At 40.7% G+C, this 72,089-nt stretch overlaps 2 protein-coding genes and 1 long non-coding RNA gene across 3 annotated transcripts in view; 1 reads left to right on the forward strand and 2 right to left on the reverse strand.

Annotated features, from left to right (window-relative positions):
* Window positions 1-452, reverse strand: part of LOC124279559 — an 11,338-nt gene extending 10,886 nt beyond the window's left edge. Inside the window, exon 1 of the long non-coding RNA XR_006899414.1 lies at window positions 441-452. This is a non-coding gene — a long non-coding RNA (uncharacterized LOC124279559). The remainder of the gene's footprint in view (window positions 1-440) is intronic.
* A 1,471-nt stretch (window positions 453-1,923) lies between these two features.
* LOC124279590 (lysosomal alpha-glucosidase-like) lies at window positions 1,924-39,486 on the forward strand. Its single transcript, XM_046715432.1, has 21 exons — window positions 1,924-2,333; window positions 4,167-4,444; window positions 5,535-5,683; window positions 6,555-6,723; window positions 7,031-7,127; window positions 11,422-11,669; window positions 13,802-13,933; window positions 19,215-19,325; window positions 20,735-20,848; window positions 21,474-21,561; window positions 22,437-22,554; window positions 26,300-26,433; window positions 28,111-28,259; window positions 30,257-30,406; window positions 30,564-30,577; window positions 30,708-30,789; window positions 32,397-32,578; window positions 34,412-34,500; window positions 34,615-34,664; window positions 35,612-35,764; window positions 36,058-39,486. The coding sequence occupies exons 1-21, from the start codon at window positions 2,078-2,080 to the stop codon at window positions 36,115-36,117; spliced, it is 2,823 nt and encodes a 940-aa protein (XP_046571388.1). The 5' UTR covers window positions 1,924-2,077; the 3' UTR covers window positions 36,118-39,486.
* A 4,801-nt stretch (window positions 39,487-44,287) lies between these two features.
* Window positions 44,288-59,598, reverse strand: LOC124279549 (aminoacyl tRNA synthase complex-interacting multifunctional protein 2-like). Its single transcript, XM_046715378.1, is given in 5 exon segments — window positions 44,288-45,819; window positions 46,229-46,301; window positions 46,304-46,456; window positions 47,517-47,681; window positions 58,808-59,598. Coding segments are annotated over 5 exon segments (1,506 nt in total). The 5' UTR covers window positions 59,525-59,598; the 3' UTR covers window positions 44,288-45,421.
* Window positions 59,599-72,089: the final 12,491 nt, after the last annotated feature.

Raw genomic sequence — 72,089 nt, forward strand, 5'->3', positions numbered from 1 at the left:
GCAACAGACCTACTCTCGTTTAAGATGGGTATGTAGAGAGTAAGTTATGCTCATTTTGTAAAAATGCACCAGAAAGCGGAATTCATCTCTTTTACGACTGTCCAAAATCTAGAAACTTATGGAATCAATTTTCCAATTGGATAAGAACAAAAACAGATATCACATTGAATATCGATAAGATGAAAATCATATTCGGATTCTCTGAAAAAAGGAACGATGTCCTTAATCTCTTAACAGTTGTCAAGTTTACTCTTTTTGAAATACGAACATATACTTGTACACCAAGTTTCGATATGATCAGAAAGGAAATAAGTAAAGTTTACAATATCGAGCGAACACATGTCATCTCTTCTTGTAATTTTACCAAATTTGTAGGATTCTGGTCTGATTGCCATCAATTGTTTGATTGATACTAACGTACAAGTGACCCTTTTTCCTACAATGTCATTTGTTATGATATGCTTGCCAATGTGAGATACCGCCAAACTCTGTATACAAACGCATGTTTAATTTTGGTTGTGATTTGATGTCATGGTTTTGTACCTAAAACAAGGCGAATAGAAACAAGAGTGAGTAATTAGGCTTAACACTACACTATCTTAGTTTCATCACACCATGTCCGCTTAATGTAGGAGGCTTCACCTTGATGCAGATCCAAGAAGCTGGTTATTTTGGTAAAACCATGAGTGCTGGCAAGGTGATAAACCTCGAGCAATACTCGGGATGAATCTGGAATTCAAACCCATGATAATGGGTTTATTTTACATCCAGACATGCAACTTCATATGCAAACATGATCCCTGTCTGTGATTCCCAAGTCAAATCAATCATCTGTATTTTCAACGACAACACTGCCAACATGGTCAAGATTTTAACGGTTTGTCTTTGAAAAGTATACAATGGACATTCAAGGAAGTAATGAAAAACATTCTCCACATTGACATGTTGCGTCATTTTTACATAGTTTATGTGTACTCATTATATATCTTGTGAGCAAAACATTTTGTTCATAAAATGTTCAAAATTAGTATAATTTATAATTTTATAATCTATAGTTTATATTTTCAAAATTAGTATAATATAATTATAAATTTTCTCGTGTTTTTATTTGGATTATTCCACTATAATGTGTAGACCAGGTAGTAGCTAATATGTTAATTGAACCGTAAATGTTGTTTTAAGGCGTCTGCGAACTGCCTGTCTGCGTAATGGGAGGATACCACAATTTAAATCAGATCAGCGTATGCATTGAATACACGATGCCACTTGTAAAGTGGTCAAATGTAGTATGTGTTAAATTAGGTTTACACTTTCTCAGTAAAGTACAGATTCTAGTAAGCATTATCAATCCAAATCTATGCTGTACTTACTTAGAATATGAAGCGAGTGATATTATCTCAGTGTATAACGTAGACTAACGCTTAGTCTCTGAATATATGTCATTTTGGTAGAAACAAACAATTCCTTTGAAATTGTACAGGGGCATCAGTTATGAAATACACAATGCCCTTTTAGAAAGTGGTCAAATGTAACATATGTTATATTTGGGATTACACTTTCTTAGTAAAGTACAGATTCTAGTCCTTTGGGTTGAGTCCCATCCGGGCCGGAGGGTGTGGGTTCGAATCCCGGATGGGACTCAACCCAATAAGTACATGTACTAGAATCTGTACTTTACTAAGAAAGTGTAATCCCAAATATAACATATATATGAGGCATCAGTTAGATGGGAGATTCTGAACGTGAGGAAATCTAGATTTGCTTCATTTAGGGCTTTAGCAGTACGGAAAGCCATGGAGAAAGGGGAAATAATGCGGTTCAGGGACTGTGAGGCAGACTAGGTAAAACGGAGAATACATTTTCGTTCTTGTCGGTTGAGTGGATTCTTGAACGACTCAACTTGGGCACTAGTCATGTGACCAATGGACGAGTCACATGATACAAACATGGCGGTCTAATCAGCTGATATCAGAATAAGGAAATGAGAAGTTCCGAGGAGGTCGTCATGTGCACATCGTGCACATCACACATCCTGTAGCGGTTCTTCTGCATAGACAGTCTTCTACACTAGGGCAACATGGGCATGAAAGACGACGAAGTGGAGCTATTTCTCAGAAGCCCCCACAGTTCCAACAGATTGTCAAGAAAATGGTACTTTCTTGTGGGGGTTATCGTGGGGTTGATAACATCGTTTTGTGCATTTGTCGGAGTCTATTTAGTGTTCTTTCACCAAGTCAGTGGTCAGTTTCAAGGTTGCAGCGGTCAAGATCACAACTCCGTTATCAAGACTCCCCCCATAGCTGTAAGAACAAGCCAGTGTGATATCTCTAAAGGCAAGTATAAATATATATTTTGCATTCTCAATGGCTGAGTAAAGGCAAGTATAAATTATTTTGCATTCTCAATGGCTGAGTAAAGGCAAGTATAAATTATTTTGCATGCTAATTTAAATAACCGAGTAACAATCAGATTGCCCTCCAATGGGCAAAAGACCTGTCAGGAAATACAACAGACCACAATCAGTAGGTGCAAAGGTGCATAAGTTACCATACTTCCCATAATTAGCACCTCTGTGCATTGTTTATCAAACTTCCACCCTCAGTATGTAGTAGTTCATATGAATAAACTCGTATTCCAGCCAAGGCCTACATCGAGCACACCTTGGTATAGTGCAAAGTCGTCTAGTTATATGCTGGACTAGGTATGTAGAGTCCTGACGCTTATTATTTTAACTGACATGTTGCATAAGCTCCAGTCACTGAGACATTACATACAGAGAATTCTGTGTTAATGATAAATAACTATTGTCATAGACAATGAAATTTCGTTTTTAAAGATTTTTTTATTATTTCTATCTATTCCAGGGAGAGGTAATTCATATGAAACATATTCAGCATCTTTTAAGATGATTATAGGGACTAAACTCAGTGATGACTCTGTTGTATGGTGCTTTGTACCTTGAGTTTATCTGACGCATACATGTACTGTTAAGTTATTTAGGGAACATTGGATGAGATACGGTACATGTTGTAGAGACAACAGTTACTGTGCCCAGATTAACCTTCAAGATATATACTTTGTTAAATGATGTTGAAACTGGTGTTAAGGAGTGTCATGCAGTGTTCACGAATGGTATTCAAAGTAATAGGACATTGGGTCCTGTATTAGTTTCAGATGTCTATCTGACCCATTGAAAATTCACAGGACCCATAGAATAAAATTAAACACACATTTCAGATTTAACATTTCTTATAATTGGCATTGAAATTATTAACAAACATAAGATTTATTAACAGCGAACAAGTGTCACATGTCACATATAACAACTTCGATCAGTCAAAGTCATTGTCAAATATACAGTCAGACACTGGGTCCGGCGGGTTGTGTACTTTTATCGGACCGTTGCCGAATCTGCCGGATTTGTCAGAGGGTCCGACGCTATTCGTGAACACTGGTCATTTCATAACCGGGAGTTTGATGACATGCACCTACATCATGCTGTGACTCAATGCTCTGAAAGTGTTAGTCCCCAAGCATACAATGTTCTTGAAAGGGATGGGAGTGTGCAATTTCCATGTCATTTTGTGTCCTACTTGCTTTGTAACTTTGTAGATTATTCAAAAACCCACATCCCTGTCACAATAGTACATGTATGTGGGTTGTTTTCAAAACTTATTTGGCAGATTCAGTCATTACATTAAACATTGCCTATTTGCTTTAACTAAACAAAAACATAAGACAATAGATGTGCATGTTTTGCTGATGTGCAAATGTTGCTTTTGTTTATTATTGCTTAAAAAGGAAGATGCATCTTTATATAATTTCTATATATGTTTATAATTCAGATTAGCTTCTGAGATCTATGTCTCCTTTTTATTTTACAACTTTCTGGAAATCAAGTTCTTGAAGATAATTCTGTCTGTAAACCAATGACTTGAGGATAAGGGGCCGCAGTATCAATGACTGCCTCTCAGTTGGTGAGGGGCAGGGAGCCAACTGGTTAAAGCGTTCACTCATCACGTCAAAGACCCGGGTTCAAATCCCTACATGGTTACAATGTGAGAGGCCCATTTCTGTTGTTTACCACCTTGATATTGGTGTAATATTGCTAAAAGGGGCATAAACCTCACTCAGATGGTGGTGTTCATGTACTCTAATGCTTCCAGGTTCTGACCGTTCGGACTGTTGGCCTGAGTACCGAGATGCCACCCAGTCCACTTGTGAGGCCCGGGGGTGCTGCTGGAACACGGATGTGGAGCAAGGGGCACCCTACTGCTACTACCCTGGCTACTTTAACCGCAGCTATATGCTCATGTACTCACAGAAAACCAGTACTGGGGTCATTGGACACTTGGCACGGACAACAAACTCCCCTTATCCCAATGACTCCATGCAACTACTGTTAGAGATATCAGCTGAAACGTATGATAGACTACGCATTAAGGTAAACCATTATTAATCACATTATTAACCTTGAAATAGTAGGTTGGTCATTGCACTTTAGCATTACCGGTAGTGTTCATTTTCCATTTGAGAAATGTGCCATATATACCACAGACAAGATGAAAACAGCACTCCCAAAGAAGTCTGCAAAAAGTGTCAGCTTATCTAATGGGGTTACACTTTCCTAAAGGTTACACTTTCCATTCTCATTTTTGGGGGATAGGAGAACAGAGATGCCAACCACTCCGATTTTCAAAGATAAAATCCACTTCCCGATTTGTCTATAAAAAACTCCATTTTTTTAGAAAATACAAATATGTTTATAAACTTAGAATGTTTGAAAGAATTTTAGTAAATAGCCATTTAAATATGTTCATTTGAGTTAAGTATTATCTGGTTAAGTATGCTAAGAAATTGCATATTTTGCCAGGCTAAATCTATAGATTTTCATATGGGAGGCCCCCCAGATGCCCACCGTCAAAAGGGGCCCAAGCCCCCTCTCATGCTTAGTTACCCCCCAACTCACACCTTCAGGGCTCGGGGATTGCTCTTAGCAAGGCATGACTCGGTTTTCATTTGATTAAGGATTGGCATCTCTGAGAGAACGTCATCTTATCGCTTAGTGTGAACAAACAAGAAAAAATGACTTACCTTTGTTAGTAAAGACATCAAATTTGCAATTAAAAATCACAAGACAACATTATTTACCTTTTGATTTTGCCAGGCATTGTACTATATGCAGGCATTAAGATTACAATGTGCAATTAGCTGAACACATGTTTCAACAGTACTACAAGTGATTTAGATAAAACATACCCAATAATATAACAGAAATATTTTCTGATGCAGTGAGCAGAAAATAGTACCAGAAACTCTTGTTTTACCAAGAGAAATATATCCTAGCATTGTGACATTTTAATTGCAGATTTGGCTTTGTAAATGTGAAATATTTATAATCATATTCTAAGGTTATGTTGCAGCACTTTGATGTATTGCCAGATATGTACAATCTGACCTGTCACCGCTGATGTCATAATGTACATAATGTCACGAATATATTCTTGCATCCATTGTTTATTTTTGTTTGACAGATCTATGATACAACCACTTCAAGATACGAGGTTCCCATTGAAACACAAAAGGAAGAGAGTGGTGGAGGGTCAGATACAGATTTTGACATCAAGCTGGCCAGGAACCCCTTTGGGATAATCATCAGACGGTTGTCAACAGGACAAATATTGTAAGGAATTTCTGTCGTGATCTCAGATTTACTTCCATTACTCACCAATGTATTATGCATCCTTTGACTTTGTAATCAAGGAGAACAAAGCCTGTAAAGTGGATTTGTCTTCGAGGAAACACAGTACATACTCTTACCCCTTTACTGACAGAGCTGACCCTTTCACTGACAGTTGACCCCTTCACTGACAGAGCTGACCCCATCACTGACAGAGCTGACCCCTTCACTGACAGAGCTGACCCCTTCACTGACAGAGTTGACCCCTTCACTGACAGTTGACCCCTTTACTGACAGAGCTGACCCCTTCACTGACAGAGTTGACCCCTTCACTGACAGAGTTGATCCCATTCACTGTCAGAGTTAACCCTTTACCTGTCAGAGTTGCCCCATTCACTGTCAGAGTTGCCCCTTTATTACCTGTCAGAGTTCAAAGGCTCTTAGTTTTTCCCTCGTTCACTGGATGTCAATCTCAACGGCACGTCGTATTGTCAATCTCAACTCCCTGAGGAGCATACATCTCTTGCAGCCACTAGGCGCACCGAGCTATTGTGGCCACCATGTGGTCATATACCAACAGATTCACTGTCAGAGTTGGCCCTTTCACTGTCAGAGTTGACCCTTTACCTGTTAGAGTTGACCTGTTACCTGTCAGAGTTTGATTAAGTCAGTTGCAAACAATATCAATTTGTTTGTCCTAATTTTCTTGCCAAAGGCACTTGTTTGAAATCCAAAATAAATCCCTGCCCTACCTTACACATAGATGTGAGTACCAGTGATATAGGTGTACATCTGGGGCATGCTTTTAATGTGTTTACACACACAGGGCTTTTGTTTGATTTCTTTACTGATATTTGTGTTTATTTGTGAACAGGTTTGACTCAACTGGCGTGTCCCCATTGATATTTGCTGACCAGTACCTTCAGATCGGGACTGCACTGACCACCTCCAATGTGTATGGCTTTGGAGAACACCGGTCAGGCTTCAAACTGGACACAAACTGGAAGAAAATGGTGTTCTGGAACCGAGATCAACCCCCAGAGGTAGCTGATGGCATTGGTTTATCAATACTTGATAATAGTCTAGCTATCTTAAAACTTGGCAAATCTGTATATTTTCCTCATTTAAAAGAAATCAGCCTGGACGATTGAGAAATAAGAAATACTGAATTTTTTATTTCTGAATATTGATATGGTACATGACAGTGTACATTCAATGTGTGTGGTAATGAGCCGCGTCGCCTTCTGGATTTTCAAATACGTGTTTATAGTGCCTCCCCATTGGTTTCTAGCCCACCATCTTTACCTAAACATGGATAATATATGTAATGTTATGTTTGTTTTCTGTTAGCCAAACTTGAACCTGTATGGGGCCCATCCTTTTTACCTGAACATGGACGAGCAGCACAATGCACATGGGGTGTTCCTACTGAACAGTAACGCTATGGGTAAGACTCTTCAAGAAAAGAATGTTCTACAACAACAAGTACCTAGTGTTAAGCTCTAGTATTACTATGGTAAAATGAAACACAGAGACTATTTGCTTTATATTTATAGTTTTCAAGCCTCACAATATTGTTCATTACATTATAAACCTTTACTGTCATAAACATAAGATCAAAAGCTTTCACAGTAAAACCTACATGAGGTTCACATATATTGCACTCAGTGATATGCTTGCAGAAATGCACTTACAAAGTCTTAGTCATGCTTACAAAAGGGACATAACTCTGAGTGTGTCAACTGATTGGTTGAGAATTTGATAATCCTAGATTTGTTTTAAAGGGCGTTGATCCAGAGCAATTTCCGTGGACTGGTTGTTGCTTTTTTTATTGTTTTTCTCCCGGATGATATCCCAGAATTCGTGACTGGTTCGTGACCTCTGCTGTGCCACCCGCATGCCTAATTGATAGCATAAGTATAGACTGATCAACAAAGTTTTTACTTCATTGTTATGAAAACAAATGAAAACGCTTTGAAGTTTAATCATCTGCCAGTGGTAAAAACTGTTAGGACAGAAAAATAACAAAGTCAATGTACGTCTTTATATTTTGTCTTTTAATCCAAATAAGTTTATTATCATATTTGTATGCATTTTGAAACTAAATAAAAAAGCATACGATCTGCTTATACTTATAGTGAATTTATAACATGTAATATCTAGACATTGTATAGATTGCCAATGTGAATCATATTTCACACACACACGCCCTAAGTACGACCTAGTGTATCTTGTCTGTCATACAGATTCTGCTGAATGCTACAACAAATGAATAAAAACAAGATGCAAATATTAAAATCAAAACAGACTAAAGTTATAGCAACAATGTCAGGCTATTACCTTGTTCGGGGAATGTATCCATCAATATCCACATAATAGAACGATATGCCATTCATCTGCAGCTGGTAAATAATCCTGCTCCATGCCATGTGTCCTTTAACAGTCTACTATGCGATAAGGTGATACACCGTTTCAGGTTTTTCACATTGGAGTATTGTCTCATTGGTCACCCAAGATAGCACACCTGGCAACTAATTGTATGGTGTCCGCCATTCCTTAAACAAGTACTTTAGTTAGCCAATAATGAGCAATCAATCAACGTACTGGCGGTTAAAGGGCCACTGATCCGGAGCAATTTCCGTGGACTGGTTGTTGCTCTTGTTATTGTTTTTCTCCCGTGAGCGCCCGGATGATACCCAGAATTCTTTACTAGTTCGTGACCTGTGATGCGCCACAGTCGTGAACGCACATATTTCGTAAAAGAGCAGCGCCACCTAGTGTGGGTAACTCCCTGTTTATAAACAAAGCCTGGCACCTGGCAAAATGGATTTACTTTCGCTCTGGCTATGGGTCGAAGACATACGACAGAATCAGCAAAAAAACCGAAGAACACAGGAAGGAAGGACATTGTTTTTACACAAGCACTTTACGACAGGGTGTATTCAGTATAGATTAGTAAATCTACACACATAAACACTACCTTTTGACCAATCCGCTATGGGAGATAAAAGTAATTAATCAATCAGCATGTAGTCGGTTAATCCTTTGATCGATGTTCGTTTTTGTAACTCAGCTGATAATTCCTCTTGCTGCACTTGCATGCACATATTACATAACATGTAATACATTTGCCACATCAGACCTAATTTATAATGTTGAGTATTTACTCCAGACACAAGAAATGCCAAATGGGAACCTTTGTCGGGTAATCTAAGTGGTGTTACCACTAATGATATCTGTTATAAATTCATTAATTGACCATCAAGCGAATGATGACAAATAACCACCAAACACGGGTTACAGCAAGGGAGAAGTAATCGCTGTATTGCATTGCAATTTTAATTGCCTGAAAAAACTTATGGGCCGACACTGTTTTGAGGATACGAATGGCACTTCATTGTTACATAAGAAACACATATAAGCATTTGCTGTGTACTTAAGTTAAAAACTGTATATCTATTTGCCTAAGAAAATTTTCAGATTTTTCGAAGATTTTTGGCAAAGTGGTTTTTATTAGTTTACGGATTCAAATAAATGAAATGTGTTTTATTTATTATCATAGGTAATAGACCAGGGGCGTAGCTACCATTATAAAAAGAAATGTCTGGGCTTACACATGATTTTTGCTTTTGAAAGCTGGGCCAACCCTCAATACTATCTAAATATAACTCTTTGCAACCTATCGGACTTATACAAAACAAATGGCTTCCTACGTGCCTGTAGACATCATATTTTAACATAACATGATTAAATATCAAGGTAAAAAACACAGAAATAGGATCAAACTGGATCAGTCATTATACTACCCAGGCATTAGAAAATCTGAAAAAGCCTATACACTGCTGGCATACTATGTTACAATCAGACAAGAAATACCGGGGATATTTTCAAATAACGGCATGTGATGGGCATCCACCCTTCCTAATGTCCCACTGTTTAGGTTGAAGAAATTCTGCCAAGGTGGACAGTAGTCCAGTCCCTGTGTCCGTCACGGTCGAGGTAGCAGGTGCTGACCAGCTTGCAGCAATGCCAACCACTCCGATTTTGGCGGAGTTACTCCGATTTTCAAATACAAAATCTGCTCTCCTATTTCTCTTTAAAAAACTCTGATTTTTGAGAAAAAATTCTGAATTTATTTTTACGATGTACAATTTCGTAAGTCACCAGTGATTTATTTGAGTGAACACTGGTAAAAGCATTCAGAAGCTTAGTGTGTGATCCTTTGGGTGTCGATTGTGTACATTGCATGTTATTGACGATGAAGTTTCACAAAGTTTTTCCCGAATGCATGTCATAGTCCGTATGAAAGTGAAACAAAATGGCAGAGATGGCCACGCGCTCGCCCCCAACTCTCACCTTTGGTGCTCAGGCCTGGCTTTCCGTTTTCCTTAGATTCAGGGTTGGCATCTCTGAGCTTGCAGGTTGGTTTCGTATTTAGACCGTTGGCGATAAACATCAATCGCTCTGGATCAGTGGCCTGTAAGGCATGCTTGTGACATCTTCTTTTTTTATGGAATATGAATATTCTTTTGAAAACTAAAGTGCTCACTTGGATAAATTCATATTGTATTCCTTTTATATTCAGTTTTTTGAATATTTGAGGTAAAATATTCAGTTTTTGTTTAGTTGGCACATGCACAATGGCAATACAATATAAAGCAGTGGTAAAGCATTAAAGACAGTAATGAAAATATCCACCTCGCTGCAACTGTAGTCAAGCTTCCAAAGTAGACCTGGCCTGGGAATCCTAGATGAAAAGTAACTGCTAGTCTCCTTGTAATGTGAGATGTAATATGAGATTACCGAGATAGAGCTTACCTCTGTATATGTATATACTGTCAAATCCCGATGAGTCGAATCGCTGGGGACCAAGTAATAAATTCGACTTACCGGTGTATTCGAGACATAGGTATGTCTATGAGGGTAGAAAAAAAGATAATCCAGTCCTAATTCCTCCACCCTAAGCATTTGTTTACCTAATGATTTCCCTATCACTAATAGGGGCACCTTATCAGTTCCAGTCTGATTAGCACAGACAGTGATTTCCGTAAAATCTGCCTTTTGAACTCACCCGTCAATGGCGGAAAGGTGTGAGCCGCGCTGGTTTGTTAATTGGATCAGTTTGCTACACCAACTTCTCATTGACTGACTTCTGCTTATGTATACAAGATTGCTGTTGTTTGAATCTCGTGGGACCAAATTTCCTTCTCGAGTCATCGTGTGTATTTATGAGACGAATTCGTAACCGTATTCAAATGATGACAACTATAACAGGGAATGGTCGGGACCGACAGGTACTTCGAGTTATGCATAATATTCGAGACACCGGCTTTCGACTCATCGGGATTTGACTGTATATATATACAAAGCTCCCAGAAGTTTCTGTTCTGTCACTTACCCTAAGCTGCTTGGTCAGAATACCGGGAATATTCTAGGTGATCTGGTGACTTCTAAACAACTCTCCCAGTCTCAACATTGTAACAGGCACACCACTGCCTCAAACTGAACAATGTAATACAATTGCAACGCTGTTCCACAATTTACAACTCTACCTCATAACTAAATGAAAGGTGAGGATATTTGGTACATGAGCCTCTTATTAATCAGAATATCATTAAACGTGGGATGCCCATGTATGTAGTTGCCCTTCTTGCTAGTATATTATCACTAGGTAATGTCCACATTGTCTGTAATATTTCCTTTACAAGTAATAGCTTCACACCTTACTGTTTTGGTTCCAGAGGTTGACTTCCAACCATTTAATGGCACTGGTGCAGTGACCTACCGAGCTTTGGGTGGTATTCTTGACTTCTACATCTTCATTGGGCCGACGCCAGACATGGTCGTGCAGCAGTACACCAACCTGGTGGGGAGGCCGTTTCTGCCGCCATTTTGGTCACTCGGCTTCCATATGTGCAAATATGGCTACAACAATGCTGCAGAATTAAAGAAAGTGATTGCAAGGAACAGAGCTGCAAAAATGCCATATGTATGTTTCCAAAAATCTTATGCATGTACTAAAATACCTAAAATATATGTGCCCAAAAACCTTTTTATGTGTTAAAATATCATATGTACAAAGTACCTTCAGTATATGTCAAAATACCTTATGAATGTGCTTATATAAATCCCTTATTCATCTACCAAAATACCTTATTTTTAAACTTATCATATCTCACGTAGTGTACTTTCTTTCTTGATTCGACAGCTAAGTGGAAACAAACTGCAAATGAAGCTTGCCAGACTCGCTTGTACCAATCGCCCAACACTCCCTACTGCTCCCTTTATGGGACAGCCTCAGCTCCTGTGAAGCATGCAGCATGCCCTGTGGTTGATCATGTGACTCCTGTGTCTGATCATTCTCTCTTGTCGCACTGCAGTGCAGACATATTGTATTTGAGTTATATTGATTACCAGTTTCTCTTCATCAAAGTAAAAGAAAAAGATAGGAAAAGAAGATTCCTCTTTAAGGAAAAGGAAATATTGTCCTGAGTGTAAGAAGGTCTCCTCATCTGCCGATCCCCATTCCACTTGTATAGATTGCATCGGTCTTTGTGATTGGGAATCGCGTTGCCACCTATGCCAGCACTTGATGTTTGATCTGTTTTCATCTTATAACAAAGTTGGCTCTAGACGCTTAGCAGATCGTGATTCTAGACATAGGTCAGATGATGGTCCGTCAGCTCATAAGAAGGCCAAGAAGGACAGGCCAGTTAAGAAACCACAGAGGTCGTGGAGATTGTGGAGCGCAAAGAATTTCTTGAAGTATTGTCAGACTCTATTTAGATGAGAACCTGAGACATTTGTTTTGGCCTAAAGCGTTTTCGCCCAAGCCTTTGGTTGCATCCAGAGTGGTAGTGGTTCCCGAAACTCAGAATGGGTGTGAGCCAACATCGATTATGTTGGAGACAGAAGACATTCAAGATCGTCCCTTGGATCAGTCCCTTTGTGTGTCGACAATGTATTCATCGATCCAGTCTGCAGCATTGCAGGTATATCAGCCATCTTTGACGGTCACAGCTCAGTTGGATACGTCTCCCGTCTCTTTATCCTATGAATCTGATTTACGTGCTATAAACGCTGAGGATATCAGGATATCTTTCAGGTTTTCAAACTAGGTACCATTAAATCGAACCAGTTCAACGTGTCCTATAGTTCAGCTATTCCTTCTGCTGTTGATTTTGGTTCGACCAGCCTTATCCCAGTTCAGCAATTCCTGATTCAGTTCAGTTCGACGAGCCTTAAGAAGCCTGGTTCTACTTCAAACTACTATCTATAGTTTCTCGCTGGATGGTCTAGTCTTACCAGTATCATAAGATCATAGTTCAGCAGGACACCCTAGGTCCGCGATCGCTTTGCTTTGTCAACCATCAATAGGAATTTTTCATTATTGATGAGTGCTCTAACATACGCTGGTTGGAAGCTGATTCAAGCAGATTCAACAAACGGATCAGCAATCTGAACAACGTATTGGGGAGACCTCGGACTGGGTAATCTGTGGCCCACTGACCTACCATGGGATAAGTACACTACATGAGATGGAATAAGTTTTAAAATTTGGAAATTTTAGCTATAAATTGTATATTTACAATACTTATCCTATCTCACACGATTGATGCTTGACTGACCTAACCCTCTAAGACAGATTACGATTAAGCTCCAAGAGGAGAATGATCAGACAAAGGAGTCACATGATCAACCACAGGGCATGCTGCATGCTTCACAGAGGCTGAGACTGTCCAGGAATGGAAGCAGTGTTTGGCAATTGGTATAAGAGAGGCCGGAAAACTTTGTTTGCAGTTCGTTCTTCACAAGAGGTCTTAAAGATTACATACAGGCAGATCTTGGAGCACTTCATGCAACATATATGGCACCACCATCTATGAAGTGATATCAGCTCATATATGGCACAGAATTGTTTGAACTAAACTTATGCCTTAAACCTTGTTTATATCAAAGTCTGACTGTTGAATTTGATCACATGCTATTTGAATTAGTAACAAAGAAGATTCAGTATGATCTGATGTCAATTGCTACACTAAATAGATTTACATAATTGATTGATTTCAATGCTGTAGATAGATAAAACAAAATTGAACAACCCAATCCATTGATCTATAGGATGTCCAGTGGAACGACATCGACTACATGACAGCTCATCTTGACTGGACATATGACAACACGACATACCCTGATCTGCCAGACATTGTAGCAGACCTGCACAAAAACAACCAGCGATATGTCATCATTGTGGTGAGTATGTGCAGCTGCTGTACTGAGGTGATATGTCATGTTTGTGGTGATTACATGCAGCTGCTGTACAGAGGTGATATGTCATCATTGTGGTGAGTATCTGCAGCTGCTGTACTGAGGCGATATGTCATCATTGTGGTGGAGTACGCAGCTGCTGTACTGAGGCGATATGTCATCATTGTGGTGAGTATGTGCAGCTGCTATACTGAGGTGATATGTCATCATTGTGGTGAGTATGTGCAGCTGCTGTACTGAGGCGATATGTCATCATTGTGGTGAGTATGTGCAGCTGCTGTACTGAGGTGATATGTCATGTTTGTGGTGATTATGCAGCTGCTGTACAGAGGTGATATGTCATCATTGTGGTGAGTACATGCAGCTGCTGTACTGAGGTGATATGTCATCATTGTGGTGAGTACCACGCAGCTGCTGTACTTGAGGCGATATGTCATCATTGTGGTGAGTACGTGCAGCTGCTATACTGAGGTGATATGTCATCATTGTGGTGAGTACGTGCAGCTGCTGTACTGAGGTGATATGTCATCATTGTGGTGAGTACGTGCAGCTGCTGTACTGAGGTGATATGTCATGTTTGTGGTGAGTACATGCAGCTGCTGTACTGAGGTGATATGTCATCATTGTGGTGAGTACATGCAGCTGCTGTACTGAGGCGATATGTCATCATTGTGGTGAGTACATGCAGCTGCTGTACTGAGGCGATATGTCATCATTGTGGTGAGTACATGCAGCTGCTGTACTGAGGTGATATGTCATCATTGTGGTGAGTACATGCAGCTGCTGTACTGAGGCGATATGTCATCATTGTGGTGAGTAGCATGTGCAGCTGCTGTACTGAGGTGATATGTCATCATTGTGGTGAGTACATGCAGCTGCTGTACTGAGGTGATATGTCATCATTGTGGTGAGTACATGCAGCTGCTGTACTGAGGTGATATGTCATCATTGTGGTGAGCACATGCAGCTGCTGTACTGAGGCGATATGTCATCATTGTGGTGAGTACATGCAGCTGCTGTACTGAGGTGATATGTCATCATTGTGGTGAGTACATGCAGCTGCTGTACTGAGGCGATATGTCATCATTGTGGTGAGTACATGCAGCTGCTGTACTGAGGTGATATGTCATGTTTGTGGTGATTACATGCAGCTGCTGTACTGAGGTGATATGTCATCATTGTGGTGAGTATGTGCAGCTGCTATACTGAGGTGATATGTCATCATTGTGGTGAGTATGTGCAGCTGCTATACTGAGGCGATATGTCATCATTGTGGTGAGTATGTGCAGCTGCTATACTGAGGCGATATGTCATCATTGTGGTGAGTATGTGCAGCTGCTATACTGAGGTGATATGTCATCATTGTGGTGAGTATGTGCAGCTGCTATACTGAGGCGATATGTCATCATTGTGGTGAGTACTGTGCAGCTGCTGTACTGAGGTGATATGTCATCATTGTGGTGAGTATGTGCAGCTGCTGTACTGAGGTGATATGTCATCATTGTGGTGAGTATGTGCAGCTGCTGTACTGAGGTGATATGTCATCATTGTGGTGAGTATGTGCAGCTGCTGTACTGAGGTGATATGTCATCATTGTGGTGAGTATGTGCAGCTGCTGTACTGAGGTGATATGTCATCATTGTGGTGAGTATGTGCAGCTGCTGTACTGAGGTGATATGTCATCATTGTGGTGAGTACGTGCAGCTGCTGTACTGAGGTGATATGTCATCATTGTGGTGAGTACATGCAGCTGCTGTACTGAGGTGATATGTCATCATTGTGGTGAGTACATGCAGCTGCTATAATGAGGTGATATGTCATGTTTGTGGTGATTACATGCAGCTGCTGTACTGAGGTGATATGTCATCATTGTGGTGAGCACTATGCAGCTGCTGTACTGAGGCGATATGTCATCATTGTGGTGAGTACATGCAGCTGCTGTACTGAGGCGATATGTCATCATTGTGGTGAGTACATGCAGCTGCTGTACTGAGGTGATATGTCATCATTGTGGTGAGTATATGCAGCTGCTGTACTGAGGCGATATGTCATCATTGTGGTGAGTACATGCAGCTGCTGTACTGAGGTGATATGTCATGTTTGTGGTGATTACATTACGCAGCTGCTGTACAGAGGTGATATGTCATCATTGTGGTGAGTACATGCAGCTGCTGAACTGAGGCGATATGTCATCATTGTGGTGAGTACATGCAGCTGCTGTACTGAGGTGATATGTCATCATTGTGGTGAGTACATGCAGCTGCTGTACTGAGGTGATATGTCATCATTGTGGTGAGTATGTGCAGCTGCTGTACTGAGGTGATATGTCATCATTGTGGTGAGTATGTGCGGCTGCTGTACTGAGGGATATGTCATGTTTGTGGTGATTACATACGCAGCTGCTGTACAGAGGTGATATGTCATCATTGTGGTGAGTACATGCAGCTGCTGTATTGAGGCGATATGTCATCATTGTGGTGGAGCATGCGCAGCTGCTATACTGAGGTGATATGTCATCATTGTGGTGAGTACGTGCAGCCGCTGCTGTACTGAGGCGATATGTCATCATTGTGGTGAGTACATGCAGCTGCTGTACTGAGTGATATGTCATGTTTGTGGTGATTACACGCAGCTGCTGTACAGAGGTGATATGTCATCATTGTGGTGAGTACAATGCAGCTGCTGTACTGGGCGATATGTCATCATTGTGGTGAGTACATGCAGCTGCTGTACTGAGGCGATATGTCATCATTGTGGTGAGTATGTGCAGCTGCTATAATTGAGGTGATATGTCATCATTGTGGTGAGTATGTGCAGCTGCTGTACTGAGGTGATATGTCATCATTGTGGTGAGTACGTGCAGCTGCTATACTGAGGTGATATGTCATCATTGTGGTGAGTACGTGCAGCTGCTGTACTGAGGCGATATGTCATCATTGTGGTGAGTATGTGCAGCTGCTGTACTGAGGTGATATGTCATGTTTGTGGTGATTACGTGCAGCCGCTGCTGTACTGAGGTGATATGTCATCATTGTGGTGAGTACATGCAGCTGCTGTAATGAGGCTGATATGTCATCATTGTGGTGAGTACACGCAGCTGCTGTACTGAGGCTGATATGTCATCATTGTGGTGAGTATGTGCAGCTGCTATACTGAAGGTGATATGTCATCATTGTGGTGGTAGTACGTGCAGCTGCTGTACTGAGGCGATATGTCATCATTGTGGTGAGTACGTATGTGCAGCTGCTGTACTGAGGTGATATGTCATGTTTGTGGTGATTACATGCAGCTGCTGTACTGAGGTGATATGTCATCATTGTGGTGAGTACATGCAGCTGCTGTACTGAGGCGATATGTCATCATTGTGGTGAGTACATGCAGCTGCTGTACTGAGGCGATATGTCATCATTGTGGTGAGTATGTGCAGCTGCTATACTGAGGTGATATGTCATCATTGTGGTGAGTATGTGCAGCTGCTGTACTGAGGCGATATGTCATCATTGTGGTGAGTAACATGCAGCTGCTGTACTGAGGCGATATGTCATCATTGTGGTGAGTATGTGCAGCTGCTATACTGAGGTGATATGTCATCATTGTGGTGAGTATGTGCAGCTGCTATACTGAGGCGATATGTCATCATTGTGGTGAGTATGTGCAGCTGCTATACTGAGGTGATATGTCATCATTGTGGTGAGTACGTGCAGCTGCTGTACTGAGGTGATATGTCATCATTGTGGTGAGTACATGCAGCTGCTGTACTGAGGCGATATGTCATCATTGTGGTGAGTATGTGCAGCTGCTATACTGAGGTGATATGTCATCATTGTGGTGAGTATGTGCAGCTGCTGTACTGAGGCGATATGTCATCATTGTGGTGAGTATGTGCAGCTGCTGTACTGAGGCGATATGTGTTGTTTGTTGCCCATGTTCATTCTGTGGCTTTATACAGGATACAGGTATTCTATAATTAGAAATTGACCGCGCAATGAATATTGCAATCATGAAGTTTCATCACTGTTTGGTTCACTGGAAAATCCCTTTAAAACATTAAAGTTTGTCTGAAAAGTTATTTAAAATGTTTGTATTAAGGAATGTATTAATGTGTGTTTTCCTTCTTAAGTTCATATGGTAGCCTAGTGGTTAAAGCGGTTGCTTGTCATGCAGAAGACCTGGGTTCAATTCCCTACATGGGTAAAATGTGTGAAGCCCATTTCTAGTATTCCCTGCCATGATATTGCTGGATTATTGCTAAAAGCGGCATAAAACTAAGCTCACTCACTCACTCTTAAGTTCATAACTTCCCCAACTGCCGGTAAATACATAACATTAAAAGGTTCACTGTCAGCACAGGTACTACAGATATGTACCCTGGGTACATATCTGAATCCAGAAATGTACTCTAAACGAAGTCAAAATACAGAAACGTACTATGTTCCCTAAACAGTGGACGAGTCCATATTCTGCGAGTGGTGGACGAGTCCATAAGTCAAAATACAGAAACGTACTATGTTCCCTAAACGGTGGATGAGTCCATATTCTGCAAGTGGTGGACGAGTCCATAAGTCAAAATACAGAAACATACTATGTTCCCTAAACGGTGGACGAGTCCATATTCTGCAACCCAAAACCGAAACCATTTGTAGTTCTTCTCGTTCAGCTGATTGCAAGTGGTAGTGTGCATCGCGAAATATTCATTACTGTGTTTGCTCGTTTCTCATGTAACACAATCAAATGCATCTACAGTATGACGGTTGCAATCAAGAAAAAGCCACAATGCGGAATAGACTTGTCCTGTATTCTGATTTAGGCAAGGGTACGTCTCTGTATACAGAAAGGTACCTTGGATAGACATGTGTAGTACCCATACCGACGACCCCTTCAGCATAAATAACTGTAGGTCACACCAGTTGTCAGGATAATATGATGTACCTAACTTGCTACAATGAAAGACAGAGAGGTTTAAACCTTAATCTTTTAGAGAAAGTCAAACAATGAGCAAGTCCGTCAACCAACATGATGTTTTACATACATTTGTATATGTTTGTACTGCTTTTCACCACACCTCCTATAAGAGAATAAGCTTGGGTTAAATCAGCCAGTTTGATATATCAGCAAGTTCCTCCAATATCATAATTGTTACATAATGAAATTGTTAGCAAGAAAAGAATATATATCATATTAATACATAACTTTATCAGTCTGGAGTTGCATCCCTTAACTGTGCGAGGATCCACTCATGATCTCATGATCTCCCCTTGTGTGCCAGGATCCTGGTATCTCTGTGACCCAGCAGCCAGGAACCTACCCCCCGTACGATGAAGGGATTGAGGATGATATTTTCATCAAAGCTGACAATGGATCAAATCTCATTGGCAAGGTAATTCTGAATATTTAAAGAATTGTGTCATGAACACAGTTATCAACCAGCCAGCCAGTGCACCAATATCTTCTTCACCTGAATGGTTTGAGGTTATTGTTATGTTAAAACTGAAAATATGAAATATATACATGTCAAGGTTTATATATTTACATGACCCTTTTTGGTTATGATTAGGACATTGGCAACACTCCATGTGCTATACATGTTCTCCACTTTAAGTAGATGGTGTATACCTTATACATTCTACATGTCCTCCATCCCATGTGTCTACACCTGTGTTCTACATGTCCTCTACACCTGTATGCTATGTGTCTTCCTCCCCTGGATCCTCCACACCTGTGTTCTACATGTCCTCTACACCTGTATGTTATGTGTCTTCCTCCCCTGTATCCTCCACACCTGTGTTCTACATGTCCTCTACACCTGTGTTCTACATGTCCTCTACACCTGTATGCTATGTGTCTTCCTCCCCGTATCCTCCACACCTGTGTTCTACATGTCCTCTACACCTGTATGCTATGTGTCTTCCTCCCCTGTATCCTCCACACCTGTGTTCTACATGTCCTCCACACCTGTGTTTCTACATGTCCCTCTACACCTGTATGCTATGTGTCTTCCTCCCCGTATCCTCCACACCTGTGTTCTACATGTCCTCTACACCTGTATGTTACGTGTCTTCCTCCCCTGGATCCTCCACACCTGTGTTCTACATGTCCTCTACACCTGTATGCTATGTGTCTTCCTCCCCTGGATCCCTCCACACCTGTGTTCTACATGTCCTCCACACCTGTGTTCTACGTGTCCTCTACACCTGTATGCTATGTGTCTTCCTCCCCTGTATCCTCCACACCTGTGTTCTACATGTCCTCCACACCTGTGTTCTACATGTCCTCCACACCTGTATTCTACATGTCCTCCACACCTGTGTTCTACATGTCCTCCACACCTGTATTCTACATGTCCTCTACACCTGTATTTTACATGTCCTCCACACCTGTGTTCTACATGTCCTCCACACCTGTGTTCTACATGTCCTCCACACCTGTGTTCTACATGTCCTCTACACCTGTATTTTACATGTCCTCCCCACACATGTCCTCCACACCTGTATTCTACATGTCCCTCTACACCTGTATTTTACATGTCCTCTACACCTGTATTCTACATGTCCTCCACACCTGTGTTCTACATGTCCTCTACACCTGTATTCTACATGTCCTCTACACCTGTGTTCTACATGTCCTCTACACCTGTGTTCTACATGTCCTCTACACCTGTGTTCTACATGTCCTCCCCACCTGTGTTCTACATGTCCTCCCCACCTGTGTTCTACATGTCCTCTACACCTGTATTCTACATGTCCTCCACACCTGTGTTCAACATGTCCTCTATCCCTTGTGTTGTAGGTGTGGCCAGGTATGACTGTGTTCCCGGACTTCTTCCATCCCAACAGTTCGGAATGGTGGTTCCGACAAGCAAAGGCGTACTATGACCAGGTTCCCTATGACGGTCTCTGGGTGGTCAGTAGAACCTCTGCCTTACAGAGATTAAGATCTTTTAGTTTTCACTGCTTCACAAGCTTCTGACAAACTCAGGGATATATTTGGAATAACTCATGATATTTACCCACACATTTTCACTGAAATGTTAAGACATGTATATAATGCATAAAAAAGTCCACTGGACATTTTAATAGGAACGTTTTTACAATACTGCTGTGTGATGGTTTATCTAGTCCAGGTCCAACATCATACAGCTGTGATGTAACTGTAATCACTGTGAAGTGAATTGGCTGTGCTATAGCTGTAATGTGTGTCATGTCACTCTACATTCACCATGTCACAATCATTTTATTTTGCCACTGACATTTTTTTCTTAATACCTTACATTATTTTTATCATAAACCTGAATACTAAATACAGTGCAACTGCCATTTTTTTCAACTTTCCAATAGGATTTTAGCATGAAATCTTTTCACAAACAAACAGCTCCATAAAAAATCAAATCACATACCTTACGATAATAGAGAAATGTCATTCTGATCTGATTCATGATACTGAACAACATTAGAAAGAATCTAGTTTTCCACCTGTGCCATTAAAAACATAAATTTAGGAGCTTAATATGTGAAATCATTTCTTCCAGGACATGAATGAGCCGTCGAACTTCGTGACTGGATCCATCACAGGCTGCACCAGCAACTCCCTCGACAACCCCCCCTTTGTGCCCCCCAGTGAGTCTTCCCCCACCACTGATGACTTCATAAAGACCTTGTGTCTATAAAGGACGTGACACACTCCGAAATGCAGTGGTGTTAGGATATGAATCATATTGTATGTTTCCATAACAACTTAACTGCTGGGTTAATGGAATCAAATAAATAGAATTTTTCGGACAAATAGTTATCAGTATATTATGGCAGCAAAACATTTCCTTGTCAAATGCTATGGTTCTTTAATTTGGGACATGGTACGTTATATGCATAAACACAAGTATTAATATGTAGTACCCCATTGTCATTAATGTTAGGGTGATATTTTGACTCCATTTATAGATCATAACAATAGTATCTACACAAACAGAGACCGCCTCCGTGGTGTAGTGGTTAGAGCATCCACCTGGAGAGCGGAAGGTCGTGGGTTCAATCCCCGACCGCGTCATACCAAAAGACGTTAAAATATGGTACTTGTTGGTCCCTGCCTGGCGCTCGGCATTAATGAGTACAAGGACTGGTCGGCTCGGGAGTCAGTATAATGTGTCTGAGTGGGGTATTCATGCTTCACTGCAGAATGGTATCTTAGTGGGCTAGCACTATAAAACCAGCTTCAGTCTGGGCTAGTACAAGCAGCCGCACATACACATACACACGCATGCACGTCGTCATATGAGCAAAGTATTCTCAAGCACGACGTAAAACCCAATTTCACCTCACCTCACACAAACGGACAGTTACAGTACTTACAAAGACATGATCCAAGTACAATGTCGTCCTTTAATGACACTGTAGAATAGTTTAAACAGTCTGTCTTCAACATTACCAGGTGAATATTTGTGTTTTGCTTCATGTGCATGATATATTCCTTGACTTCCTCTGTGTTCCCACCACAGCTATCGATGGGTCGAGCCTGATGGCATCGACTGTGTGTCCATCCGCCAGACAAAGCATCTCCACCCACTACAACCTGCACAACATGTACGGACTCAGCGAGATGAAGGTGACCAGCAGGTGAGGGTCAGCTTCAATCGTTGGGATGGGTTATGGCTCACATGCTTTCCTGTAGGATGACACACTCACTCGCTAGTGAAGTAATTGCTTGCATATTGGCATGATTCAGACATGTGACACTATCCATCCATTTGTATCCTGAACGGAGTGAGTGAGTTTAGTTTTACGCCACTTTTAGCAATATTCCAGCAATATTACGGTGGGGGACACCAGAAATGGGCTTCACATATTGTGCCTATGTGGGAATAGAACATGGGTCTTCGGTGTGACAATTGAATGCTTTAACCACTAGGCTACCCCACCGCCCCTCCTGAACAGAAACATAGAGAGCAAGGGTGTAGTGGTAGACAAACAGTCGCCCTACAGTCAAAAGTAGTTGACCTTGTAATGGCAGGTCGATTTACATCAGACCAGTAAATTTTAATTTGGCCGAGGTAAAGGTATTTAGAATTCAGTCTCTATACTGCCACAATAGTTTTTCCCCAGGTGATTTTGAGCAGAATATGTCTCTAGTATCTAGAAACCATTGAAGCAGGATTAGGTGGTTTCTGACCTGCTGATGATGTTTGCACCCAGGTACTCATGCTATCAGTCACTGCTTTCACTTGCCATATTTAGCGCAGTGGCTGAGTGGGTTAGATAGCTGACTTTGTGTGCTGGCGATTAGGTGCCTGACTCTGAGAGTGTGGGTTCAAATCCTGGATTGGACTCAACCTGACAAAGGTACAAGAATCTGTAATTACCTGACAAAGGTACAAGAATCTGTAATTACCTGACAAAGGTACAAGAATCTGTAATTACCTGACAAAGGTACAAGAATCCGTAATTAACTGACAAAGTTACAAGAATCAGTTATTACCTGACAAAGGTACAAGAATCTGTAATTACCTGACAAAGTGTAATCCCAAATATAACATATGTTGCATTTCACCGTTTTCTAAATGGTGCTTTGTATGCCGCTATGATGTAGCTTACATGTAGTGACCAGTTACATTGTACACAACCTCTTGTACATGCTTTACATGTTGAATTCTTCTTCAAACTGTCAAATGGAGAAAACCTTGTTGGGATTCTGGATTCTAGTTTTGAATGCCTCCAGCATAATATGTTGGTCATCAGAGGTGACTACAAGGATCTTGGGTACATGTTTGATCATGTGTCCAGTGTTTGCCATGACTCAGAAAACCTGCGTATTTGACGAACAAATTATCTCAGATACCCAGTGAATTTAGAAGCTTGCATCATTGTTGCCGCAATGCTACTGGGCCCTTTGTTCAGATAATCTTAACTTCTGAAACTAAATGTTTGCCAGTTAACTGCCCAGTGCTGATTAAATATCTGACTTGTATTACCCTGTTTTTGTCGTTATTAAACAATCACAGTTGATGTCTTGATGAAAGTTCCAAACTGAAGTGGACTCTGAAGAACATGTCCAAGACTCCCTCTGATGATGACTCCTAAATTTTTATGCCTAGGGCAAACACTGTGTGTTATTGTACCTCGACACCATTATATCAATGACTGCATTGTCTGATCCACACTACCCGTTAAGGTCCGGGTTAGAATGAACCTTCAGTAACCCATGCTTGTCGTAAGAGGCTACTAACGGGAACAGGTGGTCAGGCTCGCTGACTTGGTTGACACATGTCATCCATTCCCAATTGCTCAGATTGATGCTCATGCGGTTGATCACTGGATTATCTGGTCCAGACTCAATTATTTACAGACCGCCGCCATATAGCTGGAATATTGCCGAGTCCGGCGTTATTTACTGACCTTTGTGATACTGCTGGAATATTGCTGAGTGAGGTGTTATTTACTGACCTTTGTGATACTGCTGGAATATTGCTGAGTGTGGCGTTATTTACTGACCTTTGTGATATTGCTGGAATTTTGCTGAGTGTGGCATTATTTACTGACCTTTGTGATACTGCTGGAATAATGCTGAGTGTGGCGTTATTTACTGACCTTTGTGATACTGCTGGAATATTGCCGTGTGGCGTTATTTACTGACCTTTGTGATACTGCTGGAATATTGCTGAGTGTGGCGTTATTTACTGACCTTTGTGATATTGCTGGAATATTGCTGAGGAGTGTGGCGTTATTTACTGACCTTTGTGATACTGCTGGAATATTGCTGGAGTGTGGCGTTATTTACTGACCTTTGTGATATTGCTGGAATATTGCTGAGTGTGGCGTTATTTACTGACCTTTGTGATATTGCTGGAATATTGCTGAGTGTGGCGTTATTTACTGACCTTTGTGATATTGCTGGAATATTGCTGAGTGTGGCGTTATTTACTGACCTTTGTGATATTGCTGGAATATTGCTGAGTGTGGCGCTATTTACTGACCTTTGTGATACTGCTGGAATATTGCTGAGTGTGGCATTATTTACTGACCTTTGTGATACTGCTGGAATATTGCTGAGTGTATGCTATTTACTGACCTTTGTGATATTGCTGGAATATTGCTGAGTGTGGCGCTATTTACTGACCTTTGTGATATTGCTGGAATATTGCTGAGTGTGGCGTTATTTACTGACCTTTGTGATATTGCTGGAATATTGCTGAGTGTGGCGTTATTTACTGACCTTTGTGATATTGCTGGAATATTGCTGAGTGTGGCGTTATTTACTGACCTTTGTGATACTGCTGGAATAATGCTGAGTGTGGCGTTATTTACTGACCTTTGTGATACTACTGGAATATTGCCGTGTGGCGTTATTTACTGACCTTTGTGATACTGCTGGAATATTGCTGAGTGTGGCGCTATTTACTGACCTTTGTGATATTGCTGGAATATTGCTGAGTGTGGCGTTATTTACTTACCTTTGTGATACTGCTGGAATATTGCTGAGTGTGGGCGCTATTTACTGACCTTTGTGATATTGCTGGAATATTGCTGAGTGTGAATGCTATTTACTGACCTTTGTGATATTGCTGGAATATTGCTGAGTGTGGCGTTATTTACTGACCTTTGTGATATTGCTGGAATATTGCTGAGTGTGGCGTTATTTACTGACCTTTGTGATATTGCTGGAATATTGCTGAGTGTGGCGTTATTTACTGACCTTTGTGATACTGCTGGAATATTGCTGAGTGTGGCATTATTTACTGACCTTTGTGATACTGCTGGAATATTGCTGAGTGTGGCATTATTTACTGACCTTTGTGATATTGCTGGAATATTGCTGAGTGTGGCGTTATTTACTGACCTTTGTGATATTGCTGGAATATTGCTGAGTGTGGCGTTATTTACTGACCTTTGTGATATTGCTGGAATATTGCTGAGTGTGGCGTTATTTACTGACCTTTGTGATATTGCTGGAATATTGCTGAGTGTGGCGTTATTTACTGACCTTTGTGATATTGCTGGAATATTGCTGAGTGTGGCGTTATTTACTGACCTTTGTGATATTGCTGGAATATTGCTGAGTGTGGCGTTATTTACTGACATTTGTGATATTGCTGGAATATTGCTGAGTGTGGCGTTATTTACTGACCTTTGTGATATTGCTGGAATATTGCTGAGTGTGGCGTTATTTACTGACCTTTGTGATATTGCTGGAATATTGCTGAGTGTGGCGTTATTTACTGACCTTTGTGATATTGCTGGAATATTGCTGAGTGTGGCGTTATTTACTGACCTTTGTGATACTGCTGGAATATTGCTGAGTGTGGTATTAAACAGCTACAAATAACGCATACAATATATAGCAAGCATATATTGCTTCCTATTTCAGTGTGTTGAAGAAGTTACTGAACAAGCGTAGTTTTGTGTTGTCTCGGTCAACATTCCCCAGCGCTGGTGTGTACGGCACCCATTGGCTGGGAGACAACCTCTCTAGTTGGGATGACCTATACTACTCCATCCCAGGTAAGTCCTGCATCCGGAGCATGAAGAAGGGGTGTAGAAGTATGCACCCCTTCTTTTGAAGCCCCCTAACATTTATACAATTGGCAGTCCTACCGGGATTCCAGATAAGTCCTTAAGTCTCCAGCAATCTGAGGTGGTTTTCAGAGACTGCTGTTGTACTTAGGGACCGTTCATAATTTATGGCTAGGGGGTGATGATGATTGTTATGGAGAAGCATGTACAATTTGAATGCACCCCACCACCCCAATTTATGTACAAAGTAAGTCCTGTCAAAAATGATCCCCCTACCCCCCAGAACAAACTGGGTGACCCCCATTCAAACCTAAAATCATCATCACCCCATCAAGAGTTGTGCCTGAGTCTGTCTCCACAAGAATCTACAGATCTGATCGCTCTAAATGCAAGCATATCATGATCTGTGGTATTTCAATGTATTTAGTTACACTAAAGCTGTTAAAGTTGACCTTTTCTTTTAGATCAGACTGACATGCCATAATAACACTAAACCCTATGTCAGAGCAACAATGTCTGTGGTATGGGGGATAGCGTGTCTACCCCTAGAACAGTATGTAATAATTTGATCCCAGCTGGGTCATAAACAAAACAATAATAGCTGGTACTTCTTGCTATGTGACTATAGACTGGCATGAAGGGAATAAGATGAGGCCAGGTTGGTTCAGACAACAAAACATTTGGTAGATATGGTTGCTCAGTTACTAGTACTAGAACCTTGAACAGAAGTACAATGGTGCACCCCATTCACCTGACATCATCTCAACGCCACTCATCCAGTTCAACTCTAGTCAACAAAGCAGCATAAATTTGAGAAAGCTTCAAAATAATCAATATTATAGCTAAAATACATGGAATTATCATGAAACGGCCCTCCCTTTATCAGAAATTTGCGGGCCGCTGCAAATGATATTGGACCGCTCAACCTTAACGACAGGCCACATCAGTTCTGTTGTCAAGTGACATCATAATGGGTGCGTTGGCTTACGGTTCATTCAACATTAATTGGCTTTTGACTGGCAGATATTCTGGATCAAACAAGTCAAAGCAACCCGAATTCCCGCTTTAAATAGTGGTTATATTGGCTTTCTTGCTGGTGCTAACCTTAACAGTTGCACTATTAACGTTGTTGTTGGACCAAAACCGAACACTGACATAGTTTGACATGTTGCAGGCTATGGTCTTGTCAAAGGCCAAGGTCGAATATCGTCACTTTCTGTTGTGACGTCACTTGAATTGTTCGATGACGTAATTGCATTCGGGCAGTCAACCCTGTCAGAAGTTGATTTGGGTAAACTTACTGTCAAATTCCTTCATTGTTTCCTTTTTCTTTTCAACACAAATTCCATGTATGTTAGCAATAATAACGGTAATGCTATTTTTTAGGGCATTATCATTTGCAGAAGCCAACGGTCTTTTCAACTGCCCTCCTTCATTGGGCAGTTAATGGAAGACCTCAGGCTTCTGCAAATGATAATGCCCTCAAAAATAGCATTACCCTTATATTAGACTAGTACAAGCAGCCACAAACACATGCAAGTTGTTGTATGCATGCAGTAATCATGATCACAACATTAAACACCACTCACCTCTCCTCCGAAGAATATAAATCCAACTTTTCACAAGGATTTGGATAATATACATAGAATTTTGACAATGTTTCAGGTATTTTGAATTTCCAAATGTTTGGAATCCCATTTGTTGGCGTTGACATCTGTGGTTTCCGTGAAGACACTACTGCTGAGCTGTGTACTCGGTGGATGCAGGTTGGAGCTTTCTACCCCTTCATGCGGAACCACAACAGCGGGAAGATGGTATGCCACCTAGTTAATGTACACAACAGTGGGAAGATGGTATGCCATTTAATTAATGTACACAACAGTGGGAAGATGATATGGCTCTAGTTAATGTACACAACAGCGGAAAGATGGTATACCACCTGGTTAATGTACACAACAGTGGGAAGATGGTATACCACCTGGTTAATGTACACAACAGAGGGAAGATGGTATACCACCTAGTTAATGTACACAACAGAGGGAACATGGTATACCACCTGGTTAATGTACACAACAGCGGGAAGATGGTACACCACCTAGTTAATGTACACAACAGTGGGAAGATGGTATACCACCTAGTTAATGTACAGGACAGTGGGAAGATGGTATACCACCTGGTTAATGTACACAACAGAGGGAAGATGGTATACCACCTAGTTAATGTACAGGACAGTGGGAAGATGGTATACCATCTGGTTGATGTACAGGACAGTGGGAAGATGGTATACCACCTAGTTAATGTACACAACAGTGGGAAGATGGTAAGCCACCTAGTTAATGTACACAACAGAGGGAAGATGGTATACCATTTAGTTAATGTACACAACAGAGGGAAGATGGTATACCACCTAGTTAATGTACACAACAGAGGGAAGATGGTATACCACCTAGTTAATGTACAGGACAGTTGGAAGATGGTACACCACCTAGTCAATGTACACAACAGTGGGAAGATGGTATACCACCTAGTTAATGTACACAACAGTGGGAAGATGGTATACCACCTAGTTAATGTACACAACAGTGGGAAGATGGTTCACCACCTGGTTAATGTACACAACAGTGGGAAGATGGTATACCACCTAGTTAATGTACACAACAAGGGAAGATGGTATACCACCTGGTTAATGATGGGAAGATGGTATACCACCTAGTTAATGTACACAACAGTGGGAAGATGGTACACCACCTAGTTAATGTACACAACAGTGGGAAGATGGTACACCACCTAGTTAATGTACACAACAGTGGGAAGATGGTATGCCACCTAGTTAATGTACACAACAGTGGGAAGATGGTATACCACCTAGTTAATGTACACAACAGTTAAGATGGTATGTACCCTGGTTAATGTACACAACAGTGGGAAGATGGTATACCACCTAGTTAATGTACACAACAGTGGGAAGATGGTACACCACCTAGTTAATGTACACAACAGTGGGAAGATGGTATACCACCTAGTTAATGTACACAACAGAGGGAAGATGGTACACCACCTAGTTAATGTACACAACAGTGGGAAGATGGTATACCACCTAGTTAATGTACACAACAGTGGGAAGATGGTATGCCACCTAGTTAATGTACACAACAGTGGGAAGATGGTATACCATTTAGTTAATGTACAGGACAGTGGGAAGATGGTATACCACCTAGTTAATGTACACAACAGAGGGAAGATGGTATACCACCTAGTTAATGTACACAACAGTGGGAAGATGGTATGCCACCTAGTTAATGTACACAACAGTGGGAAGATGGTATACCATTTAGTTAATGTACACAACAGTGGGAAGATGGTATACCACCTAGTTAATGTATACAATAGTGGGAAGATGGTATACCACCTAGTTAATGTATACAACAGAGGGAAGATGGTATACCACCTAGTTAATGTATACAACAGTGGGAAGATGGTATACCAAAGGTATGGAGGAACTACAGCTAGGTGCGTCCACCTGAGCGTTCTTAAGCAGGATGCTCCAAGCAATGAAATTATGGAGATGTGGAGTAGCCAGTGTCAGTGTCATAAAAATGAGGGAAATGGATGCTGTCACTCTTTAAGTTGGCACAATATATTGGGTGTTGCACCTCTTATCCCAAAAGTGTGATTATGGGTTTGAAAGTTTCCAGGTGTGACATCACCTTACCTCTGCTTGTGCTACTGGGTTTCACTGGACTCTCCTACCACATACAGCTGTGTGGGGGTGCACAATCTCAGCATGACATGCCAATGTTTTCTACCATAGGACCAGGATCCTGCATCGTTTGACTCCCGCACTCAGGACATCATGAGGTCGGTGTTGGAGACCAGGTACCGCCTGCTGCCCTTCCTCTACACCCTCCTCTACCGTAGCCACGCCAACTGGGGGCCCTGTGGCCCGCCCATTGTTCTTCCAGTCAGTACCACTACCTCATCATACTGTCTTTCAGGAAAACATTAAATAATCCATTGAAATAGATTTGATATTTGATCTTGTACATGCAAGATGCATTGTAAACTTTTCAACTTTAAAATGTTTTGTAGAAGCATGTAAGACTTTATGAGCTTATAAGGAAAGCCATGAAAGGTCATTGTTTCTATTGCAAAGATGGTCTATTGAGGTCTATTGAGGTCTTTCAGGTCAAGTTCTGATAAGTCTTGGTTGGAGAGAGACAAGTGTATATAGCATGTAAGAGCCTCTGACTGGACTATTGCAGGTACCCTGAGGCTGGGGCTGAGGCTGTAGACAGACAGTTCCTGTGGGGGTCAGCCCTACTCATCTCACCAGTGTTGGAACAGGTGGGTATTGTTATATTGTTCCAACCAGATGGGTAGTCAAACATATTGTTCCCATAAGATGGGTAGTCAAACATATTGTTCCCACCAGGTGGGTAGTCAAACATATTAATCTCACCAGGCGCGTGTTCAAACATATTGTTACTATCAGATGAGAAGTCAAACATATTCATCCCATCAGATGGGTAGTCAAACATATTCATCTTACCAGGTGGGTGGTCAAACATGCTTATCTCACTAGGTGGACTGGGTGGTCAAACATATTCATCTCACCAGCTGGGTGGTCAAACATGCTTTTCTTACTAGGTGGCTGGTCAAACAAATTCATTTTGTTAGGTTGATAGTCAGACTTGTTTATCTCAAATGTGAGCAGTCAAATATTCTCATTTCAGCAGGTGAGTTGTCAAACAGTCCCTTAGTACATTTTCGTATGTTTTCAAATTTTCATGTCCCTCATGTTGGACAGTCAAACATATTCCACTCCCCATTTGGGTTGTCAAACATACCAATATAACCAATGTTTGAGTGGCTGGGTGGTCAAACATACCAATATAACCGATGTTTGAGTGGCTGGGTGGTCAAACATACCAATATAACCGATGTTTGAGTGGCTGGGTGGTCAAACATACCAATATAACCATGTTTGAGAGGCTGGGTGGTCAAACATGCCAATATAGCCAATGTTTGAGTGTTTGCTCAAACAGTCCAATCTCACTAGGTGGGTACATTGTTACCTCATTCTCTTCTTAGCAGGAGAGTTGTCAAACGTCTCACCATGGTGGGTAGTCATACTTCACTTCCAGGGTTAATAAGACTTGGGCTGTAGGAATTTTATTATTATACCTGTATTCCTAGATTTTCTTATGGTTTGTTAGAAGCATGCTGTGTCTCACTTCAGCCTACCCGTGAAGATCCGGGATAGAATTGGTCTTCAGCAACCCATGCTAAGAGGTGTCTAACGGAATTGGGTGGTCAGGCTCTCTGACTTGGTTTACACATGTCATTGTATCCCAATTGTGTAGATTGTTGCTCATGCTGTTGATCACTGGATTGTCTGGTCCAGACTCGATTATTTACAGACGGCTACTATTTAGGGTTCGGAGGGACTTACAAAATGTATTTTGATTTTCTCTTACCCGGTCACTGACACTGATCTCTCAACAAACAAAAATCTGCATAAAACATACATTTTTTACCTGCAATATATATGCTTAGGGGTTTCTGATGACATGGTTACTATTAGCTTATATTTCCAAAAGATGACATCCTGGAATATTGACAAAAACACTATTTTCAGCGACTGTTTACTCATTGTTATGAAAAATGGCGTCCTCAATGTGTATCACTCGGAAGTGCGGAAAATAACATTCAGAATAGTTCGAGGGCAAACATTTTCGAGGTAAAAGTTCAAACGGTATGTGCGAATGTTAGCTTTCATGATTTGGTAAGCTGTGTTCTCATTAGTCAGTTCAAAAGGTTAGCTGATCCGACCTTTTACTAGGGTTTGTTAGACTCAGTATAGCAATGTAACAAATAATGCTGAGCCTAAGTTTACCAAGACTGTCTGGTCACAAGTGGAAGAATGACTATGACATCTGTGATGATTGCAGGGAGCAGTGACAGTGAAGGCCTACATTCCAGGTGATGTATGGTATGACTACTACAACAGGTCCAGAGTGTCCACTGTTGGTCAGTATGTCCAGCTGGACGCCCCTATTGACAAGATCAACCTACACATACGAGGAGGGTCCGTGATCCCCACCAAGCCTGCTGCAGTCACCACCAACCAGATGTAAGTCACTGATGCTAGTGTGTGTCCTGACCTGTGTTACTCAACTAGCTGGCCATGACCAGGGTCCTGGGCCTAGATTTTCGAAGCTCTCTTAGCGCTAAGATAGTCGTAAGTTAACGTTAATGAATGGCACTTACGACTATCTTAGGGCTAAGAGAGCTTGGAAAATCTAGGCAGGCCCTGTTTGACAAAGCGGTCGTAGAGCTGAGACGATCTTAACTCCCATACTTAACACAGGCTTACAACAGTCTTAGCGCTATGATCGGTTTGTGGAACAGGGTCCAGAGCCATGGTCCTCCTAGTGATTTTGACTCGAGGGTATTTGTAACTTCCATGGCATGTATCAGTTGTAGTGCTGAGGTGGTTGTAACAAGGTTTAACAAGGTCATGCATCAGTTGTAGTGCTAAGGTAGTTGTTACAAGGTTTAACAAGGTCATGCATCAGTTGTAGTGCTAAGGTAGTTGTAACAAGGTTTAACAAAGACGTGGCTCAGTTGTAGTGCTAAGGTAGTTGTAACAAGGTTTAACAATGTCATGCATCAGTTGTAGTGCTAAGGTAGGTGTTACAAGGTTTAACAATGTCATGCATCAGTTGTAGTGCTAAGGTGGTTGTAACAAGGTTTAACAAAGACGTGCATCAGTTGTAGTGCTAAGGTAGTTGTAACAAGGTTTAACAATGTCATGCATCAGTTGTAGTACTAAGGTAGTTGTAATAAGGTTTAACAAGGTCATGAATCAGTTGTAGTGCTAAGGTAGTTGTAACAAGGTTTAACAAGGTTATGCATCAGTTGTAGTGCAAAGGTAGGTGTTACAAGGTTTAACAATGTCATGCATCAGTTGTAGTGCTAAGGTAGGTGTTACAAGGTTTAACAATGTCATGCATCAGTTGTAGTGCTAAGGTAATTGTAACAAGGTTTAACAAGGTCATGAATCAGTTGTACTGCTGTGGTGGTTGTAACAAGGTTTAACAAAGACATGCATCAGTTGTAGTGCTAAGGTAGGTGTTACAAGGTTTAACAAAGACATGCATCAGTTGTAGTGCTAAGTTGAACAAGTGCTAACATGGTTGTAACTCAACTCCCACAGTTTGACATAGAATTACATCAGTTGAAGTATGTATACTTGAGTTAAACCCAATACAACTTTCTAGTCTTACCGTTGTATCTGTTTATCATACACCAATTTGCCTACTATGCTCAAAGCACATTTTCACATCACTGGTATTTCCATGCAAAGATTTACACTTTGTTCAGATCTATATTTAGGAACCTCAGAATGAGGTCACCCACATTTACCATTCACTTATAACTGTAGTTGTTTGGGAAGTATTGGCTATGTTGTCCTTAATCACTGTTGCAACACATGTGCAGCAAAAACAGGTTTTGTTTTAATTTCCAACGACCTCTGATGATCTGGTTAGAATTGGTCTTCAGCAACCCATGTGGGTGTAGCTACTGGAAGATGACCATTCAATAACCTGCTGAGTGGGGCATAAAACTCAACTCACTCCAGTGTGATAGAAAAATTATCATTTATTATCATATCTAGAAAGAGACAGCTAACAAAATGGTGGAGTTCATCTCGCTATTTGATGAATTCCCATCATAAATTCTGACTCAGACTGATATTAGACATATTCTTGGTGAAAAGTGTTTGGTATTACCATTTGGGCACAAGCCTATGAGGGGCGGTGGGGTAGTTATTTCTGGTACACCCTGTTGGTGGAAAATTCCTAAAAGTGGCATAAAACATCACTCACTCACTCACTCACAAGCCTATGATGGATTTTTGTTTTTGGTATTATAGACATAAAATATTACATGGTTCTTGCAGGCGTGGAGAGATGTTTGCTCTGTTAGTTGCCCTTGACAACAATGGTACAGCATCTGGTGAAGTCTTCTGGGATGATGGTGATAGTATAGGTGAGATCAAACTTCATCAAAGTTGCCAAACAGAATGTGATTCATTTGGACCAGTATTGCCTCTTCTTCCTGTGTTATTATTATCATCAATATCTTGATTTTTCTCTCCAACAGACACAGTTGAAAACAATCTGTACAGTCTGGTGTCCTTCTCAGTGCATTCTGTGAGTATATATCAGGCCATGTAGCATTCTGTGAGTATATATCAGGCCATGTAGTATTCTGTGAGTATATATCAGGCCATGTAGCATTCTGTTAGTATATATCAGGCCATATAGCATTCTGTTAGTATATATCAGGCCATATAGCATTCTGTTAGTATATATCAGGCCATGTAGCATTCTGTGAGTATATATCAGGCCATATAGCATTCTGTTAGTATATATCAGGCCATATAGCATTCTGTTAGTATATATCAGGCCATATAGCATTCTGTGAGTATATATCAGGCCATGTAGCATTCTGTGAGTATATATCAGGCCATGTAGCATTCTGTTAGTATATATCAGGCCATATAGCATTCTGTGAGTATATATCAGGCCATGTAGCATTCTGTGAGTATATCAAAGTACCAGTACAGTTTGAGTGTATATGAAAGTGCCAGTACAGTCCGGGTGTATAACAAAATCTCAGTACAGTTTGAGTGTATAGCAAAGACTCAGTACAGTCTATAGTTTATATCAAAGTCTGTTTGCACATATTTAAAAATGGCATTTATCCATGTCCAATCATTATCATGAGCAGCACTTGAATCTCAATGGCATCAAACACCAGCTTCAAAAGCAGGACAGAAAGTTTGCTTCAGATTGTGTTTAAATAGCATTTTCAATTAAATGAACATCTCCTATTTGTGAGAACATCTAAAAAAATGTAATCTGTGTAGTGTTGAGTAGTACCCCAAGTGTGCCTTGCTGCAGTACATGCGTACTCCACTTGATCTTCTTTAGGAATAATAGTCCCTGAAAACACCTTTTCCTTGAAAATAGTGAATAGTGTGAAGCCCTTTTTGGTGTCCCCTGACATGATATTGCTGGAATACTGCTAAAAGCTACGTAAAACCACACTCACTGTAAAAGCAGACCCCTGCTAAGAAGTGTATTTCATTGGACAGAACACCCTGAGTAACAAAGTGTTGGCCTCCAACTACAAGAAAGGTGCGGAGATGTCCCTCAGTGAGGTCACAGTGATGGGTGTTTCAGCCAGCCCTGACTCCGTCACAGTCAATGGGAAGGGAGCTGCATTCGAATATGATAAAAAGTCAAAAGTAAGTTGTGAAATATATGCAGGACACAAAATAACCACTATTTCAACCTTCTCTGTGGCAGCCATGATTAAGTTGGCATAGTTACTACCTCTTCTCAAAAGCTACACACAGACACATATGCATTCTCTCTCTCTTGATCTCTCTCGATCTTTCTCTCTCGATCTTTCTCTCTCTCTTGATCTCTCTCTCTCGATCTCTCTCTCTTGATCTCTCTCTCTCTTGATCTCTCTCGATCTCTCTCTCTCTTGACCAGTAAGCAATAGTAAGTGTGTTGTCTGTTTACTGTCTTGCAGGTTCTCATCATATCAGGCCTGGCTGTTGACTTGCTTCAAGGCCTGAAAATCAAGTGGTGAAACCAACATGCTACATTCCTTATTACATCCCTCTAAAATATTGATATTGACAAGTTGTTGGTGAAATTTACCTTATGAATCACGTAAACAGATTGCTATCTACTTGACCTGCATAATTCTCAAAGCTTGTCTTTGTGCTTCAAGTGATTAGGTCTTCGCTGATATTATTTTCCACTGTTGATTGTATATATGAATGCTGTGATCTTATGCTCAGAAATACTGTAACTCGAACAATCTTATACATCTGTTACAGCCTTAGAAGTTCTATCAATGGTTGAAATTAGAGAATGTAATCTGATTTTAGCAGTTTTAGGTATCTTCTAATTTGTTATGGGAAACAACATTCCAAAATTTGATATTTGTTGCCTTGTATATGTTGAACAATGGAAATCTTTAACTCACTGCCTGATTGCTGAAAGAAATTGTGTTACAATGTATATGATTTGCATCTCAAAGACAACTGAGTCTGTTAGAAAGGCTCTCCTGTATCATTAGTGATGTGTAATGATCTACGTAGGTAGGGATCTCCGTCGGTGCACAGAGGTTATGTAAATGTGTGTTTACAGAATGAGAAAACTCCCACAATGAGGCCAGGTAACATAACTGTTCAAACAAGTTGTCAGGTTGTTTTTTTTTAAATTTGAACCTGTGAGATATCTGTGCATCCACAATTACCTCAAAACTAAAATGATATCATTTAAGCTTCCCAAGACTACTTCTTGGACCTAAGGAAGTCCTAAGATACTGTTCAGGGTCGTGTTGAGATGAGACAGCTACAATTGTCCTGAGTCAGCGTTGTAGTTGGGAGTTACGATCATCTGAACACCAACATCATTTCATGGAATGGGCGCCATGTGACATAGTGGGATGGTCATTTTAACTTCAGCTCGTGAGCGAAGCATTGTGTGACTCTATGGCGAACTGGAACAGGGTACTTCCGTTTTAGTGGCAAAACTATGCAACGAATATACCAAGCTGCCAAAATACAACTTTGCTTTTCATTGCTTGTTACGTCGGTCTCCTAAGACATGGATAGCATTATCAGTAGTCAAAGAAATATGTGAATATGTTTCGTGAGATGAACCATTTTTTTTGTCTGTTATTGGTAATGACAAACAATTTCACTTGTCAAATCTTGGGTAGTAGTACATTTTGATTCAAGGTGGTTAGCAGCAGGCAAAGGATTAGCTATGCACTGAACCGTAAAATTTGTTGTTTTAAGCTGTACAAGTTTCGGTACGTAGTTCTAGGAAAACACAATGTCAATACATAGTACATGCAACCAATGAATGTGTTCCGCTGCTTCAAGAAGTAGGATTATGTCACATTCCTGTAGCTATTGGTAACAAACACATGTAACAGACACAATATGCCCTTGTCTTTCACTGATGAAGCCAGCATTGCAACTAGAAGAACCCAACAAGTATACAGAGCTGACTATTGACATCCTTGAGGTGACAAGTCATCTTTGATAACTACTTTCAGTATTACTGTATCAGTGTATCAGTGCTCTAACATATGAAATTCTTTCTTCGGGAGTAGCCAAACATTTGTTTTGGTCCAACAACAAAGTAGGCTAGTGATTTTTTTTTTAGTGAAAGGATTGTCCAAAATATATTTGTCTGTCAATTGAGGGGAACTAAATATAAAGTTAGAAATGGAAAGATTTTCTTCTGTTTTCAAAATTTGAATGGGATGTTTTCAAATACAAACTCACAAAATGACTCATGTGAAGATATAGATAAATTCCTGAACGTCAACTTGTTACCAGAGCCATGTAGTATAGTGTGGAGAACAGAGGTTTCAAATGACAATAGAACAGTTACGGGACAGTTACTGGATGGAATTATTTAACATGGTATAGGTGATCTATTTTCACATACCACAATCTGTCTGATTATAAACATATCAAGGCTTTTATGTTGCATAATTTCTGCTAATGTTCCCTTTTAGGTCACATTCCATGCATTTAATCATCTTTGAGCACAGGGTATCATATTTTATCTACTACCCATGCTTAATTTCACCTTATGCAGATTTATGAAGATATTATTTAGTGAGTGGTGGATGGCCATCAATGTACAGTATTCCCCCAACACTATGACAGAAAGGGTTCTTCCTCCCATCCATTTAGATATGTATAAAATTTGCTTCAGAATTTGTTTGCACACCTGTTGTCACAAAAACTAGTGCTGTATGGAAATGGCTATAGTTCAAGACTAGTATGCAAACGTGACATTCAAAGACAGTAGTATCTGAATTACTGAAGTATTTTATCCGTTCTTCTTTCCCTGATCTCATGGTGGATATGTTATCTTCTACGTATAGGATAGCAATGTCTGCATCATAATACTGTCTACAAATGGATCCTGATTGAATAACTATTTGTGTGGAGGTGCAACTGTATGTATACTGACTGACTGAGTTTGGTTTTACGCCGCTTTCAGCAATATTCCGGCAACATCACGTCGGGGGACACCAGAAATGGGCTTCACACATTGTACCCATGTGGGGATTCGAACCCGGGTCTCTTTGGCATGACGAGCCAACGCTTTAACCACTAGGCTACCCCACCGCCCCTGTATGTATACAGTGTTTGAACTATAGAAAACTGGCAGACTGCCATCAGGACCCAAAGACTAAGAAGCTTCAGGCCTGGACTAAACTCTTCAGACTCATAAAAAAACAACAACTTCAGTTTAATGTAACAAATAAATTTACTGTAGGCCACGAGGACCTATAAAAATTTGAGGGGCAGTGGGGTAGCCTAGTGGTTGAGGCATTCTCTCATCACGCTGAAGACCCGGGTTTGATTCCCAACATGGGTACAATGCACGAAGCCCATTTGTGGTGTCCCCTGCCGTGATATTGCTGGAATATTGCCAAAAAGCGGCCTAAAACTAAACTCACTATAAAAAAAATTCAAATACAGGCCTGATATGAGATCTACCTGCCACAGCCTTTGTGCAGGTGCTTATTACAAACACTTCTAATATGCTTGCCTCATGTATGAGCACTCAAAATAACATGCTGCTTTTTGACTGATGCAATATGATTTATGATTGTATTTGTTTTTGATGTTTTACACTGCTTTTTATTAAACTTTACTTTTGTAGTTTGTTCAGCATTGCGAAACAGTATATATATATATAGTCTTTCAACAGCATTTATAACTGATACGCATTAAAGGTGAGAATTCATGGATGTCAAATTATCATGAGAAACACATTTCGGAGTATATTCTTACTACTTCACCTGATGAAGTTGACATCCATAAATTCTCTCCTTGAAAGTATATATATGATGATTTTTGTACTTGTGTGTTGGCTTGATTATGTATATGGTCTGAATAAAGTACTGCATATCATCTGTTCCATATTGTTATTCAATGGGGTGTTTTTTATTTGAGGAGGCCCGACCCTTTGTATGAGACAAGTGAGAGTTTGTTTGCCATAGTTGTAGATCTCCAATTGTCATGATTACTGGAAAAAATAGGGATCACAATCAGGCCAGATCTAGAATTTGAACCCATATTCAGCAAATCCGTGCACATCTAAGGGACCAAACTCTGCAGAGCTGTGTTTTCGACCACTTGCCACATCACTGTCCTCAGAAGGTGGATATCAGTGTCAGCCTTGCTGTGAAACATGTGCATTAGTGATCCCCTGTGGTACCCTTAATGTCACTCAGAAGGTGGGTATCAGTGTCAGCCTTGCTGTGAAACATGTGCATTAGTGATCCCCTGTGGTACCCTTAATGTCACTCAGAAGGTGGATATCAGTGTCAGCCTTGCTGTGAAACGTGTGTATTAGTGATTCCCTGTGGTACCCTTAATGTCACCAGAAGGTGGGTATCAGTGTCAGCCTTGCTGAAACATGTGCATTAGTGATCCCCTGTGGTACCCTTAATGTCACTCAGAAGGTGGGTATCAGTGTCAGCCTTGCTGTGAAACATGTGCATTAGTGATTCCCTGTGGTACCCTTAATGTCACTCAGAAGGTGGGTATCAGTGTCAGCCTTGCTGTGAAACATGTGCATTAGTGATCCCCTGTGGTACCCTTAATGTCACTCAGAAGGTGGATATCAGTGTCAGCCTTGCTGTGAAACATGTGCATTAGTGATCCCCTGTGGTACCCTTAATGTCACTCAGAAGGTGGGTATCAGTGTCAGCCTTGCTGTGAAACATGTGCATTAGTGATCCCCTGTGGTACCCTTAATGTCACTCAGAAGGTGGATATCAGTGTCAGCCTTGCTGTGAAACATGTGCATTAGTGATTCCCTGTGGTACCCTTAATGTCACTCAGAAGGTGGGTATCAGTGTCAGCCTTGCTGTGAAATATGTGCATTAGTGATCCCCTGTGGTACCCTTTAATGTCACTCAGAAGGTGGATATCAGTGTCAGCCTTGCTGTGAAACATGTGCATTAGTGATCCCCTGTGGTACCCTTTAATGTCACTCAGAAGGTGGTATCAGTGTCAGCCTTGCTGTGAAACATGTGCATTAGTGATCCCCTGTGGTACCCTTTAATGTCACTCAGAAGGTGGATATCAGTGTCAGCCTTGCTGTGAAACATGTGCATTAGTGATCCCCTGTGGTACCCTTTAATGTCACCAGAAGGTGGGTATCAGTGTCAGCCTTGCTGTGAAACATGTGCATTAGTGATCCCCTGTGGTACCCTTTAATGTCACTCAGAAGGTGGGTATCAGTGTCAGCCTTGCTGTGAAACGGTGCATTAGTGATCCCCTGTGGTACCCTTTAATGTCACCTCAGAAGGTGGGTATCAGTGTCAGCCTTGCTGTGAAACGCGTGCATTAGTGATCCCCTGTGGTACCCTTTAATGTCACTCAGAAGGTGGGTATCAGTGTCAGCCTTGCTGTGAAAACATGTGCATTAGTGATCCCCTGTGGTACCCTTTAATGTCACTCAGAAGGTGGGTATCAGTGTCAGCCTTGCTGTGAAACATGTGCATTAGTGATCCCCTGTGGTACCCTTTAATGTCACCAGAAGGTGGGTATCAGTGTCAGCCTTGCTGGAAACATGTGCATTAGTGATCCCCTGTGGTTCCCCTTAATGTCACTCAGAAGGTGGATATCAGTGTCAGCCTTGCTGTAGAAACATGTGTATTAGTGATCCCCTGTGGTACCCTTTAATGTCACTCAGAAGGTGGGTATCAGTGTCAGCCTTGCTGTGAAACGTGTGGTATTAGTGATCCCCTTGTGGCACCTTTTAATGTCACTCAGAAGGTGGATATCAGTGTCAGCCTTGCTGTGAAACGGTGTATTAGTGATTCCCCGGTGGTACCCTTTTAATGTCAATATCGAAGGTGGGTATCAGTGTCAGCCTTGCTGTGAAACGTGTGTATTAGTGATCCCCTGTGGTACCCTTAATGTCACTCAGAAGGTGGGTATCAGTGTCAGCCTTGCTGTGAAACATGTGTATTAGTGATCCCCTGTGGTACCCTTAATGTCACTCAGAAGGTGGATATCAGTGTCAGCCTTGCTGTGAAACATGTGCATTAGTGATCCCCTGTGGTACCCTTAATGTCACTCAGAAGGTGGGTATCAGTGTCAGCCTTGCTGTGAAACATGTGTATTAGTGATCCCTGTGGTACCCTTTTAATGTCACTCAGAAGGTGGGTATCAGTGTCAGCCTTGCTGTGAAACATGTGTATTAGTGATCCCCCGTGGTACCCATAATGTCACTCAGAAGGTGGGTATCAGTGTCAGCCTTGCTGTGAAACATGTGTATTAGTGATCCCCTGTGGTTCCCTTAATGTCACTCAGGTGGAGGATATCAGTGTCAGCCTTGCTGTGAAACATGTGTATTAGTGATCCCCTGTGGTACCCTTAATGTCACTCAGGTGGAGGATATCAGTGTCAGCCTTGCTGTAAACATGTGTATTAGTGATCCCCTGTGGTACCCTCTTCAATGTCACTCAGAAGGTGGGTATCAGTGTCAGCCTTGCTGTGAAACATGTGCATTAGTGATCCCCTGTGGTACCCTTAATCTAATGTCACTCAGAAGGTGGGTTCAGTGTCAGCCTTGCTGTGAAACATGTGCATTAGTGATTCCCTGTGGTACCCTTAATGTCACTCAGAAGGTGGATATCAGTGTCAGCCTTGTTGTGAAACATGTGCATTAGTGATCCCCAGTGGTAACCCTTTAATGTCACTCAGAAGGTGGGTATCAGTGTCAGCCTTGCTGTGAAACGTGTGTATTAGTGATTCCTGTGGTACCCTTTTAATGTCACTCAGAAGGTGGGGTATCAGTGTCAGCCTTGCTGTGAAACATGTGGATTAGTGATCCCCTGTGGTACCCATAATGTCACTCAGAAGGTGGGTATCAGTGTCAGCCTTGCTGTGAAACATGTGTATTAGTGATCCCCTGTGGTACCCTTAATGTCACTCAGAAGGTGGGTATCAGTGTCAGCCTTGCTGTGAAACATGTGTATTAGTGATCCCCTGTGGTACCCATAATGTCACTCAGAAGGTGGGTATCAGTGTCAGCCTTGCTGTGAAACGTGTGTATTAGTGATCCCCTGTGGTTCCCTTAATGTCACTCAGAAGGTGGGTATCAGTGTCAGCCTTGCTGTGAAACGTGTGTATTAGTGATCCCCTGTGGTTCCCTTAATGTCACTGTTGTTTTAGTTACTGAGCAGGGTGGGGAGTTATCCCATGGAGAAATCCTTCTCAGTTTGCTGCCTGTGTTCACAAGACATCCTTGTGTATTGTGGAGAAGAATAGATCACCAAGTCCTGGAATTTCTACGTATATATTGTATATATCTTGTGTTGTATACAATGAACCCCTTGCATTCATTCACTACCATATTTAGGAAGTGACCTCAACACCTGTATCAGTATCTAGCAACAGAATATGTCTTGCAGGCTAACTTTGATTTGTTTGTTTCCTGTAATTTGATGCTAAGGGACCGTTCATAATTTATGGCAAGGGGGTGATGATGATTGTTATGGAGAAACATGTACAATGTGAATGACTCCCCTAAAATTTATGTACTAAATAAGTGTACACAGTGACCCCTGTTCCCATAATTTCAAGTATAATTTTAAACATTTTTTTTATGTACAAAATTGCTGAGCTGACCCCCTAGCTCCCCAGAACAAAACTGGTGACCCCCTTAAAATCATATCGCTCACAAGACGCACACCACACACACACCATAAATTAATCCCTAAGCCACAATGTTGATTGGTAATAGTGCCAATCGTATTCCATATTACAGACTGTGTTGAACCTTCCTTGAACAGGTCAATCACTAGTTGTCATTCTCAACGACCGCAACTGTGACTCACCTATTAGTGATCTTATTGTCATTTTCTGTGGTATGCCGATTGCTGGCTTGCCTGGTCAAGACACAGTATTTACAGGTTGCAGTGACACAGCCGATATATTCCTGACCAAAGCTTATCATGGATAAATGCTTCTTATTCTATTCTTAAATGTATTCACATACTGGCAAACAAGGATAAGTTGAGCACCGACCTGACAATTGACCCGTATTAGCATGTATGAGTGCTGCCGACTGGCTCTTGCCATTGCTAGCGAAGGGGCCCCAGGTTGTTCGACTTGCTACAGCGACATGAGTCTTATGAGCAAGACGTGTGCAGCTACGCACAGAATCAATTTCATCATCATGCAATGCACGTGCACTAGCCTACATCTGCTCTACCTTTCACAAATCAAATGGATTTTCTCATTGCAATGCACCGCCTACTTTTCGTACACACGTTCTCTGCGCCGATCCTACTTATCCTTGTTTGCCAGTTGAAACACTCTAAATTAGTTCAATGATTTGTGGACTGCAAGCCTTTTCATCAGCTCCGTGTCCGACATATCTCAAGGTGTATGCAAAATAATTAATAATAATAATAACATACAATAACAGGTGTGAGTTATAAGTGAGAACGTTTAGTTTCACCCCGCTTTTAGCAACATTCCAGCCAAACCCTGGAGACACCAGAAATGGGCTTCACACATCACACATTGTACCCATGCGGGGAATCAAACCCGGGTCTCCCACGTGATGTTCAGATGCTTTATCCACTCTGCTACCCCCCGCTCCTGCTCACACAGTAACTATGGTGAAACATCATCAGTCCAGATCATACACAACTGTTACCATACAGTTTACAAATGATGAAAACTAGTAAATTGTTTCAATGGTTTATTGCACTATTTACAATAGTCTATGGAAGTTAATGTGAGGGCCGCCAAGTTTTCCTGAATTTGTCTTTATCTTGTATCAGATATTCTTTTCACGGTTTTGTCCAAAAGTCTAGTCTTACATGAACCAGATAAAATCAGTTCTGTCTAAAACATTTCCCTATTACTGAGAGCACCATTCATATTGTTACTGGATCAGCTGTAGATGCAAGTTTTGCTCAACGAAATGGAGAACGGGAAAATAGATCTCTCCAAATAAGGTTCATTTAAATGGTATCTGGGCAACGCTAGAGAAACAGACTTGTTAGTAGGGAGAAAATAAGTTGAAAATAGGAGTCTATGTAAATGTACCATATTCCAGGGTTCTAAGTTCATGAATGTGATTGGTTTGTGTCTTCAGGTAACCATGGATACAACAAACACTAAAGTCAAAAGGTAGAACAACAGTTCACATCAAGAGTGAGTGAGTTTGTTTTTATGCTGCCTTTAGCAATATTTCAGCAATAGCACTGCGGGGGACACCCAAATGGGCTTCACACATTGTACCCATGTGGGGAATAGAACCTGTGTCTTTGGCGTGACTAGCGAACACTTTAAACACTAGGCTAACCCACCGCCCTTCACATCAAGATGATCTTTTGTGACTGCTATGAAAAAGTCATTTAAGAAACTAATGCATGTTATTGAGTGCTCCTTCTTAAATCTTTAATGATAATCTGTGTCATACACATGGAAGAGAATACTTTAGCTGACAACTCATCCAAATATTTTCTTCTTTTTTGGGCAACACCAACTTTTTCAAGCTAAATAATGTTTTGAAGAAATATCTTTCGTTAAAAATTTCAAAACTTCAATGTATGTCATTCTTTATATATACAGCATAATAAATATCTAACATAATATTTTTTTCTTAGCATAAACGTCTTTCAGTAGGTCATACAATAATTCTGACTTAAATAAAATTAAAAATTTCGCAGACATGAATTCAAGTAAAGTTATTGCCATTGTTTTTGGGAGTAAAAGATTTATGATGAATAAATTAGTAGCAACACACACCACAGAAGACAGAAGGAGCAGCTGAGCAAATCTTGTATCACAGAACCAGATTTTATTCAAACATGTTCAGCCAAGAGCACTTAGAGCCTGTTTAAACACGGAAGCATCATTACAAGCCTTCACCCATTTCTTCACATTGTTTGGCACATCAGCAGTCTGTCCTGATTGGTTGAGGGCAGACCACATGACAATATCGGCCAATGACAGCGAAGAACCTACTAGCCAATCATTCCTTCCTAATCTTGAGTTGAGAGCTCGGACTACTGCTGCCTTTTCCTTGTTGTTGCCATTGGAAACCTGTAAGTCAGCCATGTCCAGCCATTCATCGCTCTGTGTTGCCATGACGATGTCTGCACTGTCGTATGCAGGGTTGAGAATGCGTTCAATGTAGCGAGCAATGTTGGCCTCCCCGAAAATTGGACTTTGTTTGGCAGTGTTAATCATCAGAATTGGACCATTTTTCACTGAAAATAATGTTATAACAAAACTTATATACTGAATCAAACATATATATTCTGGGGCTTCAATATTTGCTGATCACAAAGTTTAGTCGTGAGTGATCTAATGTGGAAACGTCAATGCATAATATACTTCTTGTATCATAATAAACATCTAACATAAATCCCTTCTGTGAGTTATGTTAAGCAGCATTTCAGGTACACACGTCTTTGTATAATGTTAGAGGAAAATGTTAATGCAGACATTCACAACCCAGGTGAAGCATAAGAACTTGAATATAGCTCATGGATGAATTGTTCATGTGAAGATGGAACCTGCAAATCCTGGTGCATCTAAGGTACTCCTCAAAATTGCCTATGACACCTTTAAGCATTGGGTCTTCAAAACGACAAAACACAACTAAATAAGTCTCACCTTGTTTCCAAATGAGAGTTAGACAGACTTGGGCCTCCCTCCTGGGCACAGACCCTCCATTCTTGAAGATGTCCCGAAGGTTGTCAGGTACATCAGCGTGGCAGAGGAGTGGACGAAGGTGGAGGCCAGGACCTTGTATGTCTCAGCTAGTCGCTGGTACAGAACCAGCAGTGAGAGGGGAGGACGGCTGGGGTCAGCCTGGATCACTATGTCGTGGAACACGCCAGGCTGAAAACATAAACATTATCATTTTGTAGAGAATATGATACACAAATGTAAACCAATATATATACAAATGTAAACAAATACATATACACCCTGATCCTAAATGATCCAGATCCATAAACAGTAAGAAGTGAATGTAGATGAAGGGGAGATAATTTTACTCAACTTCAAGTTATCTCCCCTTAGACTGTGCATTGCTGGAATGGATGCACATGCAACGGTTCAGTAGTGGTCCTTTGTCATGTTTTAGCTGCAATTACCTGTGCCTGACATTACCTTTATGGGACATCATAGGAGATTATCTAAATAGGATATTAATTAGGTTGGACATTACCTGTATGGGACAATACCTGAATGAGACATTACTAGTATGGGACATGATAGAAGATTACCTGTATGAGATATTAATTATGATGGGACATTACCTGTATGGGACAATACCTGAATGAAACATTACCTGTATAGGACATCATAGGAGAGTACCTGAATGAGACATTACCAGTATGGGACATGATAGAAGATTACCTGTATGGGATATTAATTAGGTTGGACATTACCTGTATGAGATATTAATTATGATGGACATTACCTGTATGAGATATTAATTATGATGGACATTACCTGTATGGGATATTAATTAGGTTGGACATTACCTGTATGGGACAATACCTGAATGAAACATTACCTGTATGGGACATCATAGGAGAGTACCTGAATGAGACATTACTAGTATGGGACATGATAGAAGATTACCTGTATGAGATATTAATTATGATGGACATTACCTGTATGGGATAATAATTAGGTTGGACATTACCTGTATGGGACATCATAGGAGAGTACCTGAATGAGACATTACTAGTATGGGACATGATAGAGGTTGGACAATACCTGAATGAAACATTACCTGTATGGAGCATGATACGAGATTATCGATGTAAGATATTACCGTTATGGGACATGACAGGAGATTACCGATGTAAGATATTACCGTTATGGGACATGATACGTAAGATATTACCGTTATGGGACATGATAGGAGATTACCGATGTAAGATATTACCTTTATGGGGCTGTCTGCAGCCACCATGCCTGCTGCTTGTCCTCCCAGGGAGAAAGGGACTCCATACTTCTGGGAGAGTTTCTGTACCGACTGCTGCAGCTCCACCAAACGCTGGAGGACATCTTCTTGTCGTTGTTCCAAGGCACTCACAGGGTCAGAAGATGTCTGCAACACCAACACACCGCCCATTAAACATATGTCTACAACATACTGATAAAAAGGTAAAAATATAATAATTCAAGAGCGAGTGTGTTAGGTTGGGTTTAATACATATTTCAATGCCATGTCCATATTTGCCTGGCATGTCAGCTTAATGTGGGAGGAAACACTGAAAGAATGCTGGTCTCGGACGTTTTCCATTTTTGGTGACAAGCACATATGGAGCTGACGAATTTAGAAACATAATCTGGATGAACTGGGATTTACACTCACGATCATAGGTGCCCCCAGGGGATCAACAGAGCGAATTGATCATCCATACCCCCAATATTCAAAGAGAGATCAAGTCCTACAGTTTGGTGCCCATGAACAATCTACTCCAAGAAGCTATATTGAATGACAATTTCAGGGTATATCTCTGCCTATGTTATTTACTGTTACATAAATAGGAATTATGTCGTGCCTGAGAATATTTCACATGACGACATGGATGCGTGTGTATGTGTATGTGCAGCTGCTTGTACTAGCCCAGACTGAAGCTGGTTTTATAGTGCTAGCCCACTGAGATACCATGCCGCAGTGAAGCAACCACTACACCACGGAGGCGGTCACCTTTCACTATCATAAATATCACATATTAGGAACGCAAACATATATCATACATTCATTTGTTGAATATAAGACATATTTCTTTCCTATAGAAATATTTACGCTACAGCATCAAAAAAGGATAATAATCTCTTCATTACTTAATAATAAGAAACAGTGGATACTTAAGAACTTCACTTACTGCCAGGTGACCTTATTTGCATATTTATCTGAAAATGATACTGAGTTTATCTGACTGGTTAATAGTTTATAACACTTGCCAGGAGTTCATTCAAGAACGCTTCATGGTGGCACTTAGTCGCATCCTTTCAAAAAATCGATGCAAAAATTACCACTAACACACAGCATTTCGACCCATAGGTGTTTTTCATAACAAAGACGCTCACATAAACACCTGAACATGAATAATCTTTTACATAAATATTTGTTGTACTTCTTCACTTGCCATTGTTGATACAAGGAGTAGTGTGCAACATTACAAAGTATGGAAATGTATATAAAAAGATGCAACTAAGAGTTTAAGTTTGGAAAATAACTTATCTTGCAGTGGGAAGTTAAGGAGGCCAACTCGCCGATTTATGAGTTTGCATATCAGAACACCAAATTTTATTCGAAATATGACAGATTTTCTGTTTTTATGGGTGAAACATTTTTTACCAACATTAAGAGGACAATTTCTTTTAAACAGTATAAGACTTTCAAGCTGACAAGTCACTGCTTTCTACTAATTCCAGGCTCAAGGCAGTGAAACAGCAAGCACCATTCTTAAATGATTTGTATTGATACAGCCAGGGGTCGAACCACCCACGTTCCTCTCTCCAGACACTCTATCCACTAGGCCACAACTGCAGTCCATATCAGCTTAAATGTCACATTTACCAGAAGGGCACCAATAGGACTATCACTCCTGCGGTATGTAGCTGTTTAGCCTACTGCAGTCAGACACCAGGATTGCGTTTCCTCCATGTGTGAATGCTGCATATTATGGTCAAACAGAGACCTCTGACATTCCCAGCCCCACTGAAAGTGTTAGCACCATGTCCAACATGGTGAAGGCGAATTTGAGATCCAGAACTGCAACAGCATCACAATGCACTGCATCCGGTCACTGGCTATCAGGCATCAAGTGCACTGTATCGCCTTCCATCTGCACACCGTGTGCAGCCCAAGCAACCAGCACCAAGGTGCAGTAGAGTCTTCCTACTGCCAATAGACGTAACAGGTTTTGTAAGTACTCTGTGATGGTGAGCTATATGGGTGAAATGCTGAAGTGGTTCATTTGTGAATGAACTGCCTTAATTATTCTATCCAAGGTACTTACATGTCAATCCTTGGTGCCTCAAGTTAACTCAATTCTCAAATGATAAGAGTGTCATCTACAACATAATTAATATGCCGGAGTGGTCCATTTGTGAATGAACTGCTTTAATTCTTCTATCCCAGGTACTTATATGTCAATCCTTGGTGCCCCAAGTTAACTCAATTCTCAAATGTTATTTGTCCAGACACTCGGACAACAGACTACCCATCTGGACTAGCACAGCTAGATACCCTCACATGACCTAACCTGTAAATTCAAAGCATCATCACCTACACCTCTGTTCCTGTTTGTTAACTTATCCCACTGTATCATGCTGTACAGCATATCGCCATTTTTATTATTTTATTATTGAGGTTCTTGAGAGGCATATAGAAGTTGGTATTCAAGTACCAACAGGTGAATGACGAATGGGCAAGGAATAGCCCAGGAACGTTGTGTACACAATAAAGAAGAAGTTGACATCCATAATAGTTTGTCAGGGCTCCAGATAAGGGCCGTATCTGCGTATGTACGGATATAAAATAAGCACGATACGGTAGGAAATAATTTAGAAAACGTAGCAGATACACACCACAGCAATGGTGTACGGTCTTAGAATCATTTACAGACGTATTTATCTGAAAAAGTATTGTTTCATTGTTTATTGACCTGTTTGCACAAGACTAGCAATGTTGTTGTGCATATATGAAACAAAACACAAGATTACTGATACCCCATTAAATTCCATTCAGTACTCTAAATGTACTTTTATTGTTTTCCAGTACTCCTATATTGAAAAAATAAGGAGTACATGCTCCTGATCATGAAAAATTATCTGGAGCCCTGGTTTGTCTTATATTATTTTAGTATTATAGGATATTTATATAGAGCACATATCCATGCAATAAGCACATGCTCAAGGCACTGCCACACAACAATACACGACAGGGACATGCATTGGACAGAGAATGGCCTTTGGTAAGCAAATGGGGACAAAGTCATGATATTGTTCAATATCTAAATATCTAAATGTTACTTTTGTAAGTTTTCAGGAATTGGAAATGTTTTTATTCCACTTTAAAATTTTGATTAATATTTGCCACAGATGAAGGGCTGAATATCTGGAACTGTGCCGGTCTAGATAAATCCCTGCATACAGGTGTGATGTACCATGGCTGTATAGTCACAACCTGGTTCTAAAGGTCAGCAAGAGTGAGGCTTTGTAAGCCACTGTAATGGTGTCACCTCTTGTAGCTGCAACCTGGTGGACAATCTGTCACTCACAGGAGGATGTTGTCAGTGACTGCAGGTGTCACTAACAGACATGACAGCTCCATCAACGATCGTATCTATCTCAATCCCACGGAACTGATACTGTACACTCTGAAATTCATGCTAGTCTGCATGCCAGCAACTGCTAAATGTTGCTAAGGTCAAGTTGAAATTCAAAGATGGCAATCCTCATAGATTGGTTGCATTTAAGTGGAAGAATTCTGAACTAAGTCTCAAAGCTTTAATATAACTACAAACTGGCACTAACTATAGTCCGTTTGGCTCAACAAACTATCATTAAAATATATGACACAGTTCACTATCATTAAAATATTGTTAGTTCACTATTTGGAGGAGTGCAGGGCAAGGGACAGCCAGGTGTTAGAGAAGCACTTGCACAAGTGCCGAGAAAGTTATTGATTCATTAACCTGTGCTGTGCCGTCTCCATCCTTTCTCGCACACCTGGCTGTCCCTTTCTCTGCACTCCTCCCTCGTAACAAATAGTGAACTGTGTCAATATTTTCATGATAGTTAGTTAAACAACTTTTTTATTTTTAGGACATTAATTCTGCAAAAACCTCACAGAGTAGGCCTGACGTTTTCATTATGATCAGTGTTTCATTGAGTATTTTATGGTTATTAGTTTTCGAGTTAGATTGCAATTCATCGGTCCGCTTTTGAGCCAAACGGACTATAAACTGAAAGAAAATGTACCAGTAACAATGTTCAAGCAGGGCTAACAACTTAAGTAAGTTGTGAAAAATACACAGAATTGGAGAGAAAAAATAATCAATTTTTCTTTCAGTGAATAAGTGAGGGAGTAACTTAGGCTTAACACTACACTATCTTAGTTTCATCACACCATGTTCGCTTAATGTAGGAGGATTCACCACAGAATGATGCAAATCCAAGAAGCTTGTTACTTCAGTCAAAACCACGAGTGCTGGCAAGGTGCAGATAAACCTAAAGCAATACTCGGGATGAATATGGAATTCAAACCCATGATAATGGGTTTATTTTCCATCCAGACATGCAACTTCATATGCAAACATGATCCCTGACTGTGATTCCCAAGTCAAATCAATCCTCTGTATTTTCAACGACAACACTGCCAACATGGTCAAGTATATTCAAGGGTGTTTGCAACTGTTGTATCCTTGATTAGCTTGTCTTCTTAAAAATAAAAAACACAAATTCATGGACTTCATATTTCATTTCGTGTAAGCAAAAATTGATGTTATGTAATTTATATACTAAGCATGTTTACATACTTGAAATCTACTTTGGACAGAGAAATTAAAAAAAACAAAAGTGTATTTTCTAAGTCATAGTAAGAGTTCTCAGTTAATCATGTTAATATTATGTCCCTTCAGAGCAAAGGACTCTAAGGCCTGTTGACATTGCTTACTGGACTTGCACAAGGTTTTATACAGAAACGAATTTAAGTTTGAATGATTATTTACAGATAATATAAGCTTTGTAAAACACACATCTCCTTAGCCTTTTTGACCTGCAAAAGCTTCACAACAAAAGACTGCCATCCTTAGATTTTTGACTTACCAGGACTTGCATAAAAGAGAATAACTTTTATCCATGAGCTGATCATTCAGTAAGAGCCTTGGTGCAAGGCTAGTGGCCGGCCTGTGCAGTCAAGCATTCATCAAGTGACCACTACCCCAAGCGGCCAAACCAGTTGCTGGTGACAGGATACAATGTATCACCCTATCAGGCTGTGTCTTGTAAGGAAACTGATATTCTCAAAACACAAACAAGTGACTGCGACCTCCTTATGGGGTCTGCTGTAAGTCCACAGTAGCCTATGCAGTCCGCAGCTGGTCAGGTAACTGGGCTGATTTTGAGCCATCATACCGAAGTAGTCGACTGCTCATAACATCGACCACTAAACCTTTCAGCCCAGACTTGATCACTTCTAGAATGCCATGAGATAACTGGATTTTTCCCAAGTGTGTCGAAAAAACCCAAAAAACCAAACCAAATATCAGTTAGTTTTGCAAGAACACCTTCAGAAAAAATAGGTTGATAAGATCAGGATATTGAACCTCCAAACAGTGCCAAAGACAAGAAAATGGTAACTGTTACTTATCAGTTAGTTTCATAAAAACACCGTCCAGAACCAATAGTTTGATCACATCTGATGCATAAACCACCGAACAGTGCAAAGCCAAGGTTACTGAAATAAATTATCTTATTTAACAAAAAAACAGAACCCACAGACATCTGATCCATAAACCAAGACAATCCAAAGCCAAGGTAACTGAAATACATTATCAGTTAGTTTAACAAAACCCTATACAGAACCCATAGTTTGACAACATCTGATTCATAACCCTCCAAACAGTGCCAAGTCAAAGACAAGAGAATGGTAACATGTACCAACCTTAGATTATGGCGCCAGACTACAGAGCAGACATGACACAGTTCTGGTCCAGAGCTAACCTAGAAATGGCATCCAGCTTACAACAGAGTGTATCAATCTCCTACATCTTTTGTGGGGGTGGGGATGGGAAAGGCTGTAAGAGGATCCACAACTGTTGTTGGTTTCCATTTCTAGGGTTACAACACTCACAAGAACTAGCACCTCCAGAGGTCACTGAGGTCGCACTTTTCCACTCAGGAATCTCCACATACATTCTGACACATATCCTGCTAAGTCATTATGTAGTTGCAATTTCCTGAAGGTAATGGCTTTTCTGTCTTTGAGGGGAACGTAAAGCCTGGTACATGCTTCATTATCTGAATGATACTTATTACGTGGGCAAGTATTTCAGTCTGCACTTGTCAGGGAACATGAAATCCCCATTACAACCCTGATATGTCCACTTCCCTCACGACTCTACCACAGATGGCAAGCAAGCCTAGACAGATACTACCCTCAAAGAATTCATCACTATGCTTACTTGGACTCACAATGAGGCAAAAACAGTCTCTTATTTGCTGTTTAGGTTTTTTTGCTTTTACAAAAACTTCTCAGGAAATTGACATGAATGGTAAAAAGAAAAGAGGAAAGAAAAAGCTGTGTTAATATCGCAAAGAAATTGTTATGTAACACAAATGATATTCTGAACTTCTCATAAGGTCATAAACCTACTGAAGATCAATGTAAATTCCACAGCACCAAAATCTGATGTCAAATCTAAAGGTGATAGGTAACTTGTTAAAATGAGTTTATATAATTAACCTATTAAAGATTCCACATTCAATTTCCTTGGTTCGAGACTATAATTAGGCCAGGGTGGTCTTATTTCTTGTTTTGCAGACTTTTGTCCTCAGAAAACCTAAAGACTGGAGGGGAAAAACATAAAAAAACAAATCACCAGTCAAAGTAATATTCTTTCTAAATACTAAAAGTATTTTAATTTTGGCAATTTATGAAGTGTATATGGGGCACAAAGAAAATCTAAAAAATATTTTCATTTTTGGTCAATAAAAACATTAAATATTTTATTTTTTGAGAGGGGGGGGGAAAAGAAAGAGAAATTAATTCTTATTCTTGAAAAAATATGACCGGCTGCTCCGTACAGCAAGAAATAATATTGGTCTGGCCTTAGGAAAAGTGGTCCTATTTCCCAGTTTAACTCCCCAGTACAGCCTTACTGTACCACCCTTAACATGCGAGTTTGGTTTTACGCCCCTTTTTGCAATATTGCAGCAATATGACGGCGGGGGACCCTCAACAAAGGGACTGGTTGACATCAGGAGCATCAGTTTACACAACTGGATTATGATGGCATGCATCAACCAAGTCAGCAACCAACAGGTCTCCTTAGTGTGTAAGCGAACGTTTCTTAAACAGGCCTACCAAAGAAAACGTTCCCACTGTGCAGAAAAACGCAGAAAAGCCCACATTAATTGTGGAAATAGCAACATAAACATAATACCTCGCTACTGAAACAGTAAAAACGGCAACGAAAGACTATGAAACTGCAAAATTTTCATGTCAGCGAACTTTGACCTCTACTGCGCATGTGCATTACGATCCGTGCTTCTTTCCAATTTCCGAGGAACCGTGAATCGCCTCACGTGGAAAAAGTATTAAATATGTTGAAATAATTGTTGTCAATCATTTCATACAAATGGAAAGTAAATTAAACAAGTGTGCACACAAGTATCAAGATGATATGTGCCAAATAACACAACAGAACTACTTAAAAAGGGAATGTAACTTTTGTCCAAGCTTGAAAATGTCAACATGCGGTCGAGACTTCCTCTTCCATGTACGCATGCGCAAAATCGAAGTTGCAGGCTCTTTGCTTTTATATTCAGTTTGAGCGATTTAAAGTTGCCGTTTTTACTATTTCAGTAGCGAGGTATTATGTTTATGTTGCTATTTCCACCATTAATGTGGGCTTTTCTGGGTTTTTCTGCACAGTGGCAAAGTCTTCTTTGGTAGGCCAGTTAAACATGCAAGAGCAATACTGCAGCTATTCACTGATTTCACTAGTCACCTCCTACATCTTGCCACTTATGATATTTGGTGGTTTGTTTATTGTTTTAATGCACACTCAGCAGTATTCCAGCTATATGGCTGCAGTCTTAATAATTGAGTCTGGACCAGACAATCCAGTGATCAACAGCATGAGCATCTATCTAGTTAGGATAAGATGACAGTGTCAACCAAGTCAGTGAGCTTGATCCCCATCCTGTTAGTCACCTCTTATGACAAGCATGGATTGCTGAAGACCAATTCAAACCAGACCTTCATGTGTGTTCAACGTGCAGAATCTTGATCAATGATTCTATCTTACCTGGTTCAGAATGTTCAAAACATCGTGAGGAAAGAAAATGCAATTCTCTACATATACAGCATGTACTATGCTTATTGAAACATAAGCCAGATAAAGAATGTCAGCATATGTTGCCATAACATACCTGCTCATGTCATGTTTTAAAAACCCATCGGGTCACAGATCCCTTTACTGATACAGCCATAAATGCAGTTGGACCAGTGCAATATGATCAGACAATGACAACACAAACTGACTCATATCGGAATACGTAAAAGTTTGAGTCATGAGAACAAAGGAGTACATTCTCTACTATTACACCTTACATAACATTCCCCACATAACACCACCCCCTACTTATTTCAGGTTTACAAGATTACAAATTTTCAGCTTTTTGGATATAGTACAGTATAAGAAATAATTTAAGATACAGGTTACAGATAACTGTTTTCCAAGGGATTTAGGAGAAATGAAATGACATTAAAATAAAATGAATAAGGAATTAACGTTACTAAGATATCCCTAAATTGTGGTACAGATATGTGTAAATACAAGATAGCCATAAAAGTCATAATCTTTCAATGGCAGGACACAAGATAATTGTGGGTATCTTATATTAAATATCACTTTGGGCATTACTAGATTTCCTTCCATATTCAATACTTTTTCAACTCATGTAATGTGGTGTCTGAATTTCACCAGTGATATCAGTAAAGAGATGACCCAAACTGGAAAGATGACAATGAATATTTACCTTACATGCTGTTTCATTATATATTTTCTGGCATATTTGTACACACACATGAAACATAATTGCAATGGTCATATATTCCACATAAATTACACAAATACACTGCTCATCTGGTGCTGACCGTAGTTCACTGGGGCACCATTTCAAAATAAATGTGCTTGTTTCTATCCAAATGATATAACCTCCAGAAACTAACCCTTGTCTAGCCTTCAGTGACTCTATGAAACTATTGAACTTGGGCAGCCAACAATGTGTGAATGGATGGAACCTATACAACTGCAGGGGTGGAAATAACTTTAAAATTGCTAGTGTACTCCGGTACAGTGGCACATGTAAAATCACTTGCCCTGAAAATGTTTCCACTATACCGGCTGTTTTCTTTGTTGATTTTTAAATAAACAACATAATTAATATTGGAAAGTCAACTGGACACCAGTACAGTGTGATATACAAATTTGCTTGACCGACAGAAAAAAGCACTGGACTCGGACGTTGGGCAATGGGTTATTTCCACCCCTGTGACCATAATTCACTGGGGCACCATTTCAAAATAAATGTGCTTGTTTCTATCCAACTGATATAATTCCAGAAACTAACCCTTGTCTAGCCTTCAGTGACTCTATGAAACTATTGAACTTGGGCAGCCAACAATGTGTGATTGGATGGAACCTATACAACTGGTAGATATGATTCCTACATCAAGGACCAGAGGGATGATGGCCCTGTAGATTAGCAGGTGCCAACTGATTGAACATGTTCCAGGATGCCCTGGCCTGCTGGTGCCTATTAATGGAGCTGTCAGTATCTCTCCTCACTGACCACATTCTTTCACTTCCATGTTAACAAGTGCTGATCACTATTCCAGCAGCATGCAAGAGGGGATCTCTCAAATCAGGTTGTATGCCATTAATGTCTCAGTTTGGGAATCAGATAGTTCAGATTGACACAAACATGTGCTTTGACTTGGATATATGCCACTCAAAGAAGTTAAGGAACTGTTGGCAGTTCCTAGACTATTTTCAAACAACTCATCATTGACACAAAAGATTATTATTGGTAAGACTGGGATTTAAACCCACAAACCACAGATCCTCCAAGAGATACAATCATGAAAGTATGCTCAATACACCTTAGCATGTGTTCCACTGGGCCACAATGGTGTTGAACATTCCAAACGACATGGAAAACACACTCTCAGAAGAGCAAACAGTTTTTGGTTCCAAATAGTAGCTAGCTTGCAAAAAGTAGCACTTTCAGAAAAGTATTAGTAACACAATGTATCTTCAACAGTAATATCATGCCTATAAGCTTATATAAGGGTGTATCTGTACACACTGTAGTAGTACGTTAATTGATCAATTAGCAGCTGTAATGAACATGTTCCGGCAATATTAACATTATTTCAACATGAGATGCTCTCTTTTTGTACTTTCAGTGATATGATCATACTGTCGTAATTTCTGCGTAAAACAGAAACAAACAAGAAACCAATCGTAGGGTTGGCACCAGTAGTGAAGCACCTCTGTTGCATGTCAAGTACCATACGATAACAGATATCTTTCATACCTAATGAGATATCAGAATATCACACCCTGTTTATATGAATGTACTACAAAAGTGTGAAAAAATGCTTTATGCAAATGAATCTCCTAAACTTAAGAAGCATTTCCACGCAAACTATAAATCTAGCTGTCACTTTCAACTTTTGCCAGAGTGAAGATATTTCTACACACTGATTAGATGTACACTTTTCTTTAAATGATGAAATGTATTAAAAATGAAAATAATTTTTTAAAACCCAATTAAACATATATATATATCAAACTTGGAAATATTTATCAACAGTGTCTCCTTAATGTCAAACCAATGCCAAATGACATGCTACACTTGCTCAAAGACCATGTACAGTCATGCATGGTGAGTAATACCTAGCGAGATACAACATGCCTTCAACATTTGTCATTACTTGAAAATGCCAACACGCTACACTCATTCACTGATAAACACAACCCTCACACTCAAAAATACATAAAGCCTACATTAATGTTAATACACGGAACACTAATGATTTAAATTTGTGATAGAAATCTACCATCAACTTAAATAGCAGCAACTGAAACAGAAACGTTTCCATGGCAACAAACATGGTACCGGCTGAGACATAATCATACAAAACACAAGTAAACTTCAAACATCCAGCAAGGGTCAAGGAGAGCGAGATGTGGGAAAAGACAACCGTCAGCAGCTAAAAGGGATGCAAGGGAACAGTTCCTTCCTATTTCCTTGCACACCCTACAACTGCTGTCAATGACATTATCCCGCCATTGAAATCAGCAACCAGGCCACATTAACCTGCTTATAATTTTTTCCCCAAAACATGGAAATGAAAGAACCATCTCTAATGCATCTACCACTCCGACTAAAGCTCTCTAACTATATCTCACACAAGCCAACCTTATCATTAGGCTCGTCAAACAAAGAATATTCTTCCAGATGTTTATCTGACGTCAGTTTGGGTATCAGATAGTTGTCCGCATATTTGATAACTGAAGCCGATTTCCTTCGACATTTGTCAATACCTCCAACCTGAACCCCAACATCACACATCTGTCGGCCAGGGTCACTGATTCGAGAGGACTTATCATAATGTTTTCCGTTTCTTGTCCGATCAAAATTTTTCCTGGCAATCAGTAAATCCTTCTCAATATTGAACCTGTTATCCCTTGTGCACAAATGAACAGCAGTCAGACGGATTTCTTCTTCATCTGGACCACATTTTCCTTGAAACTGTCTCCGGTCTGGTCGTAATTCCTTGTAATCCATTTTGACCTCCCAGCTTTTTCTTATATCCTCTGGATGCACACAATTCACATAGTCATGTCCCTTTAAAAAGTGGGTCCTATCTATCCTGAATCCATCAAAGTTCTCCTTCTTTTTCTCGATCCGTGCATATTCCGGTGTACTGTTCTCGACATTGGCAATAGCGTTATTTTCGGCTGGGGGAGAGGTATCAGTCACGACATTATTAGGAGCAGTCCGAATCTTGTATTTCTCTAAATCCTCTTTAGGAAACGTGTAGAGAACTTTGGAATCATCGTCCGTGCGACCAGCTCGACAGTTGTTGACGATGTCTCTCACTTCCTGGACACACCTTGACACGATATTACCCATGACAAGGGCAAACAAGCAATAAATACACCTTGGACAATATCAGACAGTCTTTCCCTATCATACCTACACAACAGCAGCAGAGCTTCTGAATCACACTCGCCTCTGCCTTGCAATGCATGCTCATATTTCCCCTCCCCTCTATAACGCTGCTGGGCAGAAATAGCACCAACCATACAATTCCTAACAATTCCCAAACAAATAACATCAAACCTAAATCATTCTTTCCATTACGTTATCTCAAAGCTTTGACACAAGTTTCACGTCTGCTACCAATGTCCTAAAGTGTTGGTGTTATAGAGAGCATTTTGTGTACACCTTCAAGGTTGACTTGTAAGAGCAGGATGAAGATGGCATACAGATGGGAGGCACCTCTAGGACTCCATCCAGATGCTCGGCTCTTTTAAACAGCTATCAAATACATGCATATGTACATGCAGGACATGAAAAAATAATCAGCGAGCCTGAGAAAGGCGCCAAGACAGAGCGAGTTGTTTACCCGACTCATCTGATGGAATCTTGATACTTTTCTTTTCCTTCTAAACGGGATACTCATAAAACGTGGGCATTAATAGCCACAAAGTTTTGATATTACCCCTCTGATATTCGGGAGTCATGTTCCGTGGGAAAGGAAATCCAATCATTGTTGATATAGGATATCTTCATTTCAGGCATTGCCTTGTGAAAAAGACTCTTTTACGATTCTTCCTATCTGTTTCAGTTAAAGATTCTTTTATAACTGTTTAGTCATGGACTTTAGTCATCCCCTCAGTGGTGTGAGTGAGTGATTCTTGTTTAACCCTTATGCCCATTCTTGGAAAAACCTCATTTGACAAAATATCCTTATCTTCTATGGTTCTTTTCAATTACTGTAGTTTGTCATGAATTAATTTATGTATAAACAGAAATCTTAGCTAATAGTTGGAGCTGAATATAAAAATTGTACTTGTTACTGGAAATGTTCAAGTGACGCAGGTCCTAGACAATTACCACCATTAGTGAGTGAGTGAGTGAGTATGGTTTTAAGACACTTTTAGCAATACTACAGTAATATCATGGCGGGGAACACCAGAAATGGGCTTCACACATTGTACACATGATATATTTAATGATAATACCTTCTAGTGGTGTGACGATTCATCGATACGTATCGATCCATGGGCCGCCGATACTGTGAATCGATACAAAGTTTTACATTGTCGTATATCCCGATACGATACTTCAAATGGGCAATGATACATCGATGTTTTACTTTGAATATTGCCGAATCGCGATATCTGGCAAAAAAGACTTACTTTTGTTTGATGATTAAAATATATGCATACTTATTTTCCCTTCATAAGTTTCTCGGAAATTCTTGCGTCAGGAACTGTGTCAAACATAGTGCTCGCATTTATTAACATTCACAAAGTGCGTGTATAAACTTAATTCTCTCATTTCCGAATGAACATTGAAAAACGCCGCCGGAATTTGACGAAATATTTTAAAATGGTTTTGTTTGGTTTAAGTGGACTAAAACACCATACATGATAGTATTTGTACATCACTGCCTTTCTACATATGATGTTTATTGTGGAACAAGAGCATTATTCCAGCTATATGACGACCTGTAAATAATTAAGTATGGGCCTCATAATCCAGTGATTGATATCATGAGCATAGCCCTATGGTGGCATCAACCACCCAATTCCATCAAGTCCCCCTTCTGACATTAGCATGAATTGGTGGAGACCAATTCACGGATCAGTCACCTTTGAAATAAGAACATACCTCCTCCTTTGGCTGAATGCTTATCAACAAGCACCTCTCCATAAGAATGTATCATGAAATGACAAAATGTATATTAGTAGTGACAGCTAGTTGTACCTTATCTATTCATATCTAGCCTTGCTGAAAGGCTGCATTGATGTATAGTTAGTTTTTACTAAGAACGTTTTTTTCAGTAAAATATGTTCATTTCAGAGACTAGTTGTTAGTCTAATGTATAGTCTATACATAGCAATTCTATTCATACGACCGACACATGCACTTCAGTGTTTCATAGAGACAACATGTTCGTATGATTTACATTATCTAGCAATTAGGATTTAAGCTAGTAATCATTTCCTTAGTGACTTGAGTGAGTCTAATTCATATCCAGAATGTTCCTTTTCGATTTCAGTTAGTTTCCATTACAGTTATTTATTGGGCATGTCACTTCCTCTTCAGAACACATGTCTTCCACAGTGACTTATACAGGAAATTGGAAATACCCAGGCTAAAAATAACTTTAAAATGAGTACTTACAGTATTGTAATAGGATATGACTGGCAAATTTCATTCATGACCGGTAAAATTTTAGGTCACCAGACACAGTGTCCGTTAAATAATTAAATCAGCGGAAACACTGTGATTACAGAATCATTGACCTTCAATTTCAATCTTAGATAATCATATGTGAGAAAAGCTCCTACTGTAGAAATATGTGCAACAAAAACAACTTCCGCATATCAATACACTCTGAATAATACCATTATTACCATAACTTAATGTTTACATTTCCTTGAGCTTTTAAAAAACTGCCTACTTGCTGCCTGAGTATTTTGAGAGCCAGTTATTGTATCCAAAATTAAATTCAGGTAGCCAAACTATACATAACATGCTGTAGCTCAATAACTGCTACTTTAAGCCACTCATGGAGTGAGAAATATGTCGTCCAAACAATTTCCAATTCAGTTGAATCCAGTTTTCTTTCCATACTCAGAGCTACAGATAACTTTTTGGGTCATTGAGTTATGTACTCACTTGTGTTCATCTCAAATGGGTATCCTAATTTTCCTTTGAGTAACAAAATAAATTGTACTCACCTCACTCAAACTCAATTGGGTATCTTGCCATTTTCCATTATTTTTGAAAATTTAATAAAGTTTAAATGTTAGTGTTTGTTATCTGTATTTCATCTGTAATATGAGAAACGATAAGAAAGACTGCAAGTTGCCAAGTTCATGTCCTGAAACAGATCCTCTCAATATACCTCAGTTATTTTATCTGTCCACCTCTACGCAAGCTAAGATTTGACATTTTTGTGTGTACGCATGTAAGATCGCATTTATTGAGTATTTACAAAAATTCAAGCGTACTTGTACGCAATAGGCTTAATAGAAATTGAGTTTTCACATATATATTTGCGTAATTTACACAGATACGCAGCTTATCTGTACCTCTGCATATTCATGTTCAGACCTTGACTAACATGTAGTCTTGAAATGAAAATATTAAACAAAACAAAATATTTATGAGTTATCTTAATAAAATATAACAGAAAGGAGCCAAGACTTTCTCCATTTTCAGAACTGCAACTAATCAAGACTTGCTTATTTATTATAGACTTTGATGGGCTGTGCGGAATCTATTTGTTTCTCGGTCCGTACAACAGACATGTTTGGACCCATTTACAGCACTGTAACGGTAACAATGCGTGTAATCATTTTACTTCTCCACACCTAACACAGAATTGCATAAAGCAATATTTATTCCTTTATTCCTAAACACAGTATCCTGGCTATTGTAACATAACTGCACTGCTTTGACGACACGCGCACAACACTTCAAAGCGGCTAAAGTGTTTGGCTTGCAAACTAGTTCACTGACACAATATGCCTATCATGGTATTTTTTATGCAGTGTAATGAGCATGTTTTGTATGAAGCCCATGGACCAGTGAAGGGAGTCTGGCATTTACATGCTTCCTGTCGTGAGATTCACGTATCTTGCCTCCCACTCGGCATCAAGGCACATCTCCTGTGCATCGGGTCTACTGGAGCTGTTTATAATAGAGAACAGCAGCTCTGGATGATCTGCAGTACTCAAGAACTACTACACACTTACAGTTAAAAGACTCCTTCCATGAGTGAGGGAGTTGGGTTTTACGCTGCTTTTATCACAGTAGGAATACAAGTTTCACACTTAAGCTTCTTTTAGTGTCCATGTGTGGAATCGAACTCAGACCTTAACGAGCACTTTAACCACAAGGCTACCCAACTGCCCCCACATATGATAATTGATAGTCTGATTTAAAACAATCAGGCCTGCTGTCTATCAATGCTTCTCTAAAGTCATTTTCTGGAATTAAGACAATGTAAGAAATGTTCAGACAAAGAAAAGAAATCCTTTGACAGTCAGACATGATAGGTGATTGAGTTAGCTTTTGTGTCACTTTTAGCAATATTCCAGCTATATAACACTAACAGTGCTAAAACCAGAAATGGGCATCACAGATTCTATCTGCAACAGGGAATCAAACCACGAAGTGAGTGAGTGAGTTGAGTTTTACACTGCTTTTAGCAATATTCCAGCAATATCACGGCAGGAGACACCAGAAATGGGCTTCAAACATTGTACCCATTTGGGAAGCGAACCCAGGTCTTCGGCGTGACGAGCTAACGCTTTAACCCATGGGCTGCCCCTAAACCATGATGTGACAGATGTACATCAAATATATATAACCTTGTGTGTATCACACCACAGATGTGATACTGGACTGCAGCAGAATTCAGTAACCACTTCTCATTTTGATTTAACAGCAGGCAACAAGTTGTTTTTTTCCCCAAAATCACACTTCCATTTCAAATGATATTAAACAACCAGAATGAAATGCTCATATTCCCCCATCATATGACAAGTCTGGTTGTGTGCAGGACAATAGCCTGTGAACTACAGTCCCTGAAACTTTTTGTAAATGGCGAACTGCCAGCACCATAACTAACACCCACTGTGAGGGGGAAGGCTGGTTCCGGTGCCACTTATAAGTTCGGGTTTGTGGGGTTTTTTTCAACAGTAATTCACAATTTACCTTGTACTAGTTTCCTTGTCAAGTGGCATGCATCTCTGCTTTGCAATACTGGGGGCTGTTCTCAAAACAACCATGCGCATATAGATCTTACCAATCCAAAACAGTATTCTCGAACAACTCTGCATATATAGATCTTTTTGTAGAAAATCCAAAACAGTATTCTCCAACAATGCATATATAGATCTTACCAATCCAAAACATTATTCTCGAACAACTCTGCATATGTAGATCTTTTTGTAGAAAATCGAAAACAGTATTCTCGAACAACCTAGACTAACACTTAGTCCCTGAATATATATAATATTGATATGAACAAATAAACCCACTTAAATTGAAAAAGAGCCCCAGTGAGTTGGGAGATTCAGACTTGCTTCATTTAGCGCTTTAGCATTGCAGAGAGGACTAGGCATTAGTTAATATAATGTGCTTAGTTAAAATAATGTTGTTCTATAGTCTGTGACAGTGTCTCACATTATTTTAATAATGCGGTTAAGATAATGTGAGACAGACTATAGAACAACCCTGCAAATATAGATCTAATTGTTGAAACTCCAAAATAGTGTAACAAATTCAATACAGCATTATTATGGATAGAGAGCATCATGGAAAATATATCAAAAGTTACATTCTGGTAATGACAACAATCTGTATTTGGTTTAATCAAACTTGTTGCCATGGAAACAGCAGATGGCACTGTTCAACACACATTTGATGTTTCATAACAAAATATCAGATGGTTTCCAAGTAATACTCTGAAAACAAATCCTATTCATTGTTCAGTTTAAATATGGTTTGTTGCTAAGGAAACACACAAAAATATTGTTTTAGAGACACTAAAACATCAAAGGTGCTGCATATGTTTGATACATATGCAAAGTTTCATTAAAAACATTCACCTGTATTCTGCCCTAGAAATGAAGCAATATGTATCTGAGTATTATCAGTTTGTTACCATGGAAACTAAAAAAATATTCTTTAAGGAATACCACATCAAACAACACCATGTCACCATGATTGTGCTACATATGAAAAGTTTCAAAAACGTAATATTAAACGTTTTCTGAGTTTTGCATTAAAAATGAAACGTGATGGGCAGAATGATGGAAGGAGAGAGAAGCAGCATTCATTCTCATGTTCCAATCCTGCTTCAGGGCAGGGGATAATAAGACGTATCTTATCTACAGCAGTACTACATCAACCTTCAAATACTCAGCAGGTTTATCTCCTAAGTGTGTTTCAACATCAAAGAAAAAATATTATCCAATAAAGACCGAAATAGATTTAGATACACATATGATTTTTAATCAATACAAGACCTTACTTTCAGCCAGGGAAAATACCACGGCACAAGTAACTACATACATTAATCAGTCAATATCTTGGCAGACTGAGGAATTACGGCGACTCCACAGCATTCCATGTTTTCCATTACTCAAATTCCATATTTTAATGCATTTTTTCTTTTCCTGAACTTATCTAGCACCAATTTCAATCACTCAAAGAGCTTAATAGTCAGGCCCAGGATCAATTATCAAAATATTGGTGCTAATATCTACATCTGTATGAATTGTAAAGCTGTATTGATTTTGCACCTTTCTATACAACAATTGCCATGGCTCATCCACTATAGCTCTTTTCTGTTATTGATTCCAGGTGTTTCTGGGGCCTTCTTTCCTTTCATTGTAGTGTGTCTTGTAAACAAGGGACGGATAACACGAACAGAGTGACAGGATGTCACATGACAATGTAGGCTCCGAACCATTGCAGGGATATATAATAAATAATTAAAACTAGGAGCCAAATTGGCAGGCAAATTAGAAAAATCATTATTTTGTTCAAAAGTGAGTTCTTTTAAAGTTAAAAAACCCTATTAAACCATGGATTTTTTAAAACTACTAAAATAATTATTTCTTCCCAATTTGCCATGGGCTGAGATAAATCCCTGTGTTTACTTTCCTAAATTTCAGGGCATTATATATATCTTTTTAATTTTACACATCATTCAATGCAATAAAGCTAAACTAAGCCTCCTTTGTCTATATTGGCACTGTTATCAGTAAAATATATAGTTTCAGCATGACGTTGAAAGTGTTATATTCCAACTGATTATTTTCTGAGATTCACTGTAGATCTGGTGCCAAATATCAGCCCCTCAGTCGGTCTGTATATATTCCAACTATCAATGTATTATGATTGTAATACCCTGATTAAGTTAAGTAGTATGCACAATGGGGCTACGGGACCAGGTCCCTCCCAAGGGCTCAATTTTTATAATTGAGCCCTTGGGAAGTCCCTTTTCCCGTAGCCCCATTGTGTATACTACTACTGAGGTGCATGCAAAATTTAATGAAAATCGGTCGGATAGTTTCTGAAACATTGACTTTTAAGTGAGCATGGGGTCGGTCGGGAAAAAGGCTCGGGTCGCCTCAGGGATGGTTGCTCCTTCCGAGCGCTGTGGGCGGACGAGTCGCAGTGCGTGTGCGTGTGTCTCTCTCGGCTTGGTGTACGGGTGGCTGGCTGGCTGTCTACATTAAGCAGAAAAATAGGCATGCAAGACTGATAAAAAATCATGACGAGAAACTATCATCACACGGTGGGTGATGTGTAAGGGACTGTGTCGTGAGGTACGATCATCAACTCCTCTCTGACGAATGCTCTCGGCGGTAGTCTTTCAAGTAGTACAAGTTCGGTTCGCTGTCTTTGACGTCGACAAGGTCTACGTTGTACGTTTTCATGGACCATATCGGATCGGTGGCGCGTTTTCTGCTGTCTCCCTCGTATTCTCCCGGCTGGTACAAGTACCTAACGCTGACCCGGTTCGGTAATGTTTTCTATGTTTTATCGAGACGTGCTGCTGCCGACGACGATTCGACAGATTTCATTTTGATGGCTTCAACGGGTCTCTTGCCCACGAGTCTGGTGACTTCGTTGTTGATGACATCCACCACTCGCGGTAAGCGTACGACCCATTCCATGTTTCTGTTTCCGGGATCCATTAAATCCTGCGAGTATTGGTGCGAGAACAGGCATTCGGCTAGGGTGCGATTGAATCTCTCAACGATGGCTTGGCTACTGTGAGCTCCCGCTATACCTCGTCTCACTTGGACTTTGTGCTTGGCCAGCAGCTGCGACACGGCTCCCATGAACTCGCTTCCGGGATCGACTTGCAATACGGTAGGCCATGTCAAGCGACTGCGTTTGTATATGCGTTCAAAGGCTTTGGCGACTTCGATCGAATCTTTCGTTGTCAACAGTTCGGCTTCCTTGTAGCGACTGGCACCGCGACGACGGTCAGGGTGTACTTATAGGTTTTGCGCCTCACCCTTTTCGTGAGGGAGAAACAGGAGGTCGGCTTGGTGGACGCGATTCGGCGTTGAAATGTGGAATTTTCTTCTCAGGATGTATCGAGGCGCCAGCAGGTAGACTTGCCAGATGGCTTGTTTTTTAAGCCAGGCTTTGGCTTTCTCTTCCGAGACTCGAGCAGCTTTGGCGAGTTTTGGGATGGCGTCCGCGCCATTCCAGTACCCTCGCGGGCTGTAATAAATTTTCTCCATGATATATGTACGCATGTGTGCGTAAGCGTTCAATTATTCGATACGCGTTTGTGCCCGTACGCGTAAGTGGTGACTCCGTCGATGGCGATCCATCGTTTCATGTCCATATGGGACAGCGAGGTCTTGTTGATTCTCAGTCCGTATATCCCGTGTCCGTCGCTTGTCAGCATGTTCATTTGGTGTTTGAACGTTTTATTCTTGAACAGGGCTTCCTTGAATCTGGATTGCTTGATGTGTTTTTTCACCACGTGTTTTTTCATGCCTTTCGTCTTTCATCGTCGTTGGCTTTCTTGATGGAATACATCTTGGGTCTCAAGCCGACGTACTCAGCAATCGGTGTGCCCGCGCATTCGTCCTTCATCTTGCCGAGCACTTTTTTGTTGACTTGGCTGTGCATAGGGTGATCTTTAGGGTAGTTGCTGGTGTCGTACAGGTGCATGTGTTTCCTTCTTCATGTCCTCGTACACGTCTCAGTGTGAATTTCCATAAGCAGGGAATCTGTGTCCTTGTACAGCACTTCTCACCTGTCGCCATACTGCTTTTTCAGCTCGTAGTAGAAATCGTACATCAAGTGTTTGGATAAGTCGAGGATGCTCATCCCCACGTTAACAGGCCGGTTGAATTTGATGTGGCTTTTGTTCATGTGCAGCGCTGCCAATTCATCGTCGAATATCTTGCTTCGGTTGAACGCCGGTCTGGATTTAAGTTTCCTAAGTTTTTCTTCCTCGCTGTCTCTGACTAATTTCACGTTAATGCGTTTTCTCAAATTCTCCAAAGTCTTGCCGAACACCAAGTTGTTTATGAGCTTGTGCAAGTTTTTTTAGAAGTCGCTCGTGGCTTGTTTTCGCAGATTCGTGTTCAACCGAACTGGAGCGCCCTGTGTATTTTCGTGAGTTTCATTCCCAGCGACAAGTACAGCTGCAGATTGCGATAGTGAACGACGTATTTTGACTTGTTCATCAAGTTCGGCACAGGTTTTTCAACGTTAGCCAGCTTATTGTTTCCCAGCAAGTTAGTTGATATTCGGACATCCAATCTGGGTTCACCGTCAATCGTTCGGGAGCTAGCGGATAGCTGTTGTGCGATTCGTGTAGTTCTGTGGGATAGTCCAAGTCCACTTCAAGCACGTAGCCTTTGTTCGAATCCGGCGCGATGCTATTCACGTCAATCATCTCGGGGGAGGAGACCAATTCGAATCCCCGGTGGGGATATACAGACTCATGGCCCAGCCGTACAGGTTGTTGGCGTCGAGATAGAGTATGTGTTTGGTCGGTTTGCCAGGGTCGTGACCGGGAACGTACTTTGGCGTATCGTTTGGAGGTCATGGAAATGGTCATGGAAATCCCGCCTCGCAAGCTTCGTAATCCGTCAGTAGTTTCAGCTCCACGCCGGTCTTTTTCAACAAGGCGCACCAAAAGTGTCCAGGCCGTACTGTTTCGAGCATATTTTCTGAATATCTCGAACACGTCGGCCAGCAGCAGCACGTCTGTTTTTAAGCACAGGTCGTGGTAATCACCCAAATTCTTGCAGCCCAGTTTGTCCCACACGTTAATCACGTGCGCGTAATCGTCCTGAGACAAGTTGCTGTAAAATTGGTCGATGGGAGGTAATTGCGTCTCGTCGAACTTAGACCAATCGTCCATGTACTCGTAGGGGTAGACGCCCTTCTTCAGCAGCAGGGGTCGAGTCTCAGGCGTCGGTGTATCGATTGGTGATGTCGAAGTCATCCGGGTCGTTGGCATTCACCAGACTGTCTAGAGACGACAGCAGGAACTGAACGCTATCGATAAATCTCAGACTAACGGAATGAGATGTATTTTTACATGTTGTTGGGGATGCACATTATGTTGCCGTCAACCTTCGCGATAGCCTGCATGATCAGGTGAGAATTGTAACCGCGAAGATTGTGAAACACGATGGGGATTTTGATGGTCTTGGGATTGATTTTGAGCTTCAGGTTGCACGCGTTCTGAGCGACACCTCTGTACTTGCCTGTGTAGTGGCAGTGATCTCTCACGACATCCCCGTTCAGTGGTTCATCGCACACGTGGCAATTCTTAGCTTTCTTATGAGTTCGCCAGTCGTCTTGGGTCATACACATGGGGATGATGGTGTACAACTGTTTCCTGATGATTTTCTCTTCGTAGAAATCGTTCGGCCAAGTCGGGACCTCGGTAGACAACGGGAGCGTTAGTTTCTCCGTCGGATCGAACGACCACGTAACGGAACCCGCAGGCTTTGTGTTCTTGCGTTTTATGCGTGAAACTTTTTTCCGGGGACAACGGGCCCAGTGTCGACGGTTTTGACGAGGGCTTCGAAGTCGGCGTAGATGACGTAGGGCACGGGCATTTGAAGTTAGTGGTTGAAGAGTTTTAGCGTGTTTTTCTTTTCGTCAGGCATGTCTATTCGGATGGCCGTCTCTCCCATGCCTCGGCAATCCTCCCGATGGGATTCCAGCAGGTCGGCTCGCGTGAAGCCGTGCAGGCACCTTTCACAGAAGTGTTTTTCTTTTCCTTATGCTTCGATTGATCGTACAACAGTCTGTTGAAATATTTTATCCACGTGTAGGACTTGCTGGAACATGAATATATTGATCGTCTTGTGGTGTTCGTTTGTGAGGGAGCTGATCCTGTGCACGATCGTTTTATTCCCTTCGTGTCCGAAGATATTGATGGCTATGTCGTCGTTCTGTTTTTCGATTTTGGTGACCTGGGAGATGGGGGTGGGTTCGTCTATGCCGTCCCAGTTGATCCCATCGTCTTCGGGATAGCTTGAAAGTCTGTCTGAATGTGCTTTGGCCAGAAACTTCGCGGATCTGATCGCAACCCTCATGCAATCATCGCCTTTGTTTTTGACGGTGACCATGGCTTGCTTTTTCTTGTAGTATGGTGGCAAGTCTAGGTACGTTCCTCCTTTGAACGGTATGTAGTTCACTAGGTCCAGGTAGACCGTGTCGATCGTGTCCACGACCCAGCCCGAGCCCATGTGCGTGTAGCGTTCCAGGGATTCTCATATTTTTGTAAACGAGGTGTCGATGGATGCGTCGATGGATTCAGGCTGAGTCGCGACTGCTTGCTTGCCTCTGAAGTAAGGCTGGACTTGCTCGGTGGTGCCGTCCGTCTGCTGTTTGTCCAGCGACATTTTCACCGTGAGTTGAAATTTGAGGCTTCCAAGATTTTCAGGTAAAACTTTTTCTACATGAAAAAATAATTATATTCAGATGCGAAATCAAATCTCTAATAGGTTGTTCGCTATGTTAGGTTGTGAAGTCAAAATCTCTAGTAGTTTGTTGGTGTGCGAAGTATGTCTCGCTGTTAAATGTTGGCAACCCCATCAATACGTTGGATAGTTAAACTTTCAACCAACTTTAAAAAAGAAGAAGCGATTTTCATGATGCATGTTAAGATTTTTATTCTGAGCAGTCGGTTGCGTTCTTTGAGATAGTCTCTTTTCGTCAAGTAGATGAGATGGCCTCGTACCACGTCTGCTCCGTGGGCTTTGCAAAGACGATAATGGCATTTCACGCCAACGCCGCACACTTCGCACGTGTTATTCACGAAACCATTTCGTATGGACATCATGTGTATGCCGCAATATTCGGTGGTGCATTTTTTGCCGCAGGTTTCGGTTTTTCCTAGCAGCACGTATTTGCAGTTATACTGTGCGCGTCTTCCCATCTTTATATATATAAATATATTTTAGTCTAATTGTTTGACGATCAACACGGTCGCCGCTAGATCCAGCGCCACGAAAATCAGTTCCCGGTCTTTCTGTTCCGTGGAAGGTGTGTAAAACTGTGAGAGGGTGGGTTCGTTGCCGAGAGGTTCGAGCCGTTTGTCGGTGAGCAGGTAGTATTCTCGCATGGCGTCGTCGGCATTCTTGAACGTTTGAACGGCGTGGTTTTAGCGTGAGAGTTAGTCGTTGATGAACTGTATTCTCTGCACACGTTTTTACGTACTCGGCTTGCGCGGCTTGCAGTTTCTCCAAGGCCAAATCGTGACGTTTACGTTCCGCTTCCATTTCAGCCGCGTTCGACGTTCGTAATTTGGAGAAGAGATAATTGCTGCCTGAAAATGCAAGGGCGTTGACTAATGCACCACCGACCATCATGGAGATCGTAGCCATTTCTTTCCTTTTTTTTAAATATTGTAATATTACCGGTATAATTCCTTATTTCACGAGAA

Source organism: Haliotis rubra, unplaced genomic scaffold (assembly GCF_003918875.1).
Source record: "Haliotis rubra isolate DU_JTF1 unplaced genomic scaffold, ASM391887v1 Scf252, whole genome shotgun sequence".
Taxonomy (NCBI): Eukaryota; Metazoa; Mollusca; class Gastropoda; order Lepetellida; family Haliotidae; genus Haliotis; species Haliotis rubra.

Excerpts from the sequence above, each read along its gene's own strand:
- LOC124279590 (XM_046715432.1), top strand. The coding sequence starts at position 2,078 with ATGGGCATGAAAGACGACGAAGTGGAGCTATTTCTCAGAAGCCCCCAC. Across the intron at positions 21,562-22,436 it reads CCCCCCCTTTGTGCCCCCCA|CTATCGATGGGTCGAGCCTG; the intron begins GTGAGTCTTCCC and ends TTCCCACCACAG. Across the intron at positions 22,555-26,299 it reads GAGATGAAGGTGACCAGCAG|TGTGTTGAAGAAGTTACTGA; the intron begins GTGAGGGTCAGC and ends TTCCTATTTCAG.